This window comes from Pristiophorus japonicus, chromosome 11 (assembly GCF_044704955.1).
Source record: "Pristiophorus japonicus isolate sPriJap1 chromosome 11, sPriJap1.hap1, whole genome shotgun sequence".
Taxonomy (NCBI): Eukaryota; Metazoa; Chordata; class Chondrichthyes; family Pristiophoridae; genus Pristiophorus; species Pristiophorus japonicus.
In genome coordinates, this window is record NC_091987.1 from 84,589,389 (window position 1) to 84,661,477 (window position 72,089).

Here is a 72,089-nt window from a genome sequence, read left to right on the forward strand (position 1 = left end):
TGGTCAGTGCTTCACTAGTGGTGATGTTAGCCTGGTCGAGGACACTGATTTAAGTGCGCCTGTCCTCCCAGGCGATTTGCAGGATCGTGCGGAGACATCGTTGGTGATATATCTCCAGCGACTTACGATACCTTCTATACATTGTCCATACCTCACATCCATACAGGAGGGTAGATATTACTACAGCCCTGTAGACCATGAGCTTGGTGGTAGGTTTGAGGGCCTGGTCTTCAAACACTCTTTTCCTCAGACGGCCGAGTATGGCATCAAGGGGCCCAATTAAAACTGAAGTCAATGTGAATCAGGGTGAGAAGTCTCCACTGGCTGGAGTTATACCTAGTACAAAGGAAGATGGTTGTAGTGGTCGGAGGTCAATCATCATAGCCCCAGGACATTGCTGCAGGAGTTCCTCAGGGCAGTGATCTCGGCCCAACGATCTGTAGAAGCTGCATCAATTACCTTCCCTCCATCATAAGATCAGAAGTAGGGATGTTCTTTGATGACTGCACAGTATTCAGTTCCATTCGCAACTCCTCAGATAATGGAGCAGTCCATGCCCGCATGTAGCAAGCCCTGGACAACATTCAGGCTTGGGCTGATAAGTGACAACTAACATTCGCAGCACACAAGTGCCTGGCAATGACTATCTCCAACAAGCAAGATTATAACCACTGCCCCTTGACATTCAATGGCATTACCATCGCTGAATCCCCCACCATCAACATTCTGGGGGTCACCATTGACCAAAAACTTAACTGGACACAAATTCTGTGGCAGGCAAGGTAGGTCTGAGGTTGGGTATCCCCAACGCCTTCCCACCTTCTACAAGGCACAAGTCAGGAGTGTGACGGAATACTCTCCACTTTCCTGGGTGAATGTAGCTCCAACAATACTCAAGAAGTTCAACACCATCCAGGATAAGACAGCCCACTTAATTGGCACCCCATCCACCACTTAAACATTCACTCCCTCCGCCACAGGTGCACTGTGGCTGCAGTTTGTGGCATTTGCAAGATACACAGTAGCAGCTCACCAAGGATTCTTCGACAAACCTCCCAAACTGTGGCTGCAGTGTCTACCATCTACAAGATGCATTGCAACTCGCCAAGACTTCTATGGAAGCACCTCCCAAACCCACAACCTCTACCGTCTATAAGGACAAGGGCAACAGGCGCATGGGAACACAACCACGTCCATGTTCCCCTGCAAGTCACACACCATCCTGACTTGGAAGTATATCGCAATTCCTTCATCGTCGCTGGATCAAATTCCACCTTCTCAAGGGCAATTAGGGATGGGCAATAAATGCCGGTCTTGCGAGCGACGCCCGCATTGCATGAATGAATAATAAAATATATAAATACAAGTTGCAGTTGTTAGTTACTGAGTCTGATAATTTGAGAAAAGTAAATTAATATCAGCAGAAATGTAATTCAATGGCCCAAAATTTGCAGTGAGTAATAACAATGAACAAACAGCTTTTGCTGTTATTATCGCTTTGAAACTGACTACAACTTCAGGATTTAGAGCATGTGCATCCTTAGGTGGAAATCCTGAAGCTGTGGTCAGTCACTCACTGCTCCGACACTCGCTGCGCTGTGGCTGTGTCCCCCCTCCCCCATAGCCGGCAATCAGTGAAATCCGCGGTAATATCGCTGTTAAATGCTACATTAAAAGTTAGACCTTGTTGGATTAGGTGTAACTGAGGTTTCCACAGTGTATTAACTGCTAAACAAATGTTATGGTCCTGAAATACTAATTTTAAGTTTGTGGAGTGTCAAATTTATCCATTTTAATAAAAATGAAATTTTTTCAGGTTTGACTTCTCCCCATGTGAGAGACCCGGTCTTTGTTTTGCTCTCTCTTAACATTTTTTAAAAGTTAGAATAAAAGCAACTCCTTCACGTCCTGGTTCCCTGTCTGTGAGAATTCTACATTGTGATTGGCTGCTTCGACAGCTTGTTGATGTCACCTCTACTAATCTAAACTGATCGCAATTGAACGTCGGAAAAGCCGCATTTCTCACCACAGAGATCACGTGAACTTTGCGGGAAGCTTTCCTCGAGGCCAGCGACAAATGCCTTTGCTTTGCCGCTGACCACAAATTGCGGGCCATTAATGCAGGGTGACTCAGATTCAACTGTTCGTTAAGTCAGGGAGGTGATCTCTGAAGCCAAAGCTAAAGCTGCTACATAAATCCAAGTTGTTGTTGCATAGGTTTGAGCAATAGAATAGTTGAAAATATTTTTGGCTATCTCTTGTCTGTATTCACTTGTTACAATGATACAATGACTTAATCGATGATATATTTACCTTTTCAGAGGAATCAACATCAAGAAGCCCATTTTAGCCAGTGGCACAGGTTATACAACGGTAGAGTCTTCACCTCAGGCAGGTAAGGTAGCTGTAAATTTGTGACTAGTAAATTCAAGAGCGAGTATGAGTAATCAGAATGGTGGAATAATTTCTTGCTGTAAATACACAGGAATTTGAAGCTTTTACAAATAAAGTGAAATTTAATACCCCATGTAGTTATTGACTGAATTAGATTGCCGCCTGTTTTACACCCCCGCCGAAGTTGAAAGTTCAGGCGGGGATCTTAGCCGGAATGAAGTAACCCGACAGGATGAACATCTGCAGCTAATTATTATTCATAATGTCAAGTTCCACAAATATATAATGCTGTTGGCCATGTTGTGGACAATTGTCTTGTGCAGTAAATAGAGGATTAGTGTTGCTGATTGATAAACTTGGTGCTACCCTCTGGACAAACAGCATTTCAGGGACACCAATGCAGCACTTATTGTAATACACGGCTTGTCTGTATATCTGCCTCTGATGTGTTTCATTCAAAACAAAATGAGGAATTCTGCTGTCTGATTAACAAAATGCAGTAGTTTTCATCTCAGCTCAGTCCCTCCCCCCGCAGCCCTCCGCCCAATATATCCAACATTTAAACATGTATGTGTGGGACATCAGCAGAACAGCACCAAACTGTCTGACTACATTCCCTCTGTAGTTCTGGGAGGGTGCTACAATGGAAAAAAATATGGACTGGAACTTCAGCTGGGTATTCTGCTAAACATTTGGGGCAAGAAATTGCGCAGCGCCCCATTTGGGCCGATAACTTTTGCAGGAACGCAAAGTTATCGCCGGGCGCTACGCAACCGATTCCAACGGGAACTTCCGGTTTAGCGTTCCAAGAAGGAAGTGGAGCGCTAAATCAGGAGAGATGATAGCGGCAGAGCGGTGCAAAATGTTCTGTGCAGTGCTGCCAGTTTTACAGCCTCCTTCCCTCACTTAAAGGAAAGGCCCAATGCTGTGGTCATTGAGGGCTAAGGCTGGGAATGGTCATCAATAGCACCTGCAGACATGCATATCAGCCCAAAGCACTCTAAGAGAGAGCAGGGCTGAGAAATCGCGGGCTGGAAAAAAATCATAATACAGCACACTGGGGACATAATTACATTTTGGCCTATCTGACCACCACTGCCTTTAATTAGCGCTCCCCAAGCAGCCAGATGAGGTGACAACACCTCCTGCAGCTGCTGTTATTGACACCCGGCGATGCTGCAGGGGTTGGAAGCGAATTTTACATCCGGGACGATAACGGGGCGCTGCGCACCCGATGACGTCACAATCTCCGGGGCGCAACAGAACGAGGCGGTAACCCACCATGAAAGTTCGCCGGTGTCGGTGATTTTGCCGCGCCCTGTCGGTAAGTCCTTAGCACCACGTTATCGCCCTCCGGAGATGCTAATGGAGGCGCAAAGGAGGCCAATTTCTCCCCCCTCTAATCCGTTGTTGCTGTTGTTAATCAGATCGGGGTGCGTGCATTGAGAGTGGCTGTAAAAGACAGTTGTGGTTACTCAGAATAGAGGGAAAGGGAGACACGACTGGGCTTTGGATTGAATACATAACCATCTGTGAGATAACCAACACACAGTTTATATTTTCTACACTCTATAGCAAGGATAACAGGTATGCAGCATCTTGCCGAGTCTCTATGCCCAGGGGGAGTGTTGTAAACTTTGGAAACTATTCCAAAGAAGCCAATAGTTAGAAGTCAGGTGTGAGATGCTACTTTTCCTCTTTCCTTCATCTTTTCTGGAGAAAGGAATAGATTTATTTGACAACCATTTGTACAAGAAGCTGTACTCAGTTTAACATGACTTTATGCTCCACATAATGGCTGGAATTTTCCTGCTGCCTTGGAAGCGGATCCGGAGCAAAATTCGCCTAAAAAGAGGGAGTAGGTCGCGAACCTGCCATTAACCTGCCTCCTCGCATCTTTAACTTGGGCGCTTGTTGCCAGCGCGGCATGGAACCAAATGGCAGAGGCGGGCAACCTAATTTAGCTCATTAATACCTTGTTGTCAGATCCTTAATAGTATTTTTAACCAGAGCTTTTGAATTTCAGTGGATGACCACAGGAATCACGGAGCTCAGGAACCACGTCTGTCAACCTGAGGTGGAAACTCAGTGGCCATTGATCGAGGTCATTACTGCAGTTTGCAAGTCTTTTCTGCATCTTCGGAAGCTACTTTCAGCTCATTGCTGCAACTATTACACCATTGACAGATTGCTTCTCTGATCTCTACTTGACCTGCCATCTATTACAACAGCATGGGAGTCGTTTATACTGTCTCACCTTGGTCCTCAGAACCAGGATGAGCCCCAACAACAGCAGCAACAGCTTCGGGCTTGAAATTCATTACAGCCAAGGAATGGGCGGTGTCAGTAGAAGAGTTGGAGAATTAGTACAAAGCGCAAATGCTTTAGACTGCCCAGAAAATTCATTCTCACTGCTCAATAAAATGATTGGAGTCCTAAATCAAATTAAAACCCAAGCTCATTGACGTAACAGTTAAAGGGTGGACCAATATCGGGTGCACTTTAATTGTAACTCATCATTGACACAGACTTTTGTTGCTACTTAAAGGGGAGGTTCATTGATGCTGCAGTACCTCATTCTCAGCATTGCTGGCTGTACATCTGCCTGAGTAGGAGGGCAGGGGAGCAGGGAGCAGGGAGCAGGAGGGCAGGCGGGCAGGAGAGCAGGAGCAGGAGAGCAGGCGGACAGGAGGGCAGGAGGGTAGGAAAGCTCATGGCAGGTCCACACCCCAGGGAGAGAGCCTGCAGATTCTACAATGAAGCACTGGAGGCATTGGTTTACGCTGTGGAGAGACGGAAGGCAGTGGTCTACCTGGCAAATTGCAGGAGGCCCTCACAACAAGTCTTCTGCACCATGTGGAGGGAGGTAGCACAGCACGTCTCGGGCAGCACCGCGATCTCCAGGACCCACACCCAGTTCAGGAAGAAGTTTAACAACCTCGGGTGCTCAGAGTGAGTGAATACTTCAACAAATACTACATGCCACCATCTGTACCATAATCTTCACACACTGCCCAAAGCACCACACCCACAACACTCAGCCACCAGCAGTCTCTACCTGCCAACACTCACACCCACATCTCACACCTTGCAACAATGACAGCTATTCAACTATGGCGAGCACAAGGGTCATTAGATATTAGCACTCACGTGATATTTGTGGTATATTTATAGATAAATATATTAATGATCATTGGAATATTTTTGTGGTCTCTCTCATTTCACATGTGCATCCAGAAGGACACTGTGATAAGCCATGAGACACGGATTGTATGATGGGGATATGATGAGCTACAGTATTCTGGGGTTTCATTCATGTGAATCGGAGTCTGATGAGCCGGTCATAGACAGCCTGTCCAGAAGGCCTATTATCTCGCTGCCTCCTCCCTCCCTCCTGTTCCTCCTCATCCACCTCTGACTCATCCTCCTCTTGAGGTGGCCCCGCAATCTCTGCTGGCAAGGGCTGCACTATCATGGCGGCCAAGTTATGGAGCATGCAACTGACCACCACGATGTGGGACACCCACTCTGGCGAGTATTGGAGGACTCTTCCTGAGTGGCCAAGGTAGTGGAACCGTTGCTTCAATAAGTCGATGGTCTGCTTGATTATGTTCCTGGTGGCAGCATGGCTCTCATTATAGGAGTGCTGGGCACGAGAGCTGGGGTTGGGAAAGGGAGTGATGAACCAGATGGTGAGTGGATAGACCTTGTCTCCAAGCAGCCACCCTCGAGCTTGATGTAGTAGCTGGAGAGTGCTGGCACACCGGTCTGGTGCAGGATGAAGCATCATGGCTGCTGCAAGGATAACAGGCACTGATATTGAGGATTCACTGTCCGTCATCACACACCAACTGCACATTAATTGAGTGGGAGCCTTTACGGTTATGGAAGATCTCAGGATTGTTAGGCAGTGCCTGAAAAGTCACATGGGTGCAGTCAATGGTGCCCTGCGCCATGGGGAAACCCGCTATCCTAGCAAAACCACATGCACGCTCGTCCTGCTTCTCCCTGGTGATCGGGAAGACAATACAGTCCCTTCTCCTGCTGTAGAGTCTCACTGACCTCCCGGCTGCAGCGATGGATGGTGAACTATGAGGTGTTAGCTATGTTTCCTGTTGCAGACTGGCATGGATAGAGAACTGGTTGGCAGACAGGAAGCAGAGAGTTGGGATAAACGGGTCCTTTTCAGAATGGGAGGCAGTGACTAGTGGAGTGCCGCAAGGCTCAGTGCTGGGACCCCAGCTCTTTACAATATACATTAAAGATTTGGATGAAGGAATAGAGTGTAATATCTCCAAGTTTGCGGATAACACTAAACTGGGTGACGGTGCGAGCTATGAGGAGGACGCTAAGAGGCTGCAGGATGACTTGGACAGGCTAGGTGAGTGGGCAAATGCATGGCAGATGCAGAATAATGTGGATAAATATGAGGTTATCCATTTTGGGGGCAAAAACACGAAGGCAGAATATTATCTGAATGGCGGCAGATTAGGAAAAGGGGAGGTGCAACGAGTCATGGTTCATCAGTCACTAAAAGTGGGCACGCAGGCACAGCAGGCGGTAAAGAAGGCAAATGGTATGTTGGCCTTCATAGCTAGGGGATTTGAATATCGGAGCAGGGGGGTCTTAATGCAGTTGTACAGGGCCTTAGTGAGGCCTCACCTGGAATATTGTGTTCAGTTTTGGTTGCCAAGTCTGAGGAAGGACGTTCTTGCTATTGAGGGACTGCAGCGAAGGTTCACCAGACTGATTCCCGGGATGGCTGGACTGACAAATGAGGAGAGATTGGATCAACTGGGCCTTTATTCACTGAAGTTTAGAAGGATGAGAGGGGATCTCATAGAAACATGCAAGATTCTGCCGGGACTGGACAGGTTAGATGCGGGAACAATGTTCCCGATGTTGGTGAAGTCCAGAACCAGGGGACATAGTCTTAGGATAAGGGGTAGGCCATTTAGGTCTGAGATGAGGAGAAACTTCTTCACTCAGAGAGTTGTTAACCTGTGGAATTCCCTGCCACAGAGAGTTGTTGATGCCAGTTCATTGGATATATTCAAGAGGGAGTTAGATATGGCTCTTACGGTTAAGGGAATCAAGGGGTATGGAGAGAAAGCAGGAAAGGGGTACTGAAGGAATGATCAGCCATGATCTAATTGAATGGTGGTGCAGGCTCCAAGGGCCAAATGGTCTACTCCTGCACCTATTTTCTATGTTTCTATGATCCGCTCACAAAGAAATTGAGGACCACGGTGACGTTGACTGGCACTGAGAGAGTCGTGATTGCCCTGGTCTGAGCCTGTAGGTCTGTTTGCAGAAGGTGGCAAAGTTCTGTGACCACCTCCTTGGTGAAGTCAGTCTTTGCCAAGCTGCTCCTCACTTAATTGAAGGTAGGAGAAGTGCTCCCGGAAACCCTGGGAGGGTAAGGCCTCCTATTGAGAGCCCGGATTGCCCTCATCCTCCCTCTGCGCACATGTTCCCATCTTTCTCGCTGTTTACTCTCCCTCTGCCGTAGATCTCGAAGGATGAGGTGGCCAGTCGAGCCCCGATTAATGTTACCAAGTGTAGCAGTTAGAATAAATGTAGCTCCTTTTTAGTTGTCAGAGGACTCCTGATACAAATGAATCTTGAAATTACTGAATGGAACTGTTGCAGTGGATGAACCTAACAAAAACCCACTGAAACTGCACTAACCTGATAGCTGCGAGTCATTACTGATGATCCCTTTAAATAATGTTCCTGGAGCTGGCTTCCTGGTGCTGCACGCCAGCTCTCCCTGTTGGCGTTTACCCCAGGTGGTGAGGTAAGTGGCGAGAATTAATTTTGAAAATTGGGCAATCTACCAGGTGTGGACATTCCCGGCGTTACCTCTTACTGGTGGTGCTAAGGTGGGGCTGGATTTCGCGTGCGCCGCTGGATTCGTCACTCCCTGGTGATATTAGTCTAGCTCCCCATTAACGGGAGGCATTCAGGAGAATAATTGTTCGCCCTAACGCACTTTTCCTCAATGGCCTGATACTCCACAGGATTTGTGGTATTGTAGTATTGTATAAGGACTTTACAGTGGTGACGAGAAACGGGAATCAACGACCCACGAGAATGGCCACCGGTAGCACAGAGGAATGGTACTGTGTTGGTGAGGACTGGGACGATTTCATTGAAAGGCTCCATCAGAGCTTTGTCACAAAGGACTGGCTGGGAGATGCAGCGGCCGACAAGCGAAGGGCTCATCTACTGATCAGCTGTGGATCTAAGACTTACGCGCTGATGAAAGACCTGCTAGCACCCGAGAAGCCGGTGGACAAAACCTTTGAAGAGCTCAGCAAACTGATCAGTGAGAACCTCAAAGCGGCGAGCAGCATACACATGGCCCGACACAGATTTTATACCCACCAACGTCGGGAAGGACAGAGCATACCGGACTTCGTTGCGGACCTCTGGCGCATGGCCAGCTTCTGTAAGTTCACAGATGCCTGCAGCGGGGAGATGCTAAGGGATTTCTTCAGGGCATCGGTCATGCCAGGATTTTCAGAAAGTTAATCGAGACCAAGGACTTGACCTTGGAAGCGGCGGCGTTGCTGGCTCAGATTTTTATGGCGGGGGAGGAGGAAACCAAGATAATATACACGCGCAACTCTTACTCCAACGTGGCGATGGATCAGGGGGGTCAATATCATAAACGCGACTCAGAGCCCAGCAGGCAGGCAAGGGCAGTTCGACACACCCCAGGCAGCAATAGACCCCAGAACAGGTTTTCAACACAGACAATGGCAGGCGTAACGGACATTTACGCCATCCCAGTGGACAATGCATTCTGGGATGGGGCCATTGACATCCACTAACAGGGTGCTCAAGAGCAGTCAAAGGGACAATCAACGAGGAATGCCTGGTAACAGCTCTTTTGTTCACAACAATGGGAATCTCAGTTCATGCTGGAGGTGTGGGGGCAGACATGCTGCCAGGACTTGCAGGTTTCAACAGTTCACCTGCAGAAATTGTAACCTCACTGACCATTCAGCTAGAATGTGCAGGAAGCCTGCGACCAGGCTAATTTACAAGGCGGATGGACCAGAAGAGAGGTCTGCGAGGCAGGATGACGCGTGGGGCAAATCAATGGACGCTGAAGTTTAGCAGGTTCATGTGGCAAACATTCACAGCTCGTATACCAACACGCCACCTATGATGATGAAAGTCCTATTAAACACATGGAACTGGACACGGGGACCAGCCAATCACTCATGAGCGTTCAACAATTCAAAAAGCTATGGCCACTCAAAGCCAGCAGACCCAAACTGGAACGCATTGAGACTCAATTACGGACGTACACCAAAGAAATCATTCCAGTGCTATGCAGTGCAATGTTGGCTGTCACACACAATGGATCAGTGAACCGGCTGCCGCTCTGGATTGTCCCGGGCAATGGTCCTGCACTGTTGGGGAGGAGCTGGCGAGCTGAGATGAACTGGAAATGGGGGGGTGTGCACACAGTGTCATCTGTGGAGCGAAGTTCATGCTCACAGGTCCGATAACAATTTGAGTCACTATTCCAACCTGGCATCAGGACATTCAAAGGTACCAAAGTAGTGATTCGCATCACCCCGGATGCCAGACCAGTGCACCACAAAGCCAGAGCTGTGCCGTATGTGATGCGGGAGAAAATTGAAAGCGAATTGGACCGTTTGCTGAGAGAGGGCATCATCTTGCCCGTTGAATTCAGCGATTGGGCGATCCCCATTGTTCCCGTCCTAAAAACGGATGGCTCAGTCAGGATCTGTGGCGACTACAAGGCCACTATCAACCGGGTGTCACTACAAGACCAATACCCGCTCCCGAGAGCGGCGGATCTTTTTGCCACGCTGGCAGGCGGCAAGCTGTTCACCAAGTTGGACCTCACTTCAGCCTACATGACCCAAGAACTGGCCGACGAATCCAAACTACTGACCACAATCACCACGCATAAAGGACTGTTCGTTTACAACAGGTGCCCATTTGGCATTCGATCAGCGGCCGCGATCTTTCAAAGAAACATGGAAAGCCTGCTCAAATCCATTCCTGGAACGATTGTATTCCAGGACAACATCCTCATACCGGGTCGGCACACCGAGGAACACCTCCACAACCTGGAAGCGGTGCTACACCAACTGGACCGGGTAGGCCAGTAACTCAAGAAGCCTAAGTGTGTGTTTTTGGCTCCCGAAGTCGAGTTTCTGGGCAGGAGGGTTGCTGCAGATGGGATTCGGCCTACCGAATCCAAAACAGAGGCGATTCGATGAGCGCCCGGGCCCGGCAACACATCGGAGTTGCGTTTATTTCTGGGACTCTTGAACTATTTCGGGAACTTTCTGCCGAACTTAAGCACATTATTGGAACCGCTACACGTGCTCCTGCCTAAGGGTTGCGATTGGTTTTGGGGGGACTGTCAAGAACGGCTTTCAATCGGGCGCGTAACGTACTCTGTTCAAATAAGTTGTTGACCCTGTACGACCCCTGTAAGAAATTGGTTCTGACATGTGATGCATCGTCCTATGGGGTTGGGTGTGTGTTGCAGCAGTACAATGCTGAGGGGCAACTCCAACCTGTGGCTTATGCCTCCAGGTCGCTCTCTCAAGCAGAACGTGGATATGGGATGGTTGAGAAGGAAGCACTCGCATGTGTCTATGGGGTGAAAAAGATGCACCAGTACCTTTTTGGCAGGAGGTTCGAATTAAAAACGGACCACAAGCCGTTAACATCCCTGTTGTCAGACAGCAAGGCTGTCAATGCCAATGTGTCAGCTCGCATACAGCGATGGGTTCTCACGCTGGCTGCCTATGACTACTCCATCCGGCACCGGCCCGGCACTGAAAATTGTGCTGATGCGCTCAGCAGGCTTTCAATGGCCACCACTGAGGGGTTCAGCGAAGCAAAGCGTTGAGATGGTCATGGCCGTTGATGCCTTTGACAGCACAGGCTCCCCCATCACAGCCCGCCAGATCAAAATCTGGACCAACAGAGATCCCCTCCTATCTTTGATTAAGAAATGTGTCCTGACTGGGGATTGGGCGCCCGCACACGGAACATGCCCTGAGGAAGTCAGACCGTTTCACAGGCGGATGGATGAGCTCTCTATCCAAGCTGATTGCCTAATATGGGGCAGCCAGGTAATCATGCCCCAGAGGGGCAGGGAAGCATTCATCAGGGAACTCCACAGCGAGCACCCAGGCATCGTGCTGATGAAGGTCATTGCCCGGTCACACGTTTGGTGGCCGGGAATTGACTCAGACCTGGAACACTGTGTTCGCAGGTGCACGACATGTGCTCAGCTGGGAAATGCCCCCAGGGAGGCCCCACTCAGCCCATAGCCCTGGCCCACCAGGCCATGGTTACGCATTCACGAGACTACGCGGGCCCGTTCATGGGGAAAATGTTTCTCATTGTAGTTGATGCGTACTCCAAACAGTAGTAGTGATGTTGGGGAGGGTATCAAACAGGAAATTAGGGGTGCATGCAATAATATGGTGGAATTCTGCATTAGGATGGAGAATGAAACAGTTAATTCAGAGACCTTGGTCCAGAACTTAAAGAAGGTTAACTTTGAAGGTATGAGGCGTGAATTGGCCAGGATAGATTGGCGAATGATACTGAAGGGGTTGTCTGTGGATGGGCAATGGCAGATATTTAGAGACCGCATGGATGAGCTACAACAATTGTACATTCTTGTCTGGCGTAAAAATAAAAAAGGGAAGGTGGCTCAACCGTGGCTAGCAAGGGAAATCAGGAATAGTATTAAAGCCAAGAAGGTGGCATACAAATTGGCCAGAAATAGCAGTGAACCCGGGGACTGGGAGAAATTTAGAACTCAGCAGAGGAGGACAAAGGGTTTGATTAGGGCAGGGAAAATGGAGTACGAGAAGAAGCTTGCAGGGAACATTAAGGCGGATTGCAAAAGTTTCTATAGGTATGTAAAGAGAAAAAGGTTAATAAAGACAAACGTAGGTCCCCTGCAGTCAGAATCAGGGGAAGTCATAACTGGGAACAAAAAAATGGCAGACCAATTGAACAAGTACTTTGGTTCGGTATTCACTAAGGAGGACACCAACAACCTTCCGGATATAAAAGGGGTCAGAGGGTCTAGTAAGGAGGAGGAACTGAGGGAAATCTTTATTAGTCGGGAAATTGTGTTGGGGAAATTGATGGGATTGAAGGCCGATAAATCCCCAGGGTCTGATGGACTGCATCCCAGAGTACTTAAGGAGGTGGCCTTGGAAATAGTGGATGCATTGACAGTCATTTTCCAACATTCCATTGACTCTGGATCAGTTCCTATCGAGTGGAGGGTAGCCAATGTAACCCCACTTTTTAAAAAAGGAGGGAGAGAGAAGACAGGGAATTATAGACTGGTCAGCCTGACCTCAGTAGTGGGTAAAATGATGGAATCAATTATTAAGGATGTCATAGCAGTGTATTTGGAAAATGGTGACATGATAGGTCCAAGTCAGCATGGATTTGTGAAAGGGAAATCATGCTTGACAAACCTTCTGGAATTTTTTGAGGATGTTTCCAGTAAAGTGGACAAGGGAGAACCAGTTGATGTGGTATATTTGGACTTTCAAAAGGCTTTCGACAAGGTCCCACACAAGAGATTAATGTACAAAGTTAAAGCACATGGGATTGGGGGTAGCATGCTGACGTGGATTGAGAACTGGTTGTCAGACAGGAAGCAAAGAGTAGGAGTAAATGGGTACTTTTCAGAATGGCTGGCAGTGACTAGTGGGGTACCGCAAGGTTCTGTGCTGGGGCCCCAGCTGTTTACATTGTACATTAATGATTTAGACGAGGGGATTAAATGTAGTATCTCCAAATTTGCGGATGACACTAAGTTGGATGGCAGTGTGAGCTGCGAGGAGGATGCTATGAGGCTGCAGAGTGACTTGGATAGGTTAGGTGAGTGGGCAAATGCATGGCAGATGAAGTATAATGTGGATAAATATGAGGTTATCCACTTTGGTGGTAAAAACAGAGAGACAGACTATTATCTGAATGGTGACAGATTAGGAAAAGGGGAGGTGCAACGAGACCTGGGTGTCATGGTACATCAGTCATTGAAGGTTGGCATGCAGATACAGCAGGTGGTTAAGAAAGCAAATGGCATGTTGGCCTTCATAGCGAGGGGATTTGAGTACAGGGGCAGGGAGGTGTTGCTACAGTTGTACAGGGCCTTGGTGAGGCCACACCTGGAGTATTGTGTACAGTTTTGGTCTCCTAACTTGAGGAAGGACATTCTTGCTATTGAGGGAGCGCAGCGAAGATTCACCAGACTGATTCCCGGGATGGTGGGACTGACCTGTCAAGAAAGACTGGATCAACTGGGCTTGTATTCACTGGAGTTCAGAAGAATGAGAGGGGACCTCATAGAAACGTTTAAAATTCTGACGGGTTTAGACAGGTTAGATGCAGAAAGAATGTTCCCAATGTTGGGGAAGTCCAGAACCAGGGGTCACAGTCTAAGGATAAGGGGTAAGCCATTTAGGACCGAGATAAGGAGAAACTTCTTCACCCAGAGAGTGGTGAACCTGTGGAATTCTCTACCACAGAAAGTAGTTGAGGCCAATTCACTAAATATATTCAAAAGGGAGTTAGATGAAGTCTTTACTACTTGGGGGATCAAGGGGTATGGCGAGAAAGCAGGAAGGGGGTACTGAAGTTGCATGTTCAGCCATGAACTCATTGAATGGCGGTGCAGGCTAGAAGGGCTGAATGGCGTACTCCTGCACCTATTTTTCTATGTTTCTATGTTTCTATGTACTCGAAATGGATCGAGTGCATCATTTTGAATTCGTGCATGACATCCACCACTGTGGGGAGTCTACGTGTGGTCTTTGCGACCCACAGTTTGCCGGGCATCCTTGTTAGCGACAATGGCCCATGTTTCACGAGCTACGAATTCCGGGAGTTCATCTCGAGTAATGGTATCAACCATGTCAGGACAGCACCGTTCAAGCTGGCCTCCAATGGCCAGGCGGAAACTGCGGTCCAAATCATAAAACAAGGCACGTTCAGGATTCAAGGACCCTCCCTTCAATGCTGCCTATCGCGCCTTCTGCTGGCCTATAGGTCCCGACCGCACTCGCTCACGGGGGTCCCGCCCGCAGAGTTACTCATGAAACGGACACTCAAAACTCGGCTGTCCCTCATTCATCCTGTCTTGTCCGACATTGTTGAAGGCAAGCGTCAGTCCCAAAATGAGTACCATGACCGTAATTCAAGGGGGAGATGTATAGAAATTGGTGACCCCGTATTTGTGCTCAACCACGCTTTGGGGCCCAAATGGCTTGAAGGTACTGTAATAGACAAAGAGGGGGATAGGGTCATCGTGGTTAAACTTAACAATGGGCATATATGCCGCAAGCATCTGGACCAAGTAAAAAAAAAGATTCAGCATGGAGTCTGAGGAACCTGAGGAAGACCATGTGATGGTATTCACGCCATCGCCAGTGAACGAGCAACAAGAACATTCAGCAGCATGCACAGTCCCAGCAGTCAGCCCGGACAGGCCAGAATCACCACAGGGGACAGACACGCAGGCCAAGGCTCAACAGCCAGACCCCCAACTGCAGCGCTCCACGAGGGAGCGCAGATCACCCGAAAGACTTAACCTGTGATCCCAATAAGACGTCGGGGTGGTGGGAGGGGTGGCGGAGGTGATGTCATGTATGTAACCTTCATGTAACAACACTGCAATACTGTATATACTTGAGAAATGCACACCTTGACCACAGGGAGTGAACTTGTGGGAGACACTCCTCACCTGGTCATCCAGGAATATAAAGGGAGGTCCCACGCAGGGTCATCACTTCTTGGTCCTGTGAATAAAGGTGCAGGCCACAGAGTGACTTTTTCCATAGAATGTGCCTCATGTGGATTTGTGGTATTGTGTCAGGACTTTACAATGAGCAAAGAGGCTTTTGAGAAAATATGGGACAATGAAGCACATCGGCCCAAATTGTGTCCGAGTAATGCAAAACTATGTACGCATCTATTTCATTCTTTATAATGACTCGGTGAAGGTGTATGTTATGTGGCAGGTAATGTTCTATCGTCATTTCCCATGCATCCACAAATTCCACATTGATGCCTGTGAACATCTTTCTCCGCACTAAATCAGGCTGAAAGTTGTACCAGTCACGGCTGAAGAGACTGAAATGACCTGGAAGGGCTGGACATTGGCAGTCTTCATTACAACCCGAGTATCCGGACTTCTGCCTAGCAACTGTAGAATTGACCTCCGGATATTCTGTAGCCTTTGGATGTATAGTTCTATTGCAATATGGCTGAAATGGGACCAGATGGTGATGGCTATAACTATGATGTTTCCTCCTTTAATATCATCCAGTTTATTTACAATCTACTGAATTTCCAGACTCGAAATTGGGTCGAATTGGAGTGGTAGGCCATGAAGATAAAAACCCATCACGATGTTGTTTTCCAAGTCCAAGCAAGGTGAGGGCCAATATCACTAGGATTGCTAGGATTGCCAAGGTCAATCTTTTTGAGACCTAAAACAGAAAATAGTGTCATATAACATGCTTAGCCACAATATTGCTGATGTTAACAGTTATAAGGCTGGGCGAGCACATCATTTCAAACAGCACCACTGCAAAACATACAGTCAAAAACCAGAAACTTGCGCCCTGTGGTGGGGAGGGCGGTTGGAGCCAGGGACTGGACCCTGGGACTGTGGCTGAGAAGTCTCAGAGTTACAGGCCTAGAAATTCACCTGGAGGGTTGCGTATCGGATCGGCCGCCCATTATACGCAGTGCCCTGCAGCCAATGGAACTGAATTTCAGGTGCTGTGTATAACGGATGGCCGATCTGATACCGCCCATTTTACACCGGCGTCCGAGATGAATTTCTAAGCCACTGACACGTGTGTTACCATTAACAAATTAGGTGTTTGGGAAAGGACAGAAATGTTTTTATTTGAATAAATAGATGGGGTTTCAACTAAGTTTACAACATTCATCCATTGAATCCTTTTTGCCTCAGACATTAGAATTGTTTGTAACTGCTCCCCAATGTTTCAGTGAGAAACAGCACCACCTGGTGGAGTAACAAGTCATTCCCACCAGGATGTTTACCAGGTTTGAGTTCTTGTTGAATTAGCTGATCTGAGTTGGAGAATGAGAATGGAGCACTAAAATTAGCCTCTATGCCTTGGACGACAGAGGAAAGGAACAAGTGAATCAAACATATCCAAATGCTGTTCAATAATGCCCCCGCCGGAAAGTTCATGCACACTGGATGATGTACGAGGATAATATTGGGTTTTGTTGTGATGCCAATCACAGTTGATTCGCTTGTCGACACTCACCATCTAAGCTAACACAGGAAGAAGCTAACACTTGGGCCATTTAGTAGAGTGCTGCCAATGAATTTGGAACCAAAGCTAAACATGAGAGAGTAGAAGATTAGATGGTGGAATGAGGGGAATTGATGCATTAACGTGACCCAGGGCCCAGCACATAAACTCAGGCCTGCAGCTGTGCATCGGGTTCCAAGACCAGGGCCTTTCCCCTGCTGACGGAGGCACCACACGCCACAAAACATCCTGGGTTGTACAAAACCTGAAGAACTGAACCTCACCTGCCTGTCTTTGCTCTGCCCCTGGGACCCCCACTGACATTCCGATCAGAGGGGTCTGGGGGCAGAGCTTATCTCCATGTTTCACTGGGTGCCCAGTGAACGTTCCTCCGGGAAAGTGAGGTGGGAGGCTGGGAATCATGTCTCCTGCTTCAGTAGCAGGCCCATCGCAGGTGTGCATGAGTGCAGGCACAGACCCAGCTTCTCTCACCGGGGAAGCTCTGGAAATCCTGGGGCAATTAAAAGGGCCATAGACCTATTAAAACGGATTGCCGCCCATTGTTCCTGCTCTCTACACTAGGAGAAATGGCCACTCCCTCAGGACAAAGGGCAAAATAATCTAACATATTAAGTCCAAGCTGGAATGAGACTTTGAAATAAACGTATTTTAAAGGTGCTCAAAGACACAAACAATGGCTAGAATTTTCAGAGGTAGGAACGAGTGGGTTGAAGACGTGGGGGGGGGGAAGTGAAAATTGAAAAAATGTGAACCCCGCCCCCAATCCATCTCCGACCCACCCACTTTCACCTTTAACTCAGGAGGAATGAGGGGCGGGTCTCCAACTCGCTACCAGGAGGCAGGTTGGCAACTTAAATATTATAATGAGGCCTGAAGCCTCGACTTTAACAGGCTTTGTAGGTTTTACTGCAGGCGGCCGGGGATACCGGGGCTCAGGATTCCCGGTGGCTGCAATGAGGCGGCCTCAGCCTCAGGGAGCAATGCTTGTGGGCCGGGAGGAGCAGGAGTGCTTCCACACAGCCCCCCGAGTTCCCCCACCATCAGCCTGGCTCCCCCCGGGGTCGAGGTTCACATGTGTGTTTAGTGTTTAGGGTGTGATCCATCATCATCACCGGCAGTCCATCGAAATCGAGGAAGACTTGCTTCCTCTCTAAAAGTGAGTTCTCAGGTGACTGTACAGTCCAATGCGGGAATTACAGTCTCTGTCTTAGGTGGGGCAGACAGTCGTTGAAGGAAAGGGTGTGAGGGGAGCTTGGTTTGCACTACAACATCAGCTATACCACAACCCGGGCCATTATCGAGCAAACTATCGGAGTTATAAAGCAGCGTTTCTGCTGCCTTGATTGCTCTGGAGGAGCCACCTGATAGAGTTTCCATGTTCACCGTTGTCTGCTTCATGCTGCACAACCTGGCCATTATGAGGGCCCAGCCATTACCACCAGGGTTGGATGATCCACCTCAGGAGGAGGACGATGATGAGGAGGAAGACGAGGAGCGTTAGCCAAGGAGGAGGCAGTATGACACTGCTGCGGCTGGAAGGGCTGCTCATCGATTCCAATGAATGATTCTTGATGTGCCGAATGGCCAACCTATACACCTGGGCATCAACTCAACCCATCGCTACACACCCTGTTACACTCCCTCTTTAATCATCACTGTATCATCATGTGAACAATCCAAACTTGGTTTATTGTAAACAGAAATCATGTGTGCTGAAAACAGTACAAGACAACAATTGCATCCCCAACACATCAACATATCCACTAAACCCCTTCAATCATTCTCATAGACTTCCAAGTGCAACTATTGACATCAGTTCATTTTTTAACAAGGTAGTATCTCTGGCAAGTGCCAAACAATTGTTGCATCGTTCATCCAAGTGCAACAATTTACATGAGCTCATATTACAACAACCTAGCCATCACTGTTGACTACCAAGCAAGTGTTTGGTGGGTCAGACAAGTGCAACTAGGAGTGTTTGTGATTACATGCAACATCTCGCAGTTTGCAGTGCATTGCTGCATTCACCAGGAGACCGGCGCTCTCTATGGAAAACGAGTGGATTGCATTAAGTTCAGCATGACCAGTGAAGACCAGGATGAGTGCACCCATGGCTTTGTCAGGATAGCGGGCTTCCCAGGGTTCAAGAAGCTATTAATTGTACGCATGTGGCATTGAGGGCCACGCTCCACAATGGAGAGATCTTTCAGTATCGCAAGGGATTCCACTCCCTCAATGTACAAGTGGTCTGCGATCACAGGCAGGTGACCCTCGCTGTCCATGCCCAATATCCTGGCAGCTGCCATGATGCCTTCATCCTGCGCGAGACTACTGTGCCTGACTCTTCAAGCCACCGCATAAAGGCCGTGGCTGGCTCCTGGATGACAAAAGATATGGTGTGGCCCCCTGACTGATGACACCCCTCCATAAAAGCCCATATCGTCACAAAATGAGCATACGTGGCCACCTTCTCACAGGTCTTTACTTTGTCTTACTAGAGGGCTTTATCATCCCTTCCCTTCAATCCCCTCCCACATCTGCTGCTCCTCCTCAATGGGGTCTCAGGGCTTTCAAAAAGGCTAGTAGTCGGTTGCTGACTTTGATCCGCAACTACACATGATGGCCAAGTAGGCCCAGCCAGCTTGGGTTCGGGAAGACCCGGCTGTGAATTGCATTGCCTCAGCATGGGCAGAAGCACTCTGTTGTGGATGGGTTACAGAGAGCGGCAGTAGCGAAGGCAGAATTTTGTCGTCCTGAGAAATGACATCATGTTCCATTGGGTCCAACAGGCTGATACTCCTCCGGGGCAGAGCATCAACATCTGCAGAAATCTGGGTGAGAACAGATTCCTGCCCTGGTTCAGCAAGGTTAGGTCCTTGTTCAACTGATGGGGCCCCAGAACGGATGGTAGCGGTCATTGCATCCGTTGAACCTATTTGCCTCTGCATCAAGAGTGTCTGCAACTGCAGTACAGCAGTGAGATTACTCAGGACACCAAGCATTTGAGTATGCAGGCCTACAATAGCATCGGCCTGGTGCTCAATGGCCACTGCAACATCAACCATAGCCTGTGCCACCATGTCTGGGACCCCTTGGTCACTGTTTGCATTCAGATCTGTTGGTATCTACCAAGGATGGGCTTGGTGGGCTGCTGAGAGCCATGAGCAATAATTGAGGCAGACTCCTTCATCCACACGACTAGTGTATTAAGAATCTGGAGCACCATTGCTATCACACCCGGCAAATCGCTGTGTAACTGCAAGACAACCTCTAGGTCGGGCTTATCGTCAGAGTGCTGCTGAGCATCACTCAGGCGCGCACTCACCCTCCGGGGAGCTGACCCTCGGGCATCCCCTCCCCTGTATCGTTGCTGGAGGCCACTGGGTCCCGGAATATCACCCACCTCCGCCTCATAGAAACATAGAAACATCAAAATTTACTGTGCAGAAGGAGACCATTTCGGCCCATCGTGTCAGTGCCGGCCGACAAAGAGCCACACGGCCCTCGGTCAGCATCCCTGAAGGTTACATATAAACCTATGAGCAATGAACAATGGCGGACAGGTAAAGAACATCTGGCCCAACCAGTCCACCCCACACAACTGCAAAAACCCTTGTATCGCAACATTTTACACTCCACCCCACCAGGAGCTATGCGATCTCCTGGGAGAGGCAAAAAAACAGATAAAAACCCAGGACAATTGGCGAAAAAGCTTTGGGAAAATTCCTCTCCGACCCATCCAGGTGATCGAAACTAGTCCATGAGATCACTCAGGCCGTATTAGATTCCATGATATACTTACCATCATATCTGCACCAGTCAACAAAAGGTTATCTAGTCTAATCCAACTTACCAGCTCTAGGTCCGTAACCCTGCAAGTGCCCATCCAAGCATCTTTTAAATGTGGTGAGGTTTTCTGCTTCTACCACCTTTCCAGGCAGTAAGCTCCAGACCCCCACAATCCTCTGCATGAAGAAGCTTCCTCTCAAATCCCCTCTAATCCTTCCACCAACAACCTTAAACCTAAGCCCCTTCATAATTGACCCCTCCACCAAGGGAAATAGGCCCTTGCTATCCACTATATCCAGGCCCCTCATAATTTTATACACCTCAATGAGATCTCCTCTCAGCCTCCTCTGTTCCAAGGAGAACAAACCCAGACTATCCAATCTCTCCTAATAGCTAAGATTCTCTATTCCAGGCAGCATCCTCGTAAATCACCTCTGTACCCTCTCCAGTGCTATAATATGGCGACCAGAACTGCACACAGTATTCCAGCTATGGCCTAACCTGTGTATTATACAATTTAAGCATAACCTCCCTGCTCTTGTAGTCTATGCCTCGGCCAATAAAGGCAAATATTCCATATGCCTTCTTAACCACCTTATCCACCTGCCTGCTACTTTCAGGGATCTGTGGGCAAGCACTCCAAGGTCCCTTTGTTCATCTACACTTCTAAGTGGCCTACCATTTCATGTGTAGAACCTTTCCTTATTAGCCCTCCCCAAGTGCATTACCTCACCCTTTGCCGAATTAAATTCCATTTGCACCATTCTGCCCACCTGACCAGTAGATTGATATCCTCCTGCAGTCCATTACTTTCCTCTTCATTATCAACCACACAGCCAATTTTACTGTCATCCACAAACTTCTTAATCATACCCCCTATATTCAAATCGAGATCATTGGTTTTCTACCACAAAAAGCAAGAGACCGAGTACTGAGTCCTGCGGAACCCAACTGGAAACATCCTTCCAGTCACAAAAACATCCATCAACCATTATCCTTTGCTTCATACTTCTGAGCCAATTTTGGATCCAACTTGCCACTTTGCCCTGCCTCCCATGGGCTTTTACCTTTGTGACCAGTCTGCCATGTGGGACCTTATCAAAAGCTTTGCTAAAGTCCATATACACTACATCATATGCACTAACTTCATCGACCCTCCTGGTTACCTCCTCGAAAAATTCAATCAGATTAGTCAAACACGATCTTCCCTTAACAAATCCATGCTGACTGTCCCTAATTAATCCTTGCCTTTCTAAATCTAGATTTATCCTGTCCTTCAGGACTTTTTCCAATAATTTTCCCACCACCGAGGTTAGGCTGACAGGCCTGTAATTAGTCGGTCTATCCCTATCTCCCTTCTTAAACAAGGGAATCACATTAGCAGTCCTCCATTCCTCTGGCACCATGCCTGAATCCAAAGAGGACTGGAAAATGATGCCTGAGACCTCTGCAATTTCCTCTTTTGCTTCACTCAACAGTCTGGGATGCATTTTATCTGGGCCTGGGGACTTATCTACTTTCAAAGCTGCTAAACCGCTTAATACCTCCATTCTCACCATGTTTAGTTCATCCAGAATTTCACACTCCTCCTCGATAGCAGTATCTGCATTACCCCTTTCCTTTGCGAAAACAGACGCAATGTATTCATTAAGAACCATACCCATATCTTCCGCCTCCACACACAGATTACCCTCATCGGGCTAGAATGCTTTCTGCAAATTAGTCCATTTGCAAGTTTGACCTCAAACAACCTACTCCCTTCTTTGGCTATGACAGTGCCAGCAAGCCATTTGGGACCATGTCCACAGTTGAGTACAAATACAGGGTCATTGACTTCATATCGCGGACAGATTTGCGCGATCATGGTACATGCTTTGTTGATGCCGCCTGCCCTCGACATGATCATAGAGATTCGGGTGGACTAGAGAGAGCCTTGTTTTGAGTGCCCTTTTCATGAGCAGTTCGGCAGGGGGTAACCCGGTGAGCGAGTGGGGTCTTGTGCGGTAGCTGAGCAGGACGTGGGACAGACGGGTCTGCAGGGAGCCTTCCGACATGTGTTTCAAGCTTTGCTTGATGGCTGGACTGCCCGTTCTGCCTGACCATTAGATGCGGGCGTGAACGGGGCAGATGGCCACGAAGTATTGGTCGAGTCACTTCACAAAGGTTTCCCAATTGTCACCTTCTGAGAATTTCTCCAGGATACCAACAGTTCTCTGCATTTTTGCGTGATGGTTCATTATCTATTACTCGTCGCCAGTTGTCATGTCTCAAATAAAATGTTGTGACTGAGTACTGTAGACTTGAGTAAGTGTGACCTTAGTCTCTTTATTCTGACTCCAGAGTGCTGGCACAGCATGGGAGGCCTGCTTATATGCAGTGCTCCCAAGGGACGCTGGGCTCCCTTGGGACTGCAACAGATGTGCCCTCTGGTGGCGGTAGAATGCTGGTTACAAGGTGTTGCATACATAACATCTTTCTCACTCGTAGTTACACCATGGATTGAATTTGAATTAATTAATCTAATTGATGTGACTAGCTCCTGGATCGCGGCATCCAGGTAACTCTCCCCCTCTCTGATGTGTCGTAGTGTCTGCAGCTCGGATTCCAGCTCAGCAACATGGAGTCACAGTTCCTCTAGCTGCTGACACTTGCCGCAGATGTGGTCGCTGTGGACCGCAATAAGAACATGAGATAGGAGGTGGAGTAGGCCACCTGGCCCCTCGTGCCTGCTCCCCCATTTAATAAGATCATGGCTGATCTGATCATGGACTCAGCTCCACTCCCTGTCTGCTCCCCATAACCCTTTATTCCCTTATCTCTCAAAAATGTATCTAATCTCCACCTTAAATATATTCAATGACCCAGCCTCCACAGCTCTCTGGGGCAGAGAAGTCCACAGATTTTCTACCCTCTGAGAGGAGAAATTCCTCATCTCAGTGTTAAATGGGTGGCCCCTTATTCTGAGACTATGTCCCCCAGTTTTAGTTTCCCTATGAGTAGAAATATCCTCTCTGCATCAATGGGGTCAGCCAGCTCCCACATGCTGCAGCAGTGACACATCATCTGCCCTGTCACCCCTCATATATTTAACTAAGTTTTCAAGTTTTGTTTTTAATCCCAGCTCTTAATTCAACCCAGAAAAGAGTGAAAAACTCACCAACCAATCACTTCCCTTCTTTCCTGTGACATCACAGTGGCCAGAATAAAAGTCTGGTTTTGATAGGTTAATAAACCTCAATAACTCCAAATTAATTCAAACCAATATCTTAGAATAAGCAGTGCCAGTTGAAAAAAAAACACAGAGACACTAAGACAAATAAACATCCACATGCTTTAAAAAAAAACTTTTAACATTCTCTCTGAAACAACAAAGAAAACCACATATAGGCTTTCACACACCATACATTCCATGACTACTCAGACATCCACAGTAGCAAATTCTATGTTTTATTTCTCTCGGCACGAAAGTTAGAAGCTTAAGTGTCGGTTTCACCTTCTTAGAATCAAGAATTGCTTCTCCATATTTTTTTGTCTTTTAAACAATCATCTTACTACAGTAAACACAAAGGGGCAGAAATCCTGGCCTCTGCGGGTCCGTACGTACGGACCTGGGAAGGCATCGCAAAAGCCGGTTTTCGGTGTGCAATGCCCATGCGCTGAAAACCGGCTTTTCCAATCTGTCAAGCTCTATTTACCCATCTCTTGCCCAGCAAATGTCATGAAAACTCTTGTGCCTTGTAAAAACAGGCGCAAAGCCTACTTTTACCAGCGTAACAGTTTTGAAACATGCAAATAAATATTAAAATAAAATATATTAAAAAAGAATTTTAATGTTAAAAACCCTGCCCACTAAGATAAGTTTATTTTTAATCCTAATTACAAAACTTTTTTAAAAATCCGGAAAAAAATAATTTCTAAGACATTAATTAACTTTAATTTCAATTAATTTTAATTACATGAGGTGTGTTTTTTATTATTTTATTATGGTGTTTAGTTGGGGTTTTTTCTCATCAATGGCAATGAGAACTCGGAGATACGGAGTTCTCATTGTTATTAATGAGAATACTTAACCTGATTGGTTGTCACACATAACTGCACCGTCTGTGTTGGAACCTGGAGAACAGGAGCGTGCTCCACAGCACGGGAAGAGAAGGCCTCCCCATCAGAATCCCAGGCACCTCCGGGACCACCAGGTAAATTCGTAAAAATTCTCCAGCCGGAGGCATTCGTTCGAAAGAAGCCTCTTTAGTTCTTCCTGCAATGCTTTGAACTTCCTTTTGGATGTCGCAGGGTCCTTCTGCCCGCTCTTCACCTTTACCTGCACCACCTTTCTGTCAGCTTTCAAATTTCTAAAACTACTGTTGCAGCTACTGAGGAGGATTTGCTTAAAGTCTACGGGCTAGACTTTCGGCTTCATTGTCGAGCGATTTTCTCCACGTTACAGCTGGTTTTTCGGCCGGCAGGAGTTTCCAGGTAAGTTTTTGAGCACTATCGCTCACATCTGAAGTCACCCGCCGGGAACAGACCGCCCACGTGCAATGCCAAGAACAACCAGCAGGATGTCAGTTTGGGCTCAACCGCCAACATCCAAATCACCGAGCGACCTGCCCTGTAAAAGCTGCTTTCACAGGGCAGTAAGCGGGGGACCCTGCAAAGAAAGGTAAGTTAAAGGTTATTTAATTCTTTTTTTTTAATTTTACCATGGCGATTAGGGTTAAAACTGTCTTGGGAATGCTTTGTATGTGTATTTTTTTAATGATGATTTTTTTTTTTAAGTTCTCCCCCCTCCGTAGGACCAACCACAGACTCGGCCTAAATTTTTGTCCTTACTGTCCATTCCGGTAACGACTGTCCATTTGGCTAACTTTGCACTTACCCGCCGAGAAAACCACTGAGAATGAGTGTGCAATGCCCATTTTTTTCGGCAGGCGATCAGTTCTACTTACCTTTACCATCAAAATAAAAATTTTCCCCCGCTTTCTTCTTAGCGGTCCTTCTCAGCGGGCAATCGGGCATTGAGGGCCTTTATGGAAAGTCTGGCTCTACATCCTCCAACTCTGGGTGACCCCTCCTAAAATCCTCCCAGTCTCTATTAACATCCAGTGGAGCATCCGTGGAGTTAATAGTGCCTATAGCCCGGCTCAATGCTGCCAATTCGTCCTCATCACAGTTATTGATCGGTCTCGGTGGTCCTGGTGCTTTGGGAGCCGGCCGACCCACACTATACTGGGTCCCATCAAAAGGCTCCTTTCTCTCCTCGTCCCAGTCTACCCCAACTTCCCCCAGTGTCATAAGACAAGCCATATCCCTGGCCCCGTTTAATGCTGGGGTCAACTTATGGATTTTTTCATTACAGGGCCCGTGATCGGTCTCTTCATGTACCCTGTTTTTGGCTACCCTGTATGCCACCTTTATATCTTTTAACAGACCCTCAGTCTTATCAGTTCCCGCTGAGTTCTTATTTCCTTCCTCATGCTGAGCCTTCTACTTTCGGTGGCCTGACATTGCAGGTACTCTATCGTGTGTCTAGCCGTTTCTTCCTGCGCTTTTCTCTCCTGCCTTTCAATGCTCAAATCTTCTGTCAGCCGGTTCACTATCACCTCTCTCTCTCCTGCCCAACTTCCTGATTCCTGTTTCTCTTTTTCTAAATGCTCAACGTTCTCTGTGAGCATCTGAATTTGTTTCTGCATACATATTAACCAAATCACCTTTTCCTTCGATTTCGTATGTACGCTACTACCCATCCACTCTACCACTTTCTCATATGGACTTTCAGAGCGTAACATTTCTAGCACCCAGTGCTCGGAAATATTTACTTTTCCAAATACATACGAGGATATCCTATCCTCCATTGCAGGTTTCTTGTACTTAACCCTGTCATTCTAAACCTTGAAGTCCTGCCAACGGTTGCCAATTTCTGTTAGGGTTTCTGATACTAATCTCCGTTAAAGACAGTTCTTTGACTTCTGGATTTATAAGAACAAAATACACATGGCACAAGGTTTTGTTTCAACCTTAGATTTGTTTATTCATTGAACATACACACAATTACCACCCCACTCTAAATCCCTATGATTTACATCAGAATAACAAAACCCAAAATACACATCCCTGCACAAGGGTAATTTACATCGACACAATATGACACAGTTAAACCTGTCCGCGATTTGACTGTTAAATATAAAATGACTCGGACTGAATAACAAAAACCTTCTATGATTTGACTGAAACTTACAATTACTCTATCATCAGTTGATGATGTTGATTGTAGGCCCAGACCATAGTGACCAGCTTGAGTCCTTCTTGTCGACTGTCCAAACTCACTGCTCCACTCTCTTCGAAGAAGTTCTTCTTCATACAAAATCCAACTTGCAATTATCTTGAAACAGATTTCTTGTTGACCTCATGTGAACGGTGGCAGTATTAAATGTGTGCATGTCTTTCGCAGAAACACTCTTGATGCTAGTTATCCCTCGTTTAAGGTCATTGTCCATGATAACCTTGACCACAGCCTGTCTGCTTGACAATGTATTTCCGACAATGCAATCTTCCGAAGGTGACTGCATGTGTAGATGTTGGTTTCTAGTAGCATTCATATTCAAATGATTCAGGGATCCGGCCCATTGTCTGGGCCGACACTAATACCAGCCTGTCTGGGGCCATGGTCCAAAGTACAGTCCTTTTAACAATGCAAACCCTTAAGGTAAATGAATGTGTGAATGTTCTTGTATCTTTTCCAGACGGAAAATATTCATATAGCAATCTGTGCCATTGTGGATTGTCCAGTCTCTTCAGAGTTTGTGTTTTTCGGCTGCACTGTCTGAATTAACCCCTTACTGCTCAACTCCTTTTGTGGGCTGTAATGCAGTTCTGGATATTTATATTTCATAGTCCAATTTTTACCATTGAGGGCGAGGAATGGATCCTACATCTTTCCCCTTTAATATCTCTTACATCAGAGATATTACTTCCATCGATTCTTCTGCTGTGTTAGTCCACGCATGGTTAGAAGAGGACAGTATGGAGTGCGGCAATGTCCAAAATCGCAGTTGTGTATCAATTCAGGTGTTGCACAATGATTGACGTCATGATCTGCAAATCTACATGAGAGAGGCCAGCGCCGGTTCTCTACAACGGCGGCCACCATGTTCCACGCCAGAACCGGGCGGAAGTGACGCCACCGGCAATTTTTTCAACAAAACCATCCTTAACAGCCAGTGCTACAACACCAAATTTCGTGACCAGTATTTACCCCAGCACTAAAAACTTGCATTTATATAAGGTTTTTAAAGTAGTAAAATATCCCATAGGTCTTCCCAGAAGAATTATCAAACAAAGTTTGACATCGAGCCACATATAGAGAAATTAGGACAGGTGACTAATAGCTTGGTCTAAGAGGTAGCTTTTAAAGAGCGCCTTAAGGGAGGAGAGAGTTTTAGTGATGGAGAGTTTCATGGAGGGAATTGTAGAGCACAGGCAGCTGAAGGCACGACCGCCAATGGTGGAGTGATGAAAACGGGGATCTGCAAGAAGCCAGATCTAGAGGATTGCAAAGATCCCGGAGGTTTTAGAGCTGGTGAAGTTTGCAGAGATAGAGAGGTTGAGGCCAAAGAGGGATATGACAACAAGGATGAGAATTTTAAAGTAGAGGCTTTGCTGAACCGAGAGCCAATGTAGATCAAAGAGCATAGGATGATTGGTATGAGCACAAGACTTGTTGCGAGTTAGGATACAGGCAGCAGAGTTCTGGATGAGCTTCAGTTTATGGAGGGTGCAAAGTGGGATGCCAGCATTACAATAGTTGCGTCTAGAGCTAACAATGGCATAGATCAGGTTTGCAACAGCAGATGAAATGAGGCAAGTGTGGAGACGGGCGATGTCATGTAGATGGATGTAGACAGTCTTGGTGATGGAGTCGGCAGCTCACCTCAGGAATCACTTTTCAGAGGGGCACACATATGAAAGAAACACATCTATTTCATTCTTTATAATGACACTCTGGGGATGCAGCGCATGTGGCAGGTAATGTGCTATCGTCATTTCCCATGCGTCCACAAATGCCACATTGATGCCTGTGAACATCTTTCTCAGCACTAAATCAAGCTGATAGGCGTACCAGTCACTGTTGTAGAGACTGACATCATGTGGAAGGGCTTGGACATTGGCAGTCTTCATTACAACCAATGTATCCGGACTCCTGCTTAGCAACTGTAGAATTGACCTCCGGATATTCTGTAGCCTTCGGATATACACTTCCACTGGTAAAGTGCTGAAGTGGGACCATAAGGTAATGGCTATAACTGTGTTTTTTCCTCCCTTAATTTCATCCAGTTCATTTGAAATGTAGTGCAGATCCTGGCTCGAAACAGTGCTGAATCGGATTGGTGGGCCATGAGGACGAAATTCCACCATGATGTGGTTTTCTGAGTCCACAGCAAGGTGAGGACCAATGTTTATAGGATTTCCAAGATCAAACTTTTTGAGACCTAAAACAGAAATGTAATATCATTTAACATGCTTAGCCACAATATTGCTGATGTTAACAGGTATGAAACTGGGAGGTGGCATCATTTCACAAAGCAGAGCACAAAGTTTCCACTGTGCCAATGTACAGATGAGGAAAGAGACATAAATCGTACAGTGGCATCGTGTAATCAGCACAGACTGACAAACTGACAAATAAACGCATACCACCTATATTATATTAGTTTGTTCCACCTATTTTGTAAATTAATCTCCTTTCTTCCCCTTAAACCGAGCACCATCCTCCAATTGAGGGGCAGGCAGACCAGTGCCGTGTTCCCATGGTGCTGCCAATGCTGGTCTGTCTGAACTCAAAGCAAGACCGGTGAGAGTTAACTGTGTCAGATTTTCTCTTCCTCCCTCTGAGAAATACTTCTATCCAACTGGGAGATGGAGCTTAAAAGCTCCCTCTGTGGGAACACAGAGGGAATAGACACTGGTGAACTTCACTGTTAACTGGGCAATGTTCACCAAGAATTTATTATGAGTCAGCTTAGTAAATCAATAATTTCTAATGTCATGTCAGAATTTTCTATCTATACTTGCCGATCTCCATGGAAAAAAAATTTAGTTTTTCTTTCTGTAACTGTCATTCTGGGCTCAATCTTAACTCCCAAAAATGGATGGGGTTGAGTCGTGTCAGAGGTTAAAATGTGAAATATCTGGAACAGGAACCAAACCCACCTCAAACCCGTCCACTTCAAATTTTGACGGAAGCGGGACAAGGGGCTGACACCCAATCTGCTCGCTGGAAGCAGGTTGGTCATTTAAATATTATAATTAGGCTGCCTGCCTTCAGTTTAACATTGGTTCTATTTTTAACCACAGGAAACTTGGGAGCTAAAAGCAGGTGCGAAGGGTGGAATCCATGAGGTAAGGGCCTTTACAGCACTGCTTGTGGGACAGGAGGAGGGGAGTGTCCTCCAAACCCCCCCCTCCCATCGCAATCTGTTTGCTCCCCACCTCCAGCATCGGACCCCCCCCGACCAACATCGGAGCCTCGCCCACCCCCCCCCATCATCAGACCCCCCAGATCAACATCGGAAGCCCCCAACCAACATCGGACCCCCCTGACCAACATTGGAGCCCCCCCACCACCATCGGACTCCCCGACCAACATCGGACCCCCCAACCAACATTGGACCCCCCCGACCAACATCGGAGCCCCTCCCCCCGCCCGCCCCATCGGAACCCCCTGACCAACATTGGACCCCCCCAACCAATATTGGACCCCCCCAACCAACATTGGACCCCCCCAACCAACATCGGACCCCCCCAGACCAACATCGGAGCCCCTCCCCCCCCGCCCACAGCATCGGACACCTCTGACCAAAATCGGAGCCACCACCCCCCCACCATTGGACCCCCCTGACCAACATCGGAGTCCCCCCACCCACCATCGGACTCCCACAACCAACATCGGAGCACCCCCCGCCCGCACCATCGGAGGCTGGATAGGACAACATTGGTATAATCAAATCTGGCAAATAACACATAAATGTAATGTTATGCATGTTGTAGGACCAACACAGAATACGCTCTGATTTTTAAAAATTCATTTATTTATCTCTAGTTGCCCTTGTGTGGATTGTTGTGAGCTGTCTTCTTGCACCACTGAGGCCTGGAGCAGGGGTGTGGTGGGGGCGAGGGGGAGTGTTGTGGGGGTTGGGACTTGGCGGGGGAGGAGGAGAGGGTGGAAATGGTGCAGGTTTAAAGGGGGAGGGGGTGGAAGAACATTACCCAGGCCTAACAGAGGACAGGAGAATGTGATCTATCTTCCCACCTGGATCATGGTCTTGCTCTCATCCCCCTTGTCAAGCCCCACTTTTAGACCTCCACCACATTTTTCCCCCTCCCCACTGTTTTCATTATGTTCCCAGCTCAATAAGTTCCTGATCTTCTATCCTCGAGTTCCTAACATCCCCACCCCCAGCTCCTGACCTTCTCTCCCCCTCCGATCTCCTCGCTCTCTCCCCAAGATCTCCTTTCTCTCTCCCCCTCCGATCTTTCACTCTCCCCTTCCAATTCTCTCCAATCCGCCTCTGATCTTCTCTCTCTATCCCAATGCAAACTACTCTACACCCGCTCTGATTTCCTCGTGCTCTCCCCTCCAATCCCCTTTCCTTTCCATCTGACCTCCTCTCTCTCTCCGCCTCTAGAGGCATTTAAAACAAAACTCCAGTCTTTTAGTGCTGAATGCAAGTTAGTGTGTAGAAAAAAAAATAAAAACTTGCAACAAACTAGAAAGTAGATACAAATATTATAAATAATCTAGACTAGGATATGTCAGAGCAGGTTGTGAGCCTGGATTGCAGCATGTGGGAGTTTGTGACAGCGTGACTGTCCAGAGCAAACACGGCAGCAATAGATGTCTCTGTCTTGAATATCTCCGGCTCAGAGTCATTGAGCTGAAGTGCAAGTTGGAGACATTCTGACACATAAGGGAGGAGGAAGAGTATCTGGACAGTGTGCTCCAGACTTCGGTCACACCTCATAGAGAGTTGTAGGTTCAGAACGGGGTTGGTGTGAGCGATAATGTGCAGAGTACAGGGAATGCATGTGAGATAGAGAATGAGAATCCGCAGAAACTGATCCAGTGGGTACAAAGACTGTCAGAAGGACAGCCAGAATGTGGATGGTGGCACTTAGTAGCAGGTGGTTGTCTAAAGTGGGCATGTGGAGGAGGTGCGGAAACATAATGTGATAGTTGTAGGGGATTCAATAATTAGAGGACAGATAGTGTGCTTTGTAAGCAAGATCGGGAGTCCCACATGGTATGTTGCCTACCTGGTGCTGGGTCAGGATTGTAAGGATATTGGAGCGGGAGGAGGAGGATCCAGACATTGTGGTCCATGTTAGGACCAACAAATTAGGGAAGAGTAGTCAAGAGGTCCTGTTTGGTGAGTACCACGAACTAGGAGCTAAATTAATAAATCGGATCTCAAGGATCATAATCTCCGGATTATTACCTGACCCACGTGCAAATTGCTGTAGGGATAAGCTGATTACTGACGCGAACACGTGGCTAAAGGAGTGGTGTAGGAAAGGGGAGATCCATTTCATGGGGCACTGAAACCAGTAATGGGACAGGAAGGAGATGTACCCTCACCTGAACCGGTCTGGGACCAGGGTCCTATCAGAAAGAATAAATAGGGCGGTCAAAAGGATTTAAAACTAGTAAATGGCGGGGAGGGCTCAGATGGAAAGTGTAGTACAAATAATAATTCAAAAACACATGAAAGGGAAGAAAGGACCCCAAATACTCCTTCCAGGTGAAACAATGATTTACTGGTGCTTCTTTCAATTTGGTATACTGTATTCGCTGCTCACGATTTGGTCTCTACATTGGGGAGACCAAACGCAGATTGGGTGACCACTTTGCAGAGCATCTCCGTTCAATCTATAAGCGTGACCCTGAGCTTCCGGTCGCCTGTCACTGTAATTCCCCGCTCCACTCCCACTGCGACATCTCTGTCCTCGGTCTCCTGCGCTGTTCTAATGAAGCTCACGCAAGCTCGAGAACAGCACCTCATCTTTTGTTTCGCAATTTACAGCCTTCTGGACTCAACATCGAGTTCAACAGTTTCAGAATATAACCTCTGTCCATTTTTGGCTCCTTTCACCCACCCCCACAATCTTATGTTTTTTTTCACTTTGTCTCCAATGGCAGCTGGTCATTATTCTGCCATTCACACCCTATTCACTAACTAAGGTTCACTAACATTCTTCTAAATTCTATCATTGCCATTTCAATTCAGCCCATCATCCCTTTTGCCTCTCTAATCTCTCCTGCCTTCCACCCTATCACAGATCTTCCCTTTTGTTTTTTCTTCCCCTCCCCCTTTCAAGTGCTCCTTAAGAATCTGTTCTTTTCGAACATTCGCCAGCTCTGACAAAGGGTCATCGACCTAAAACGTTAACTCTGTTTTTCTCTCCGCAGATGCTGCCTGAGATCTCCAGCATTTTCTGTTTTTATTTCAGATTCCAGCATCCACAATATTTTGCTTTTGTGTTGCTGCAGAGATCTGTGCTGGGGCCTCAATTATTCACTATATGTATTAATGACTTAGATGATCGGATAAAAAGCCACTTATCCAAATATACCGATGACACAAAGATAGGCAGCATAGTAGGCAGTGTAGATGAAAGCATAATATTACAATGAGATATTGATAGATAGTGAATGGGCAAAACTATGGTAAATGGACTTCAATGTAGGCAAGTGCGAGGTCATTCACTTTGGACCTAAAAATGATGGAACAGGGTACTATCTAAATGGTGAACAGCTAAAAATATTGGAGGTCCAAAGAGACTTGGTGTCCAGGGACATAGATCATTAAAATGTCATGAACAGGTACAGAGAGTAAACAAAAAGGCGAATGGAATACTGGCCTTTGTATCCAGAGGACTACAATAAAACAACAACACCAACTTGTCTTTATATAGCACCTTTAAAGTAGTAAGCCATCCCAAGGCGCTTCACAGGAGTATTATAAGCAAAATAATTTGACACCGAGCCATATAAGGAAATATTTGGGCAGGTGACCTATAGCTTGGTCAAAGAGGTAGGTTTTAAGTAGCTTCTTATAGGAGAAAAGAGAGGTAAAGAGGCAGAGAGATCTAGGGAAGGAATTACAGAGCTTAGGGCCTAGGCAACAGAAGGCTTGGCCACCAATGGTTGAGCGATTATAATCATGGATGCTCAAGAGGGCAGAATTAGAGGAGCGCAGATGTCTTGGGGGCTTTGTGGGGCTGGAGGAACTTACAGAGTTTGGGTGGGGTGAAGGTACATAAAAAGGAAAAGAGTGGCTAATTAAATATTGGTCCCCTAGAGCATGAGACTAGGGAATTAATAATGGAGAACAGGGAAATGGCAGAGACGTTGAACAAATATTCTGTATCGGTCTTCACAGTAGAAGACACTAAAAGCATCCCAATAGTGGATAATCAATGGGCTATAGGGAGGGAGGAACTTAATACAATCACTATCACTAATTAAGTAGTACTTGGGAAAATAATGGGACGAAAGGCAGACAAGTCCCCTGGACCTGATGGCTTACATCCTAGGGTCTTTAAAGAAGTGGCTGCAGAGATAGTGGATGCATTGGTTGTAATCTCCCAAAATTCCCTGGATTCTGGGGTGATCCCAGCGGATTGAAAAAGCGTAAATGTAATGTCCCTATTTAAAAAAAGAGGCAGACTAAAAGCAGAAAACTATAGAACACTTAGCCTAACATCTATCATTGGGAAAATGCTGGAGTCCATTATTAAGGAAGCAGTCGCAGGACATTTGGAAAAGCATAATTCAATCAAACAGAGTCAGGATGGTTTTACGAAAGTGAAATCGTGTTTGACAAATTTGCTGGAGTTCTTTGAGGATGTAACGAGCAGAGTGTAAAGGGAGAACCGGTGGATGTAGTGTATTTGGATTTCCAGAAGGCATTCGATAAGGTGCCACATATAAGATTACTGCAGACGATAAAAGTTCATGGGGTTGGGGGTATTATATTAGCATGGATAGAGAATTGGCTAACTAACAGAAAACAGAGTCGGGATAAATGTGTCATTTTCCATTTGGCAAACAGTAATAAATGGGATGCCGCAGGGATTGGTGCTGGGTCCTCAACTATTTACAATCTATATTAATGACTTGGATGAAAGGACCAAGTGTAATGTAGCCAAGTTTGCTGATGATACAAAGATGGGTGGGAAAACAAATTGTGAGGAGGACACAAACAAATCTGCAAAATGATATAGACAGGCTAAGTGAGTGGGCAAAAATTTGGCAGATGCAGTACAATGTGAGAAAATGTGAGGTTATCCACTTTGGCAGAGAAAATAGGAAAGCAAATTATAATTTAAATGGAGAAAAATTGCAAAGTGCTGCAGTACAGAAGGAACTGGAGATCCGTGTGCATGAAACACAAAACGTTTGTATGCAACTACAGCAAGTAATCAGGAAGGCAAATGGAATGTTGGGCTTTATTGCAAGTGGGATAGAGTATAAAAGCAGAGAAGTCCTGCTACGAGTGTACAGGGTATTGGTGAGGCCAATAAGAAAGGATATACTTGCATTGGAGGCTGTTCAGAGAAGGTTCACTAGATTGATTCTGGAGGGGAGGAGTTTTACTCATGAAGATAGGTTGAGTACATTGGGCCTTTAAACATTGGAGTTCAGAAGAATGAAAGGTGATCTTATCAAAACATATAAGATAATGAGGGGGCTCGACAAGGTAGATGCAGAGAGGATATTTCCACTCAAAGGGGAAATAAAAATAGGGGACATAGTCTCATTATAAGGGCCCGCCCATTTAAAACTGAGATGTGGAGGAATTTCTGCTCTCAGAGGATTGTAAATCGATGGAATTCTCTGCCCCAGAGAGCTGTGGAGGTTAGGTCATTGAATACATTTAAGTTGGAGATAGACAGATTTTTGAGCGATAAGGGAATAAAGGGTTATGGGGAGCGGACAGAGAAGTGGAGCTGAGTCCATGATCAAATCAGCCATGATCTTATTAAATGGTGGAGCAGGCTCGAGGGGCCAGGTGGCCTATTCATACTCCTATTTCTTATTATGTAAGCCAAGGAGGGATTTGAAAACAAGGATGAGAATTTTGAAATCGCAGCATTGCTAAATGATCAGTCAGAACAGGGGAGATCGGTGAATGGGACTAGCTGCGAGTTTGTGTACTGGCAGCCGAGTTTTGGATGATTTCAAGATTACGTAGGGCAGAATGTGGGAGGCCAGTCAGAAGTGCATTGGATGAGTCAAGTCTCGAGGTAATAAAGGCATGGTAGAAGTTTGAGCAGCAGATCAGCTGAGGCAAGAGCAGAGACTCTCGATCCATGTTACAAAGGTGGAAATAGGCGGTCTTAGTTATGCCGCGGATGTGTGGTTGGAAGCTCATTTCAGGGTCAAATATGATACCAAGATTGCAAACAGTGTGGTTTAGTCTCAGACAGATGCTAGGGAGAGAGATGGAGTCTGTTTTTAGGGAACTGGGGTTGTGGAGTGGACCGAAAACAAATGTTTCGGACATCCCAATATTCAATTGGAGAAAATTTCTGCTCATCCAGAGCTGGATGCTGGACAATTAGTCTGACATTTTAGAGACCATGTAGGGATCGAGAAATGTGGTGTTGAGGTAGAACTGGGTGTTGTCAGCTTCGATGTGATACTGACGTTGTGTTTTTGGATGATGTCGCCAAGGGGCAGTATGTAGATGAGAAATAGGAAGGGGCAGAGAATAGATCCTTGGAGGACACCAGAGGTAATGATGTGGGAGTGGGAAGAGACGCCATTGCAGGTGGTTCTCTGGCTACGATTAGATTGATAAGAATGAAACCGGGTGAGTTCAGTCCTACCTAGCTGGACAATGGTGGAGATGCATGGAGAAAGATGGAGTGGTCAACCATGTCAAAAGCTGCAGACAAGTCAAGAAGAACGAGGAAGTAGAAGATAGAAAGTACAAGGGGGTAGAAATTATGCTCCAGCTATTCCAAGCCCTGGTTAGATCACACCTGGAGCAATTCTAGGCACCACACCTTAGGAAAGATATATTGGCGTTGGAGGGAGTGCAGTGTAGGTTTACCAGAATGATAAACCGGATTGCAAGGGTTAAATTACGAGGAGATATTACACAAATTAGGATTGTATTCCCTAGAATTTAGAGGGTTAAGTGGTGATTTGATTGAAATTTTCAAGTTATTAAGGGGAAAAGATAGGATAGATAGAAAGAAACTATTTCTGTTGGGTGGAGAGTCCAGGACTAGGGAGCATAGCCTAATAATTAAAGCCAGACCTTTCAGGAGTGAAATTAGGAAACACATCTACACACAAGGGTGGTAAAGATTTGGAACTCTCATCTGCAAATGGCAATTGATGCTTGATCAATTGTTAATTTTAAATCTGTGTTAATAGATTTTTGTTGACCAAGGACATTAAGGGTTGTTGAACAATGGCGGGTATATGGAGTTAGGTCACAGATCAGCCATTGAATGATGGAACAGGCTCGAGGGTCTAAATGGCCTATTCCTGTTCCTCTGTTCCTATTGACGGGATGTGGGTGTTGCTGACAAGGCCAGCATTTATTGTCCGTCCTTATTGCCCTTGAGAAGTTGGTGTTGAGCCGCCTTCTTGAACCTCTGAAGGTGCTCCCATAGTGCTGTTAGATAGAGAGTTCCAGGATGTTGACCCTTCAACAATGAAGGAACAGCGACATATTTTCAAGTAAAGATGGTGTCTGACTTTGAGGAGAAATTGCAGGCAGTGGTGTTTCCAAGTATCTTCTGCCCTTATCCTTCACTGTGGCAGAGGTCACCGGTTTGGGAGGTTTATCGAAGAACCCTTGGTGAGTTGCTACTGTGCATCTTGTAAATGCCACACACTGCTGCCACTGTGTACCTGTGGTGGAGGGAGTGAATGTTTAACGTGATGGATGGGGTGCCTATCATGCATGCTGCTTTATCCTGGATGGTGTCGAGCTTCTTGAGTATTGTTGGAGCTGCACTCATCCAGGAAAGTGGAGAGTATTCCATCAAACTCCTGACTTGTGCTTTGTAGATGGTGGAAAGGTTTTGGGGAGTCAGGAGGTGAAAACTCGCCTCAGAATACTCAGTCACTGACCTGCTCTAGTAGCCACAGAATTTAGGTGGCTGGTCCAGTTAAGTTTCTGGTCAATGGTAACCTTCCGCCCCCCGCCCCCAACCTGTTGATGGTGGGGAATTCAACAATGGTAATTGTTATATATGCATGTTAATGTATTTACTGTAACACTAGACCACTGAATGTACCTTCACCCTGTATACATGATACCTGTACCACCAGAGGGTGCTGCTGCTGGAGACTTATGGGTCACCTGAACACTGCAGGTAACCAAGTATAAAAGGGAACTCACCTCTTGATGTCCTCACTCTAGGAGCTGCAATAAAGGAATAAGGTCACTACAGTTCAAGCACTATACCCTTACCTCGTGGAGTCATTATTAGAATGCTTGCATATACTACAGTAATGCCACTGAATGTCAAGGGGTGGTGGTTAGACTCTCTCTTGTTGGAGATGATCATTGATTGGCACTTGTGGGGCGCAAATGTTACTTGCCATATCGGTGAGTTATTTAATATTAGTTGTTTTCATTATGTTCAGAGAAGTTTCTCATCAAGTTTTCTACCTACTTTTCTTGGTTCAAGTTTGTACTTGGGCCAATTATACAAGCAAAATTGACAAATTTCAAGTGTCACATGTGCGTTTTATGTGTGATCCACACCACACGCAAAATGATAAGATATAGGTAGTTAGACAGAAAGATAGATCAACTAATCAATCTAACCTGGAATAAATTGAGTGAAATATTCAAACCACTGACGTAGAGTGGAATCTCCAAATAGATGAACTACTTTTCTACGAAGACAGTCTGTAATTCTTGCAGGAGTGTCAAAGCGGCGAATATTGCAGGACGTTGACATCCACTGGTTCTTATAATAAAAGCCAGATGGTGATACCAAAGGCTGTCCACGGCCACATTTTCCCAGAACTGCGGCTGAAGATAAAGAGATCCAAGATACAGGAATCGTGATGCATTATACCTTAGGTTATCAGTACATTTTCATTTGGTGAATCACAGTTTCCATGGCAATGACAAATCCCAGCAGCACCATTAGCTGTTGCCACAGAAAGTATTACATAGCATGACATAGAACATAAAGCACAGAATCAGGCTATTTGACCCAACCAGTCCATGCCAGTATTTATGCTCCACTTGAGCCTTCTCCCATCTTTCCTTATCTAACTGTCAGCATAACCTGCTTTTCACTTCTCTCTTATATGTTTATCTAGGTTCTCCTTAAATGCATCTATAATATTTGCCTCAACCACTCCCTGTGGTAGCGAGTTCCACATTCTCACCAATCTCTGGCTATAAAAAATTCTTCTGAATTCCCTATTCGATTTCTTGATGACTATCTTATATTGATGGTCTTTAGTTTTACTCTTTCCCACAAGTGGAAATACTCTCTCTGTCTACTCTATCAAAACCTTTCATAATTTTAAATGCATTTATTAAGTCACCCCTCAGCCTTCTCTTTTCAAGAGAAGAGACCCAGGCTGTTCATCCCTTCCTGATAGGTATAATCTCACATTTCTGGTATCAGCCTTGTAAATGTTTTCACTGAGCTATCTAAATAAGGACGACCACTTTTGATCCTTGGTCTGTGCTAAGTCAGCTCGTCTCAGCTGGGTGGGAGTAGAGCCATTACATAAGACATTATGAGGACCAGATAGTCATGTCGCATTGAGTACAGCCTCTTGTATACATGGCTGTCAACTAAAATGTTTTACTTTCTCCAGAAAATATGAAGAAAACTAATAATTACAATTTTAAAGTTGCACCTCACCCCTGACTTCTAACTAGTGGCTTCTTTGGTATAGCTTCGAGTCCAAGTCTATCGCACTTCCCCTGAGAATAGAGATTAGGTTAGGAAAGATGCTGCTAATCTGTTATCCTTCCTATACATATGAACTGTTCATGGCGGTGTATTGAATCTTATTGCAATTGTACATGTCTTTGGTGAGATCACATCTGGAGTACAAAATTGTTGGTCTTCCTAACTAAGGAAGGGTATACCCTTAGAGGTCATGCAACAAAAGTTCATTTGCTTGATTCCTGGGATGAGAAGGTTGTCCTATGACAAGAGGTTGAGTAAATTCGGCCTGTACTCTCTTATAAAATTCTGAGAGAGCTTGATTGTGTAGATGCTGAGAGGCTATTTCCGGTAACTGGAGAGTCTGGAACTAAGGAGCATAATCTCAGGATAAGGAGGCAGCCATTTAGGACAGGGATGAGGAGCAATTTCTTAACAGAGGGTTGTATATCTTTGGAATTCTCTACCTCAGAGGGCTGTGGAGGCTCAGTCTTTGAGTATATTGAAGACAGAGTTCGATAGATTTTGGATATTAAGGGCCCTACGTATGGCAGCACTTTGTAATTTTTCTCCATTTAAATTATAATTTGCTTTTCTATTTTTTCTGCCAAAGTGGATAACCTCACATTTTCCCACATTATACTCCATCTGCCAAATTGTTGTCCACTCACTTAGCCTGTCTACATCCTTTTGCAGATTTTTTGTGTCCTCCTCACAATTTGATTACCCACCCATCTTTGTACCATCAGCAAACTTGCTACATTACACTCGGTCCCTTCATCCAAGTCATTAATATAGATTTTAAATAGTTGAGGCCCCAACACCGATCCCTGCAGCACCCCACTAGATACTGTTTGCCATCCGGAAATTACTTCACTATTCTGCTTAATCATACTCCATCTAATATAGCAAACCTTCAACTTACTTATCACGACCTTAAAGCTATCTTACCTGCCCGAGGTGAAGGCTCTACGGTTATATAACTTTTGCCGCTGGGTAATATGCGTTTCTTGATGTTAACTTTACTGAAAATATAACCATATTGTACATGAAGCCATTGTGTCAATAAAAAAATGAATACATACAGGAAGAGGTAGCCCAAAACAAATATCAGCGATCTATTCCTCAAACATTTTTCTGAAATGTATTTCAACAGATCAAATTTATTACTATTATACTTTCCATGTGTCACCAGTGTCAGTTTCATTCATACCGTTAATCTTTAAAAGACAAAGTAACAGCATGATCTATTCTTCCGATGGTAAGGAATGAATAGAACTGATATTTCTTATTACAATGTTCAAGTTTTGAATTGACATTGCTGTATTAGGTAGTCTGGTTCTAGACTTCACACATATATCACATAAGAACATAAGAACACAAGAAATAGGAGTAGGCCATATGGCCCCTTGAGCCTGCTCCACCATTTAATATGATCATGACTGATCCAATCATGGACTCAGCTCCACTTCCCTGCCCGTTTCCCATAACCCCTTATTCCCTTTTCGGTTAAGGAAATGTCTATCTCTGTCTTAAATTTATTCAATGACCCAGTTTCCACTGTTCTCTGAGGCAGCGAATTCCACAGATTTACAACCCTCTGAGAGAAGAAATTCCTCCTCATCTCAGTTTTAAATGGGCGGCCCCCTAGTTCTTGTCTCCTCTATCAGTGGAACCATCCTCTCTGCATTCACCTTGTCAAGCCCCCTCATAATCTTATAAGATCACCTCTCATTTTTCTGAATTCCAATGAGTAGAGGCCCAATCTACTAAATCTTTCCTCATAAGTCAACACCCTCATCTCCGGAATCAACCTAGTGAACCTTCTCTGAACTGCCTCCAAAGCAAGTATATCCTTTTGTAAACACGGAAACCAAAACTGTATGCAGTATTCTAGATATGGCCTTTTGCGGGTTTTTTGTGTCCTCCTCACACATTGCTTTTCCTCCCATCTTTGTATTGTCAGCAAACTTGGCTATGTTACACTTTGTCCCTTCATCCAAGTCATTAATATAGACTGTAAATAGTTGGAGTCCAAGCACTGATCCCTGCGGCACCTCACTAGTTACTGATTGCCAACCAGAGAATGAACCATTTAACACGACTCTCTGTTTTCTGTTAGTTAGCCAATCCTCTATCCATGCTAATATATTGGCTGAATTATGCTTTTCCAAATGTCCTGCCACTGCTTCTTTAATATGGACTGCAACATTTTCCCAACCACAGACGTTAGGCTAACTGGTCTATATATTCCTGCTTTTTGTCTGCCTCCTTTTTAAACAGGGGTGTTACATTTGCTGTTTTCCAATCTGCTGGGTCCTCTCCAGAATCCAGGAATTTTGATAAATTACAACCAATGCCACCACTTCTCTTAAGACCCTAGGATGCAAGCCATCTGGTCCAGGGGATTTATCTGCCTTTGGTCTCATTATCTTACTGAGTACCACCTCCTTAGTGATTGTGATTGTGTTGAATTCCTCCCCGCTATAGCCCCTTGACTATCCACATATTTTTAGTGTCCTTTACTGTAAAGACTGATAGAAAATATTTGTTCAGAGTTCCTGCCATCTCCATGTTCCCCATCACTAATTCCCTGGTCTCGTCCTCTAAAGGACCAATATTTACTTTAGCCACTCTTTTCCTTTTTATAAACCTGTAGAAACTCTTGCTATCTTTTTTATATTTCGTGTTAGTTTACTTTCATAGTCCATCTTCCCTTTCTTAATCATTTTTTTTTGCCATTCTTTTAAAAGCTTCCCAATCTTCTGTCCTACTAGTTTTGGTCACTTTGTATGCCTTTGCTTTTAATTGGTTACCATCCTTTTTCTTTAGTTAGCCACAGATGGCTATCTTTTCTTTTCCACCCTTTCCTCCTCACTCGAATATATTTTTCTTGAGAGTTATGAAATATCTTCTTAAATGTACGCCACTATTCATCAACGGTCCTACACTTCAATCTATTTGCCCAGTCCACTTTAGCTAACTCTGCCCTCATACCTTTATAGTCTCCTTTATTTAAGTTAGTACGCTGGTTTGAGATTCAACTTTCTCCCCCTCCATCTGAATTTGAAATTCAACCATGCTATGGTCACTCATTCCATAGGTATTCTTTATTGGAGATTGTTTATTAATCCTGTTTCATTACACAGGACCAGATCGAAGACAGTCTGCCCCCTTGTTGGTTCCGTTACATAATGCTCAAAGAACCCGTCCCTTATGCACTCTATGAACTCTTACTCAAGGCTACCCTGACCAATTTGATTTCTCCAATCACAATCAAGATCAGAATAGAAGAAGGAAAATCAATATATAAATAAAAGAATGTAAGTTATATACCTTTGGAAATAATGGCCTTCTTCTCCAATTAAGAGTCCTTTCTCATATCCTCCTTTAGCATGGTTGATACGAGCAGAGCAGGGGAGCTTCTGTGGTTTGTAACAGAACCAGGGCTCCCCAGTCCTGGGATCAGTAAAGTTACAGAGCGGTTTAGTTTGAGGCAAACACAGATTGCACACAGTGGTCTCTGAAGTACCCCCTGATTTGAAGGTACTTTTAAAATACACTCTATCTGGCTGTTCCTCACGTAGCCTTTCAAGTGCTTGGATTCCTTCACTGGGATGAACCAAGGAAACAGACACTTCGACTTTCCCTGACCAAGATAAATTAAAATTTATATAGTAAAATCCATTTTGATTATCTACAACTGTTCCTGCTGAGCCGGCTTTTAAAGCTGGGGTGTGGATTCGGCCTTGGAGATAGTCACCCCCATATTGCTTTGGGTGTCCTTCAAAATCATTCATACGCAGCATCACTTGTAACTGATCTCCAACATAGAAAGTCTTTCCAGAATTTACAATAACAAAGTGAACATGTGATGGGTCGCTGCTTTTCAGAAAGGACACAGCAGGCTTGGGTGGTTTTGGCCATTCAATCATTTTCATAAGGATTGTCCCCTCTGACCTTTCTTCAGGGGTGAAGCTTTGATTCTGGTAGCCACATCGCACCAATTTGTGTGTCCAAGGGGTCTTCCTTGGTTCCACTTTCTGCCTCATTGCGGGATAAAACGTTGGAGGTGGATATCTCCTCCTTTTGGACTCTGATCCAGAAATTGGATGTTTATCATACTATGAAAAGGAACAATATTTTAATGAATATGTTTTCTATTGTAATTGCCTGCATGTTATTTACATCCTGCTCCAGAGCCTAAATGGGGCAGAGAGCAAAGGGATCTAGGAGTACAGATACACAAATCAACAAAAGTGGTGATGCAGGCTAATAAGTCCATTAAAAAAGGAAACATCGCACTGGGGCTAATTTCTAGAGGGCTAGATTTGAACAGCAGAGAAGCTAGGTTAAACATGTAGAGACCACAATTGGAGTGCTGTGGTCAGTTTTGGTCTCCATATTATACAATGACATAGATGCACTGGGGAACGTGCAAAAAAAGATGATACCAGAGCTGAGAGGTTCTACCCATGAGGAAAGATTGAACAGACCGGGCTCTTTATTCTAAAGCGAAGGCTGAGGAGTAACCTGATAGCAATCCTTAAGATTATGAAAGAGTTTAATAGGGTAGATAGAGAGAAGATGTTTCCACCTCGGGGGAAGACCAAAACAAGGGGCCATAAATATAACATAGTCACTAATAAATCCAACAGGGAATTCCAAAGAAACGCCTTACCTTGAGAGCGTTTAGAATGTGGTACTCACTACCACAGGGAATAGTTGAGGTGAATATCATAGATGCATTTCAGGGGAAGTTAGAAAAATACACGAGGGAAAAAGAAATAGAAGGTTATACTGATAGTGCTAGAGTAAGAAGGGTCGGAGGAGGCTCGTGTGGAGCTTAATCACTGACATGGAATAATTGGGACGAATAGCCTGTTCATATGCTGTCCTTTCTATGTAAAAAGAAAGAAAGACTTGCATTTATATAGCACCTTTCATGATCACTGGTTGTTGCAAAGCACTTTACAGCCAATAAAGTACTTTTAAAAAAAATTATGCAATTCTACGTAGTCAAAAAAGAAGCAAGGAAAGGTAGTTCAGATCACAGATTTCTTCAGGATTGCTACACCATATTTAAATGGGTTATATACTTAAATGAAGCAGCATGCATTAGGGGTTTTATATTTTCAGACTGCATCTCAAACCAGGAGAGAATGTTTATAATCAGTCAGCGCTCCCACTGCTGATCACTATCCAATGACATGTTGGAAGAGCATGTGTGGCATAGGGTGATGACAGGTTGGGTTTCACTATGAGTTCACAAGAGAAACAATTGGTTTTACCATTCTACACACCTGTATATTACCCAAGTTTAGAATCAGCATCAGCAGTGTTGCCAGAACCAGCAACGTGAAAAGGGCCCGGAATATGGGTTGTTCAGCCATACTGGAAGGTCACTGTTCACTAATCATTATCAGTCTGTTTAGCACTTCTGCTTTGTAAATCTGAAACAAAAAACACTAATGCATTTAAGATCAACAAATTACTGCGACCTAATAAAATCATACAATCATAGAGGTTTACCGCACAGAAGGAGACCATTTCAGCCCATCGTGTCCACACCGGCCAACAAGAGGCTATCCAGCCTAATCCCACTTCCAAGCTCTAGGTACGTAACCCTGCAGGTTACGGCACTTTAAGTGCACATCCAAGTACTTTGAAAATGTGGTGAAGGTTTCTGCCTCTATCAGGCAGCGAGTTCCAGAACCCCACAACCCTCGGTGTGAAGAAATTTCCACTCAAATCCCCTCTAAACCTTCTACCAATTAGTTAAATTTATGCCCCCTGGTTGTTGACCCCTCTGCTAAGGGAAATAGGCCCTTTCTATCCACTATATCCAGGCCCTTCATAATTTTATACACCTCAATGAGGTCTCCGCTCAGCCTCCTCTATTCCAAGGAATCAAACCCAGCCTATCTAACCTATCCTCATAACTAAGATTCTCCACTCTCAGCAACATCCTCATAAACCTCCTCTGTACCCTCTCCAGTGCAATCGCGTCCTTCCTGTAATGCGGTGACCAGAACTGCACGCAGTACTCTAGCAGTTTCCATTTGAGTGTCCTGAGGGAAGCCTCTAACTATAATTTCCCCAATTAAGTCAGAGGACTGGAGGGTGGCAAATGTAGCATCCATCTAAAAAAGAGACCAGGATATGCCAGGTAATTTATAAGCCTATCGGTCTTACTTTAATTGTTGGTAAATCACTAAGTATTTGGAGAAACACAAGTTAAAAGTGTCAGTCAGCACCGATTTTTGAAAGACAATTTATGCTTGACTAACCTCATTTTTCTTCAATGAATTCTAATAGAGAGCATACATTTAGGGTTGGATTTTTGGCTGATTTGCGCCACATTTAGCACCTCAGCAGGACGCAAAAATGATTTTGGGGGTGTAAAATGAGACGCACAAGATTTTGTACCCGGACGGAACATTCAGCAAAGGTTTTGTGGCGACACTAAACGTACCACCCCATCGCTCTTTTGACAGTTGATGTTATGTCTTGAATAAAGAGTCAGACTAAATACTCCAAGCTCAAAGTAAGTGTGACCATCGTCCTTTATTCCAGATCTCAGAGTACCTCTCCAGCCTGTGAGGCCTCCTTATATACAGGTGCTCCCAAGGGATTGGGATGACGTAAATCATCGTGCATCGCTGAGCTAGTACCCCCCGGCAGAACTATCGAGCATTTAGCCTGATTTAGCGTCCACCCAAGAACCCACCCAGAAAAACCAGACAGACCCAGGGCACACCAGGTGCTAATGCCGCCATGTTGAAAGCGAAGAAGAAAGGCACAGTTGTGACTGATTAAAAGGATTGGGAGAAGAACGCTGCATTACTGCATACTTTTGATTGTGAAGTTTATGTGAGTTTCTCGTTTGTTTTATATAGGACATTTTAAAAGATGGGGACATGCCAGGTAGGGAGCAGTGCATCCTGGCTGCTATTGTCATACGGCTTCAAGTTGGAGGAAGGCTTACTGTTGATCATTTGCAACGTAATCGAAGAGGTCACAGACATATGGGGAGGAGGCCTTACCCCCACGAGTTTACAGGGAACATCGCTCATACCTCCAGCTCTCTGAGGCACAGTGCGTTAGAAGGCTGCGCTTCTGAAAAGAAGAGCTGACCAAGATATGCCAGCTCCTGCAGGCAGACCTACAGCACTACCATCATCATCATCATCATAGGAGGTCCCTCGAACGAGGATGACTTGCTTCCACATGAGTTCACTGATGTTTCAATGAAGGACCTGGTATTCCAGTCCTGAACCCGAGGATGCCTGTGCGTGGATTTTTTTAGCGTGTGTTGACCATTGCACACCAGCCACCACACGGGCTTGACAGAGCTAGGTCTTTATCCAGTGGCAAGTGTTAACCAGGACGACTGGAGACCTGCTCTGCTGCACGGACCGAGTGCGCACATATATTGCAGTGTGGGCTGGACCGTGCTGCCCCTGGCCCCTCGGCTCTTCTGGACCCTGTACCCTCATTTACCCTGTAGAGTGTTTTGTGTGCCCCGTGTCTCTATTGACTCTCCCTTGAGTCGACCCGTGCTTTAAAACTCCCCGGTTCGGGTTGTTTCCCTTTGGACGGCAGGAGCTTTTGCCAATAGTTCCTGCCTCGGCCGTCGATAAGTGGGTAATCCCACAGAGAGAGAGAGACCAAGATCAGATAGGTCTTTTCCTATGGCCAATGCACAGCGTCTCCAGCGGGATTACTGTGTAACCCGGCCGTGAGCGGATGCCACCTGGTTGGTCTTCCGAATTATACCGCGATCCACAAGCCCCACAACCCCGAAGTTCGGACCCAAGGAGTTACTATGGATAGATTATAATTGACTCAGACAAAACAAAATGGTTCAGGTTGGTCAAAGATCGATTCCTTTTATTACACTCACAAAACGACAACCCCGACTCCTCTCGCTTATGGCTTAAAGAGTAGGTGACTGTGGACATTACTTAAAACCTTAGACTAAATACCCACCCTGTCGATTACGTCGAACTAACCCCTTAACCCCCTTCCCAAAATCTAAGCCTAGATAATGGAAACCCTTCTAACTAAAGCCCTCTCCCAGTTTGGTCAGAACCCACACTTGGAAGCCTCCTCACACACACACATGTCTCAGCAGCCAAACATGCTGGCGGTCTTGGGGATTTACAGAGGTGTATGCTGGATATAATTACCAGCCCTTTCGTTGATTCACGCGGTCCTGGATCCGTTCAACTCTAAAGACAAAACCGTGCCTAACAGAGGCATGCGATGAGGCCTAGAGAGTTATGTTCAGGCGGTAGGCGAGACTTCGGACATTCCTGGAGAGTTGACAGATGCGTAGCCACACAGGAAACCCCGTTCCAGATGGTAGAGAAAAGTAAGCGCTGAATCCCCAAAGTTCAGCATATTTATACCTCATGTAATAAAAAAAACTGGCTGGGCGATTCCTGGTTACCATGGTCGCGGAGACGCTAATTGATATTCTTGATGATGTCTCTGTCCCGGATTGGTCATTTGACGAAAACAATGGTCGGCCATTCTGTAGATGAGCAGTTCTCGAAGTGCTAACTGTTTGTTGAGTTCTTGACTGCTCCTTCATTGAAAGAGTCCAGAGGTGTTACTTTTGGCCTGCAAACCTCATTGTCACTCCAGACATCCCGGCTCCATGGACAAAAGGTGTTTTTCCACAAATCACACAAAGTTGGAAATGAAAAGGGCCCTGCCTTTCATGACTTCAGCATTGAGACTGGTCCCATGGCAACCAAAAAGACAGAAAGCTCCTGCTATCCTCCACAGAAACCAAAAATCAGTCCTTTTAAAGTCCAAAAGACCAAACTCCACTTTGAAGTGCAGCCCATGTGCTTCTCCATTTCAAAAGGGCAGATTCATTTTAAAAGTCCAACAATCCTTCTGGCCCATACACATACTGATGTTGGCACCGGCCAAATCCTACACCCTCCATTGCAACAGCGACCACAGTTTGAAATTACTTAATTGGCTGTAAAGCATATTGGGACATCTTGAGGTCATAAAAGACAATATATAAAAATAAGTTTATTTCAATCAGAGAATATTCCCTTCATCCTGACTCTCTGTCTACTACCCCAACCAATTACCAATCCATGTCACAAGGTTACCTCTAATTCTGGGGCACTTTAATTATTCTTCAATTTTTCCACTTGGACAAGAAGGGGAGGTTAGAGATTAGGAAGTAGTTGGGTATAAGTGTGCGATTTGCAAGTGAAAGGCTGAAACGGAGGGACAGCCTACCAGCGGCAACAGGACTACACTACCTGTCGAGGTGAAGGTACTTGCCTTCTATGCCTCTGGCTCCTTTCAGGTATCAGCGGGCGACATATGCTCCATCTCGCAGCATGCTACACATTGCTGCATTCGCCAGGCGACTGATGCACTGTACACATGCAGGATGGACTTCATAAACTTCCTAATGACCAAAGAGACATAAAATGAGAGGGCTATAGGTTTTGGATGATTTGCTGGCTTCCCCAAGGTTCAGGTTGCCCTTGACTGTACGCACATTGCCCTACAAGCACCTTTACAGAATGCAGAGTTTTCCTGAAAGTGAAAGTGATTCCACTCCATGACCATAGAAACGTAGAAAATAGGTGCAGGAGTAGGCCATTCGGCCCTTGGAGCCTGCACCACCATTCAATCAGATCATGGCTGATCATTCACCTCAGTACCCCTTTCCTACTTTCTCTCCATACCCCTTGAACCCTTTAGCCGTAAGGGCCACATCTAACTCCCTCTTGAATATATCTAACGAACTGGCATCAACAACTCTCTAGAGGAGAGAATTCCAGAGGTTCACAATTCTCTGAGTGAAGAAGTTTCTCCTCATCTCAGTCCCAAATGGCTTACCCCTTATCTTTAGACTGTGACCCCTGGTTCTGGACTTCCCCAACATCGGGAACATTCTTCCTGCATCTAAATTGTCAAGTCCCGTCAGAATTTTATATGTTTCTCTGCGATCCCCTCTCATTCTTCTAAACTCCAATGAATATAGGCCCAGGTGATCCAGCCTCTCCTCATATGTCAGTCCTGCTATCCCGGGAATCAGTCTGGTGAACCTTCGCTGCACTCCCTCAATAGCAAGAACCTCCTTCCTCAGATTAGGAGACCAAAACTGAACACGATATTCCAATGAGGCCTCACCAGGGACCTGTACAACTGCAGTAAAACCTCCATGTACCATGACGCCCAGGTCTCGTTGCACCTCCCCTTTTCCTAATCTGCCGCCATTCAGATAATATTCTGCCTTCATGTTTTTGCCCCCAAAGAGGATAACTTCACATTTATCCACATTATACTGCATCTGCCATGCATTTGCCCACCCTGTAGCCTCTTAGCATCATCCTCACAGCTCATGCCGCCACCCAGCTTAGTGTCATCTGCAAACTTGGAGATATTACACTCAATTATTTCATCTAAATCATATTGTAAATAGCTGGAGTCCCAGCACTGAGCCCTGTGACACCCCACTAGTCACTGCCTGCCATTCTGAAAAGGACCCGACTCTCTGCTTCCTGTCTGCCAACCAGTTCTCTATCCACGACACTACATTATCCCCAATATCATGTGCTTTAATTTTGCACAACAATCTCTTGTCAAAAGCCTTTTGAAAGTCCAAATACACCACATCCACAGGTTCTCCCTTTTCCACTCTACTAGTTACATCCTCAAAAAATTCTAGCAGATTTGTCAAGCATGATTTCCCTTTCATACTTGGACCGGTCCTGTCACTGCTTTCCAAACGTGCTGCTATTAAATCTTCAATAATTGTTTCCAACATTTTCCCCACTACCGATGTCAGGCTAACCGGTTTATAATTTCCCGTTTTCTCTCTCCCTCCATTTTTAAAAAGTGGTGTTACATTAGCTACTCTCCAGTCCATAGGAACTGATCCAGATTCGATAGACTGTTGGAAAATGATCACAAATGCATTCACTATTTCTCGGGCCACTTCCTTAAGTAATCTGGGATGCAGGCTATAAGGCCCTGGGGATTTATCGTCTTCAATCGCATCTATTTCCCGAACACAATTTCCTGACTAATAAGAATTTCCTTCAGTTCCTCGTTCTCGATAGATCCTCGGTCCCCTCGTATTTCCGGAAGGTTATTTGTGTCTTCCTTTGTGAAGACAGAACCAAAGTATTTGTTTAATTGGTCTGCCATTTCTTTGTTCCCCATTATAAATTCACCTGATTCTGACTGCAAGTGACCTACATTTGTCTTCACTAATCTTTTTCTCTTCACATATCTATAGAAGCTTTTGCAGTCAGTTTTTATATTCCCAGCAAGCTTCCTCTCATACTCTATTTCCCCCCTCCTAATTAAACCCTTTGTTCTCCTCTGCTGACTTCTAAATTTCTCCCAATCCTCAGGTTTACTGCTTTTTCTGGCCAATTTATATGCCTCTTCCTTGGATTTAACACTATCCCTAATTTCCCTTGTTAGCCACGGTTGAGCCACCTTCCCCGTTTTATTTTTACTCCAAACACCCTTCAAGTATCATTCGCCAGTCTATTCTAGCCAATTCACGTCTCATACCATCGAAGTTAACTTTCCTTAAGTTCAGGACCCTAATCTCTGAATTAACTGTGTCACTCTCTACCTTAATAAAGAATTCTACCATATTATGGTCACTCTTCTCCAATGAGCCTCGGACAACAAGATTGCTTATTAGTCCTTTCTCATTACACATCACCGAGTCTCGGATGGCCAGCCCTCTAGTTCATTTTCTCGACATATTGGTCTAGAAAACGCATGTTCCAGCATCAACCACAAGGCCAGAGCTGGATGCTCGGGGCCAAAGGTTATGGCCTCACCACCTTGTTCATGACCCCCCTCTGGAACCCTCAGACAGAAGCCAAGCATCGCTATAATGAGAGCCATGCAGCCACACGCAACATCATCAAACAGAAAATTGGAGTGCTCAAGCAATGCTTCTGATGCCTGGACCACTCTGGAGGTTGTCTACAATACTCAGGTCAGCAGGTCTCTGAGTTCATAGTGCTGTGCTGCATGCTACACAAATTAGACATCATGAGGGGACAGGAATTACTAATGGGGATTGCAGGACCACCTCAGGAGAAAAGGGGGGAGGAAGAGGAGGAGGAAGACAAGGAAGAGGAGCCTGCCAAGGAACCCATGACACCACCATCACCACCACAATCACAGGGGAGGCATTGTGGAGATTTTGCCGTTGCAAAAGTGCAAAAGCCTTACATCGGCAGCTTATAATTCAGTGCTTTGCTTGAAGAGTGAATGGCACATTTGAATGTTGCCTGGCCACTCTATCCCACCATGTTGACTATTCCCCCTCTTATTCTGCAAATGAGACACTATACAGAAATAGTTAAGGTAATGGTAATGGTCACTCTAAGAATATAAGAACACAAGAAATAGGAGCAGGATTAGGCCATTTGGCCCATCGAGCCTGCTCCGCCATTTAATAAGACCATAGCTGATCTGATCATGGACTCAGCTCCACTTCCCTGCCCGCTCCTCATAATCCTTTACTCCCTTATTGCTCAAAAATCTGTCTATCTCCGCCTTATATATATTCAATGATCCAGCCTCCACTGCTCTCTGGGGCAGAGAATTCTAGATGTACAACCCTCTGAGAAAAGAAATTCCTCCTCATCTCAGTTTTAAATGGGCGGTCCCTTATTCTGAGAATGTGTACCCTAGTTTTAGTTTCCCCGATGAGTGGAAATCTCCTTTCTGCATCCACCTTGTCGAGCCACCTCATTATCTTATATGTTTCGATAAGATCACCTCTCATTCTTCGATACTTAAATGTATATAGGCCCAAACTACTCAGTCTATCTTCATCAGTCAACCTCCTCATCTCTGGAATCAACCTACTGAACCTTCTCTGAACAGCCTCCAATGCAAGTATATCCTTCTTAAATACGAAGATGAAAACTGTATGCAATACTCTATGTGTGGCCTTACCAATACCCTGTACAGTTGTAGCAAGTCTTCTCTGCTGTTATACTCTATCTCCCTTGCAATAAAGGCCAACATTCCATTTGCCTTTCTGATTATTGCTGTACCTGCATACTAACTTTTTGTTTTTCATGCACAAGAACACCCAGGTCCCTCTGTACTGCAACACTTTGCAATTTTTCTCCATTTAAATTGTAATTTGCTTTTCTATTTATTCTGCCAAAGTAGATATCCTCACATTTTCCCACATTATACTCCATCTCCCAAATTTTTGCCCACTCACTTAGCCTGTCTATATCTCTTTGCAGATTTTTTTGTGTCATAGAAACATAGAAAATAGGTGCAGGAGTAGACCATTTATCTCTTCGAGCCTGCACCACAATTGCATATGATCATGACTGATCATGCAGCTTCAGTACCCCATTCCTGCTTTCTCTCATATCCCTTGATCCCTTCAGCCGGATGGTCCTCCTCACAATTTGCTTTCCCACCCATCTTTGTATCATCAGCAAACTTGGCTACATTACACTTTGTACCTTCATCCAAGTCATTAATATAGATTGTAAATAGTTGAGGAGCCAACACTGAACCCTGTGGCACCCCACTGGTCACTTTTTGCCAATCGGAAAGTGACCCATTTATCCCGACTCTCTGTTTTCTGTTAGTTAGCTAATCCTCTATCCATGCTAAGAAATTACCCCCAACTCCATGAACTTTTATCTTGTGCAGTAATCTTTTATGTGGCACCTTATCGAATGCCTTCTGGAAATCCAAATACAGAGTACTGGTTCCCCCTTATCCACCCTGCTTGTTGCACCCTCAAAGAACTCCAACAAATTTGTCAAACATGATTTCTCTTTCATAAAACCATGCTGACTCTACTTGATTGAATTATGTTTTTCCAAATGTCCCGCTACTGCTTCCTTAATAATGGACTCTAGCATTTTCCCAATGGCATATGTTAGGCTAACTGGTCTATATTTTCCTGCTTTTTGTCTGCCTCTTTTTTTAAATAGGGTGGTTACTTTTACAGTTTTCCAATCCGCTGGGTCCACCCCAGAATCCAGGGAATTTTGGTAGATTACAACCAATGCATCCACTATCTCTGCAGCCACCTCTGATAAGACACTAGGATGTAAGCCATCAGGTCCAGGGGAGTTGTCCACCTTTAGTCCCATTATTTTACCTATTAGTGATAGTGATAGTGATTGTTTTAAGTTCCTCCCTCCCTATAGACCCTTGATAATCCACTATTGGAATGTTTTTAATGTCTTCTACCGTGAAGATCGATACAAAATATTTGTTCAGCGTCTCTGCCATTTCCCTGTTCTCCTTTATTAATTCCCCAGTCTCATACTCTAGGGGACCAACATTTACTTTAGCCATTCTTTTCCTTTTTATATACCTGTAGAAACTCTTACTATCTATTTTTATATTTTGTGCTAGTTTACTTGCATAATCTATTTTTCCTTTCTTTTTCATTTTTTTGTCGTTCTTTGCTGGCTTTTAAAAATTTCCCAATCCTCTGGCCTCCCACTAGTCTTGTCCACATTGTATGCCCTTGTTTTCAATTTGATACCATCCTTTATTTCCTTAGTTAGCCACGAATGATTATCCCTTCTCTTACAGTCTTTCCTTCTCATTGGGATATATTTTTAGAAACATAGAAAGAAACATCGAAATTTACAGCGCAGAAGGAGGCCATTTTGGCCCATTGTGTCCGTGCCGGCCGACAAAGACTGCATGGCCCTCGGTCAGAAATCCTGAAGCTGACATATAAACCTATGATCAATGAACAATGGCGGAAAGGTAAAGAGCACCCAGCCCAATCAGTTCGCCCCACATAACTTCGACACCCCTTACACTGAAAGATTCTATACTCCACTCCAACCAGAGCCATGTGATCTCCTGGAAGAGGCAAAAAACAGATAAAACCCAGACCAATTTGGGGAAAAGAAATCGAGGAAAATTCCTCTTCAACCCGTCCAGGCGATCGAAACTAGTCCAGGAGATTACACTGGCCATATTCGATTCCCTGCAGTACTTACCATCACATTTGCACCGGCCAACAAGAGGTTATGCGGTTTAATCCCAATTACCAGCTCTAGGTCCATAACCCTGCGGGTTACGGCACTTTAAGTGCCCATCCAACCATCTTTTAAATGTGTTGAGGGTTTCTGTATCCACCACTCTTCCAGGCAGTGAGTTCCAGACCCCCACAACCGTCTGCGTAAAGAAGCCCCCCCTCAAATCCCCTCTGAACCTTCCACCAACCATCTTAAAACTATGACCCTTGTAATAGACCCCTCCACCAATGGAAATAGGCCCTTGCTATCCACTATATCTAGGACCCTCAAAATTTTGTACACCTCAATGAGTTCTCCTCTCAACATCCTCTGCTCCAAGGAGAACAAACCCAGCCTATCCAATCTGTCCATCTAACTAAGATTCTCCATTCCAGGCAGCATACTAGTAAATCTCCTTTGCACCCTCTCTAGTCCTTCCTATAATATGGCGACCAGAACTGCACGCAGTACTCCAGCTGTGGCCTATTCCAGAGTATTATACAATTTAAGCATAAGCTCCCTGCTCTTATATTCTATGCCTCGGACGATAAAGGCAAGCATTCCGTATGCCTTCTTACCCACCTTATCCACCTGGCCTGCTACTTTCAGGGATCTGTGGACAAGCACTCCAAGGTCCCTTTGTTTATCTATGTTATTAAGTGGCCTACCGCTTAATGTGTATACCCTTTCCTTATTAGCCCTCCCAAAGTGCATTACCTCACACTTCTCCGAATTAAATTTCATTTGCCACTGCTCTGCCCACCTGACCAGTAGATTGATATGCTCCTGCAGCCCATGACTTTCGTCTTCATTATCAACCACACAGCCAATTTTAGTGTCATCTGCAAACTTCTTAATCATACTCCCTATATTCAAAACTAAATCATTGATATATACCACAAAAAGCAAGGGACCCAGTACTGAGCCCTGTGGAACCCCACTGGAAACATCCTTCCAGTCACAAAAACATCCATCAATCATTACATTTTACTTCCTACCTCTAAGCCAATTTTGGATCCAACTTGCCACTTTGCCCTGGATCCCATGGGCTTTAACCTTCATGACCAGTCTTCCATGTGGGACCTTATCAAAAGTTTTGCTAAATTCCATATACATTACAGCGTATGCCCTACCCTCATCAACTCTCTTGTTTACCTCTGCAAAAAATTCAACCAGGTTAGTCAAACATGATCTTCCCTTAACAAATCCGTGCTGACTGTCCCTAATTAATCCTTGCCTTTCCAAATGTAGATTTATCCTGTCTTTCAGGATTTTTTCCAATAATTTTCCCTCCACTGAGATTAGGCTGACAGGCCTGTAATTACTCAGCCTATTCCCTTCTCCTTTCTTAAACAAAGGTACCACATTAGCAGTCCTCCAAACCTCCGGCACCATGCCCAAATCCAAAGAGGACTGGAAAATGATGGTCAAGGCCTCTGCTATTTCCTCTTTTACTTCGCTCAACAGCCTGGGATGCATTTCATGTGGGCCTGGGGACTTATCTACTTTCAAAGATGCTGAACTCCTTAATACTTCCTCTCTTATTATGTTTATTTCATCCAGAATATCACACTCCTCCTCGATCGCAGTATCTGCATTGTCTCTTTCCTTTGTGAAAACAGATGCAAAGTATTCATTAAGAACGTTACCAACATCTTCCGCCTCCACACAAAGATAACCCTCATGGTCTCTAATAGGCCGTATCCTTTCTTAAGTTACCCTCTTACTCTTAATATATTGATAGAACATCTTTGGGTTTTCCTTAATTTTAATAGCCAAGAATATCTCTTGCTCTCTCTTAGCATTCCTAATATCCTTTTTAATTTTGCCTCTTAACTTTCTATATTCCTCCAAAGTTTCGAAAGTATTTAGCCGTCGCTATATGAAACTTCACTTTTTTTCTTTATCCTCCCTGTAAGTCCCTAAACATCCAGGGGGATCTAGAATTGTTATTCCCACCCTTTTTTTTAAGGGCACATGTTTGGTCTGAGCTTTCCGGATCTCCTCCTTGAATGCCTCCCACTGATCCAACACTGATTTACCCATAAGTATCTGTTTCCAGTCCACTGTGGCCAAATCACCCCTCAACTTAACAAAATTAGCTTTTCTCCAATTTGGGACTTTTATTCCTGGTCTATCCTTGTCCTTATCCATGACTAACTTGAATCTGACTGAAGTATGGTCACTGGCACCCAAGTGCTCTCCCACTAATACCCCTTCAACCTGCCTGGCTTCATTCCTCAAAACTAAATCCAAAACCGCCCCATCGCCTGTTGGGCTTGTTGCATACTAACTAACTCACTTGAATGCATTTTAAGAAATCTGCACCCTCTTTACCCTTCACACTATATTTGTCCCAATCAATATTTAGATAGTTAAAATCCCCTACTATTACTACCCAATGGTTTATGGACTTCACAGCAATTTGCTCCTCTATCTCCCTCCCACTGTTTGGGGGTTGCCCTTGTTTTATTTTTCAATTCGACCCATATGGCCTCATTTGATGATCCCTCGAACATATCATCCCTCCTCGCCTCTGTAATAGTTTCTTTAATCAATACCGCAACCCCTCCCACCCCCTACCTTTTACCCCTCTCTCTGTCTTGTCTAAAAATCTTGTAACCAGGAATATTGATCTGCCAAACCTGCCCCTCTTTCAGCCTTGTTTCTCCTAAGTATCTACCTGTGCTCTTCGCTCAGCTGCCTTATCCGCTATACTCCTTGCATTAAAGTATATACCATTTAGCTCAAGAATACCTCCTTGATTACTACTTCCTAACCCTTGTTTCCTTTGTCCTACAGATTCACTTTCTGAATTCTTGATATCCAATTTCTGCTTTACTTCCTTCCCTATTGAATTTGTTCTCAGGCTCCCATCCCCCTGCCAAGCTAGTTTAAACTCTCCCCAACAGCACTAGCAAAACTCCTCACGAGTTTATTGGTCCCGGCACTGTTGAGATGCAACCCATCCGGTTTCTACAGGTCCCATCTCCCCCAGAAGCGGTCCCAATGCCTCAAGAATTTAAAGCCCTCCCTCCTACACCAAGTCTCCAGCCATGTATACATCCCCTCGATCCTTCTATTCTTTTACTCATTAGCATGTGGCACCGTTAGTAACCTGGAGATTACTACCTTTGAGGTCCTACCCTTTAATTTTCTTCCTAGCTCCCTAAATTCTGCCTGTAGTACCTCATCCCTCTTGCTATCGATGTCGTTGGTCCCGATATGGACCCCGAACTCTAGCTGTTTACCCTCTCCCCCCAGAATGCCCTGCATCCACTCTGTGACAACCTTGACCCTGACACCAGGGGAGCACCATACCATTCTGGAGTCATGTCTATGGCCACAGAAACGCCTGTCTGTTCCCCTAACTATAGAATCCCCTATCACTAGAACTCTTTTATTCTTCGTCCCTTCCCCCTTTGCAGCTGAACCACCCAAGGTGCCTTGGAATTGGCTCTGCCTGCACTCCCCAGAGCCACCATCATCCTCACCGATACTCAGAAGTGAATATCGGTTTGAAAGCAAGTTGGACTCATGGGGGCACTCCTGCACTAACTGCCTAGCGTTCTTACTTCATCTGGTGTTTTTGTTGCGAGTTATGAAATATCTCCTTAAATGTATGCCTTAAACTGCTCAGCAACCGTCCCATACTTCAATCTATTTTATCAGTCCACTTTAGCAAATTCTGTCCTTATACCTTTGTAGCCTCCTTTATTTAAGCTAGGACTCTGGTTTGAGAACCAACTTTCTCACCCTCCAACTGAATTTGAAATTCAACCATGTTATGGTCACTCATTGCTAGAGGATCCTTTACTACGAGATCATTTATTAATCCTGTCTCATTACACAATACCAGAGCTAAGATAGCCTCCTCCCTGGTTGGTTCCGCAACGTACTGTTCAAGGAACCTATCCCGGATACACTCGATGAAATTTCCTCAAGGCTGCCCTGGCCAATTTGCTTTGTCCAATCAATATTAAGGTTAAAATCGCCCATGATTATTACCGCTCCTTTATTACAATCCCCCATTATTTGTTGATTTATACTCCGTCCAACAATGTAGCTAATGTTATGGAGTCTACAGACTACGCCCACCAGCGACTTTTTCTCCTTATTATTCCTTATCTCCACCCAAACTGATTCAACATCTTGATCCTCTGAGCCAATATCGTTTCTCACTAACGCACTGATCCCATCCTTCATTAACAGTGCGACCCCACCTCCTTTTCCTTTCTGTCTGTCCTTCTGAATTATCAAATACCCCTGAATATTTAGTTCCCAGCCCTGGTCACCTTACAACCACATCTCTGTAATGGCTATCAGATCATGCCCACTTGTATCTATTTGTGCCGTCAACTCATCTATTTTGGTACGAATGCTTTATGCATTCAGATAAAGAGCTTTTACATTTGTTTTTTTTTACCATTTTTTCTTGTTCGACCCCAATTTCTGATTCACCTTTATGTTTATATACTCTGGGCTAGATTTTCCAGTTTTGTGCTTATCGACCAAAAATGGGCATTATTTCTGGCGTGGGCAATAAAAAAGTGTTTGCAGATCGCCGGCTTCTCGCCCATTCTCAAAGCACCTAGTCTCCATTTTTTTAAGTGGGCGTTACCGCTAGTGATATGAAATGGGCGGTAGCGTTAAATCTCGCTGACCTTCTGCCATAAAGTCTCGCCGTCTATAGCAACGGCATGGCAACACTCGATTCCTGCGGTTCAGGGGGGCCTACGATAGACCCATCAGTCGGCGGGAGTTTGAGCGGGATGTCGGAGAGGAGGCCAGCTGGTGTAGCTGCAGCAGGGAGGCAAAAAAAGAAGTAGAAAGAAATCGAAAGGTGATATCACAGCCAAGGTGGTAAGTGATTGGCTGGTGAGTGGTGAGTAGTTTTCTTTTTCTTTTCCTTAATCAGTAATTAACCTTTTAGCATTGTTGTTACCAAATTAAGCTAATCTAAGGGTTAAGTCATGGCAGGAGAGCTCGGACACGTGTTATGCTCCTCCTGTAATATGTGGGAAGTCAGGGATGCTTCCAGTGTTTCTGACGATTACATGTGTGGGAAGTGCATCCGCCTGCAGCTCCTGACAGACCGCATTGTGGCACTGGAGCTGCGGGTGGATTTACTCTGGAGCATCCACGATGCTAAGAATGATGCGAATAACATGTTTAGTGAGTTGGTCTTACGGCAGGTAAAGGATACACAGCCAGATAGGGAATGGGTGACCAACACGAAGAGCAGTGGAAGGAATGTAGTGCAGGGGTCCCCTGTGGTCATCCCCTTGCAAAACAGATACACCACTTTGGGTACTGTTGAGGGGGATGACTCATCAGGAGAGAGCAGCAGCAGCCAAGTTCATGGTGCCGTGGGTGGCTCTGCTGCACGGGAGGGCAGGCAAAAGAGTGGGAGAGCTATAGTGGTCGGAGATTCTATTGTAAGGGGAATAGATAGACATTTCTGCGGCCGCAATCGAGACTCCAAGATGGCATGTTGCCTCCCTGGTACAAGGGTAAAGGATGTCTTGGAGCGGGTGCAGGACATTTTGAAGGGGGAGGGTGAACAACCAGTTGTCGTGGTGCATATAGGTACCAATGATATAGGTAAAAAATGGGATGAGGTCCTACAAACTGAATTTAGGGAGCTAGGAGTAAAATTAAAAAGTAGGACCTCAAAGGTAGTAGTCTCAGGATTGCTACCAGTGCCACGTGCTAGTCAGAGTAGGAATCACAGGATAACTTAGATGAATACATGGCTTGAGGAGTGGTGCAGAATGGAGGGATTCAAATTCCTGGGACATTGGAACTGGTTCTGGGGGAGGTGGGACCAGTACAAACCAGATGGTCTGCACCTGGGCAGGACTGGAACCAATGTCCTAGGGGGAGAGTTTGCTTGTGCTGTTGGGGAGGGGTTAAACTAATATGGCAGGGGAATGGGAAACTATGAAGGGAGACAGAGGGAAGTAAAATAGGGGCAGAAGCAAAAGACAGAAAGAAGAAAAGTAAAAGTGGAGGACAGAGAAACCCAAGGCAAAAATCAAACAGAGCCACATTGCAGCAAAATTCTAAAAGAGCAAAGTGTGTTAAAAAGACAAGCCTTAAGGCTCTGTGCCTCAATGCGAAGAGTATTCGTAATAATGTGGGTGAATTAACCGAACAGGCAGCAATTAATGAATATGAAATAATTGGCATCACGGAGACATGGCTCCAGGGTGACCAAGGCTGGGAACTCAACATCCAGGGGTATTCAACATTCAGGAAGGATAGATAGAAAGGAAAAGGAGATGGGGTAGAGTTGCTGGTTAAAGAGGAAATTAACGCAATAGTAAGGAAGGACATTAGCTTGCATGATGTGGAATCTGTATGGGTGGAGCTGCGGAATACCAAAGGGCAGAAAATGCTAGTGGGAGTTGTATACAGACCACCAAAGAGTAGTAGTGAGGTGAGGTAGGGGACAGCATCAAACAAGAAATTAGGGATGCGTGCAATGAAGGTACGGCACTTATCATAGGCGACTTTAATCAACATATACCAAACTGGTAGCAATACGATAGAGGAGGATTTCCTGGAGAGCATTAGGTATGGTTTTCTGGACCAATATGTCGAGGAACCAACTAGATAGCTGGCCATCCAAGACTGGGTTATGTGTAATGAGAAAGGACTAATTAGCAATCTTGTTGTGCGAGGTCCTTGGGGCAAAGACGATACTATGGTAGGATTTTTTATTAAGATGGAGAGTGACACAGTTAATACAGAGACTAGGGTCCTGAACTTAAGGAAAGGCAACTTCGATGGTAATGAGACGTGAATTGGCTAGAATAGACTGGCAAATAATACTTAAAGGGTTGACGGTGGATAGGCAATGGCAAACATTTAAAGATCACATGGATGAACTTCAACAATTGTACATCCCTGTCTGGAGTAAAAATAAAACAAGGAAGGTGGCTCAACCGTGGCTAACAAGGGAAATTAAGGATAGTGTTAAATCCAAGGAAGAGGCATATAAATTGGCCAGAAAAAGCAGCAAACCTGAGGACTGGGAGAAATTTAGAACTCAGCAGAGGAGGATAAAGGGTTTAATTAGGAGGGGGAAAATAGAGTATGAGAGGAAGCTTGCCGAGAACATAAAAACATAAAAGCAAAAGCTTCTATAGATATGTGAAGAGAAAAGGATTAGTGAAGACAAACATAGGTCCCTTGCGGTCAGATTCAGATGAATTAATAATGGGGAACAAAGAAATTGCAGACGAGTTGATCAAATACTTTGCTTCTGTCTTCACGAAGGAAGACAAAAAGAATCTTCCAGAAGTACTCGGGGACCGAGGGGCTCGGGAGAAGGAGGAACTGAAGGATATTCTTATTAGGTGGGAATTTGTGGAAGGGAAATTGATGGGATTGAAGGCCGATAAATCCCCGGGGTCTGATAGTCTGCATCCCAGAGTACTTAAGGAAGTGGAACTAGAAATTGTGGATGCATTGGTGATCATTTTACACCAGTCTATCGACTCTGGATCACTTCCTATGGACTGGAGGGTAGCTAATGTAACACCACTTGTTAAAAAAGGAGGGAGAGAGAAAACGGGGAATTATAGACCGGTTAGCCTCACATCAGTAGTGGGGAAAATGCTGGAATCAATTATTAAAGATGAAATAACAGCACATTTGGAAAGCAGTGACAGGATTGGTCCAAGTCAGCATGGATTTATGAAAGGGAAATCATGCTTGACAAATCTTCTATAATTTTTTGAGGATGTAACTAGTAGAGTGGACAAGGGAGAACCAGTGGATGTGGTGTATTTGGAATTTCAAAAGGCTTTTGACAAGGTCCCACACAAGAGATTAGTGTGCAAAATTAAAGCACATGGTATTGGAGGTAATGTACTGACGTGGATAGAGAACTGGTTGGCAGACAGGAAGCAGAGAGTCGGGATAAACGGGTCCTTTTCAGAATGGTAGGAATTGACTAGTGGAATGCCGCAGGGCTCAGTGCTGGGACCCAGCTATTTACAATATACATTAATGATTTGGATGAAGTAATTGAGTGTAATATCTCCAAGTTTGCAGATGACACTAAACTGGGTGGCAGTGTGAGCTGTGAGGAGGACGCTAAGAGGCTGCAGGTTGACTTGGACAGGTTGGGTTAGTGGGCAAATGCATGGCAGATGCAGTATAATGTGAATCAATGTGAGGTTATCCAATTTGGGGGCAAAAACACGAAAGCAGAATATGATCTGAATGGTGGCAGATTAGGAAAAGGGGAGGTGCAACGAGACCTGGGCGTCATGGTACATCAGTCATTGAAAGTTGGCATGCAGGTACAGCAGGCGGTGAAGAAGGCAAATGGTATGTTGGCCTTCATAGCTAGGGGATTTGAGTATAGGAGCAGGGAGGTCTTGCTGCAGTTGTACAGGGTCTTAGTGAGGCCTCATCTGGAATATTGTGTTCAGTTTTGGTCTCTTAATCTGAGGAAGGACGTTCTTGCCATTGAGGGAGTGCAGCGAAGGTTCACCAGACTGATTCCCGGGATGGCAGGACTGACATATGAGGAGAGATTTGATCGACTGGGCCTTTATTCACTGGAGTTTAGAAGGATGAGAGGGGATCTCATAGAAACATATAAAACTCTGACGAAACTGGACAGGTTCGATGCGGGAAGAATGTTCCCGATGTTGGGGAAGTCCAGAACCAGGGGACACAGTCTTAGGAGAAGGGGTCGGCCATTTAGGACTGAGATGAGGAGAAACTTCTTCCCTCAGAGAGTTGTTAACCTGTGGAATTCCCTACCGCAGAGAGTTGTTGATGCCAGTTCGTTGGATATATTTAAGATGCAGGTAGATATGGTCCTTACGGCTAAAGGGTTCAAGTGGTATGGAGAGAAAGCAGGAAATGGACACTGAGGTGAATGATCAGCCATGATCTTATTGAATGGTGGTGCAGGCTCGAAGGGCCGAATGGCCTACTGCTGCACCTATTTTCTATGTTTCTCTGTTTCTATGTTTCTTTGAGTGGCAAACATGGCATGAAGGCTCTCAATGGTGACTGTGGATGTGTTGGATGACATGATTACACATTCTATCCATTTGGAATACACATCCACCACCACCAAAAACATTTTTCCCAGGAAAGGACCCGCATAGTCGATGTGGATCCTCGACCATGGTTTGGATGGCCACGACCACAGACTTAGCAGAGTTTCCACTGATGCATTGCTTAGCTGCATGCAAGTGTTGCACTGATGCACAGATGATTCCAAATCAGAGTCAATGCCAGGCCACCAAACGTGAGAACTGGCAATGATCTTCATCATCACACTACCGGAATGCGTACTGTGTAAATCCCATACAAATCTCTCCCTGCCTTTCTTGGGCATAACAGCACGCTTGCCCCATAGCAAACAATCAGATTAAATGGATAGTTCGTCTTTGCGACGGTTGTAAGGTTTGGTCTTGTCACTTCCCTGGGAATGGCCGACCATTCACCACTAAGAACACAACGTTTTACAACCGATAAGATCGGATCCTGGTTGGTCCAGGTCCTAACTTGTTGAGCAGTGACAGGCGACCCTTCACTCTCAAAGGCATCCATGACCAACAGTAGGTCTGTGGGCTGTGGTGTTTCTACCTCCAGCGTGGGCAACGGTAAACGGCTCAATGCATCGGCACAATTCTTGGTGCCAGGTCTATGGCGAATGATATAATCATAGGCAGATAATGTCAGCACCCACCTCTGGATGTGGGACGACACGTTGGTATTGATACCTCTGTGCTCTGAAAACAAAGATATGAGCAGCTTATGATCAGTTTCAAGTTTGAAACGAAGCCCAAGCAGATACTGGTGCATCTTTTTAACCCTATATTCGCAGGCTAAAGCTTCTTTCTCTACCATGCTGTCGGCTCTTTCCGCTTTCGACATGTTTCTCGACGCGTATGCAATGGGTTTGCCCGACTCATTGGGTTGTTGGAACACGCAACCTACCCCATGTGATGAAGCGTCAAAGGCCAATACTAAACGCTTGTACGGGTCATAATGTAGCAGCAATTTGTTGGAACAAAGAAGATTTTTAGCCTTCTTGAAGACCCTGACTTGAGATACACCCCAAACCCAGTTGTCGCCTTTTCTGAGCAGCATGTGCAGTGGCTCTAATAATGTGCTCAATTTAGGTAAGAATTTACCAAAATCGTTGAGAAGACCAAGGAACGAACACAGTTCCATCACATTCTGGGGTCTGGGTGCATTTTTGATGGCCTCTGTTTTCGAGTCCCTCGGCCTGATGCCATCTGCAGCAATCTTCCTTCCCAGGAATTCGACTTCCAGTGCCATAAAGATGCACTTTGAACATTTCAGCCTGAGCCCCACTTTGTCCAGATGAAGCAGAACCTCTTCCAGGTTGTGCAGGTGTTCGGCAGTGTCACGACCTGTGATCAGAATGTTATCTCGGAACACCACGGTTCTAGGGACAGGCTTCAGTAAACTCTCCATGTTTCTCTGAAATATGGCTGCAGCCGAGCAAACTCCGAAAGGACACCTGTTGTAAATGAACAGCCCTTTATGCATATTGATGCACATAAGTTTCTTCAACGATTCGACAAGCTCCTATGTCATATAGGCCGACGTCAGATCCAATTTAGTGAACGACTTTCCCCCGGCTAGCATGGCAAACAGGTCATCAGCCTTTGGTAACGGGTACTGATCCTGTTTCGAAACTCGGTTTATCGTAACCTTGTAGTCTCCACAAATCCTGACAGTGCCATCATTCTTCAGCACAGGAACAATGGGACTAGTCCATTCGTTAAATTCGACCGGTGAAATGACCCCTTCACATTGGAGTCTGTCCAGTTTGATTTCGACCTTCTCCCTCATCATGTACGGGATCGCCCAAGCTCTGTGATGGACGAGTCTTGCATCCGAGTCCAGGTAGATCTGCACCTTGGCTCACGTGAAGTTGCCGACGCCCGGTTCAAACAACGAGGGAAATTTGCTCAGCACTTGAGCACACGAAGCATCATCCACCGATGACAAAGCTTGAATATCGTTCCAGTTTCACTTTATTTTTTCGAGCCAACTCCTGCCGAACAGTGTTGGACCATTGCCTAGAATGATCCACAGTGATAGATCATGAACCTCCAAATTGTACGATGCCTTGACTGCTGCACTGCCAATCACTGGTATGAGCTCTTTGGTGTAGGTATGCAATTTTGCATTTACTGGACTCAGCTTGGGTTTCACGGCCTTGGTGTACGATAGCTTTGCGAAAGTCCTCTGGCTCATAATTGACTGACTCACACCCATGTCTAATTCCATAGATAACCACACGCCATTCAATTTTACTTCAATCATTATTGGTTGGCTCTTTGTCAGGAACGAATGTACACTATACACTTCCTCCTCGGTTATCTCGGGTTGCATTGCCGGATCCACTCCAGATCGGTCATCATCATCCACGTGGTGTGTCGCAGCACACTTGCTGAGCTGCGGATACATCCGCTGAAGGTGCCCCATTTTCGCACAGCCTCTACAAATATACTGTCAGAAACGGCACTGAAGAGGCCGATGATTGCCCACACAATGTCAACAGGGTGAAATCGGATTCGTGCCCAATGGCGGACTTCGAGCAGCTACAGGTTTCACAAACACATTTGGGAAGGCCCTGCCAGGTGCAGCTCTGCCAACCGATGACACAACCTGGTGCACGGTACTTGCCATGGAGTTGCGAATCTGCAAGGATATCTGCTTCATACAATTGACTGTGGTCAGGCAAGCCTGGGTGATCGTGATGGCTCTGCTCAGATCCAGCATCCCCGCAGCCAGCAGCTTCCGCAGGATCACCTCGTGGTTTATGCCTATTACAAAGACGACGCGCGGCATGTCTTCCAATGCGGTTCCAAACATGCACGGCCCAGCGAGACGTCCCAGGTCAGCATCAAATTCCTCCACGTCCTGGCCCTCAAAACGAACATGCTTGTAAAAGCGATATCTCGAGATAATGCTGCCTTCTTTAGGTTTGAGATGGTCCTGAATTACAGCACACAATTCCTCATAGGTCTTTTCCATTGGACGTGCAGGTGAGAGCAGATTCTTTATGAGGCCATAGATTTTTGGACCACAAACCGTGAGGAAAACCGGCCTGCGCCTAACTGCGTCAGCGTCTTCATCCATCTTGTTGGCCACCAAGTACTGGTCAAGGTGATCTGTAAAATCCTCCCAGTCTTCTCCCTCCACGAATCGTTCCAGGATTCCAACGGTGCTCAGTTTTTTTTGTGTGCGTGAAAGTTCGTATTGTGCCTCGTCGCCAAATGTTGCGTATGCAATAACTCAATACGCTTAGTACCGTGAACTCAATCAGGTGTGACCTGACTCTACTTTATGAGCTTTCAAAGTCAGGATTAAACATGGAGGCTTTCTTTATATTCAAGGGCTGCACGTGTGTGTCTGTGGCCCAATGACCTCCGACGGTCGCTCCCCCTGGTGGCACGTAAACCCAGGCATACATACATTACACAGTCACACCACACAAAGGCCAGGCAATGACTATCTCCAACAAGAGAGGGCCCAGCCACTTCACTGGGATTACCATTGCCGAATCACCCACCATCAACATCCTGGATATAACCATTGAACTGAATCTTAACTGGACTAACCACATAAATACTGTGCCTACAAGAGCAGGTCAGAGGCTGGATATTCTGCAGCAATTGAGTCCCCAAAGCCTTTCCACCGTCAACAAGTCACAAGTCATAAATGTGATGGAATACACTCCACTTACCTGGATGAGTGCAGCTCCAACAACACTCAAGAAGCTCGACATTATCCAGGCAAAGCACCCCATCCACCACATCAAAACATTCACTTCCTCCACCACTGGTGCACCGTGACTGCAGTGGAAAGATATCACCATTCCTTCATGACATTGGTCAAAATCCTTGAACTCTCTCCCTAACAGCACTATGGGAGCACCTTCACCTCACGGACTGCAGCAGGTCAAGAAGGTGGCTCACCACCAACTTCTCAAGGGCAATTAGGGATGGGCAATAAAAGTTGGCCTTGCCAGTGACGCCCAAACCCAGTGAAGAAATTAAAAATAAGTTCTTCTGTGATCTTATGAGAGATAAGCAATAAATACCGGCGTTGCCAGTGACTGCCAAATTGCGTGAATGAATAAATTAAAGTCTTTGGAGTGAGACTTGAACCCACAACCTTCCGGTTCAGAAGCGGGAGTGCTATCAACTGACTCACAGTAAATAATAAATATTGTCCAATATGCATTGAATAACATTCACTTTAACCGATCCTTCATCGATTGGTTGAATCTCAAGAGCTCAAACTGACAGTTTTAGTGAAAGGATTTGTTTTTGTAGACAGCTGAGTTCAACTGAACTTAGAAACATAGAAACATAGAAAATAGGTGCAGGAGTAGGCCATTCGGCCCTTCGAGCCTGCATCGCAATTCAATGAGTTCATGGCTGAACATGCAGCTTCAGTACCCCATTCCTGCTTTCTCGCCATATCCCTTGATCCCCCTAATAGTAAGGACTACATCTAACTCCTTTTTGAATATATTTAGTGAATTGGCCTCAACAACTTTCTGTGGTAGAGAATTCCACAGGTTCACCACTCTCTGGGTGAAGAAGTTTCTCCTCATCTCGGTCCTAAATGGCTTACCCCTTATCCTTAGACTGTGCCCCCTGATTCGGGACTTCCCCAACATTGGGAACATTCTTCCTGCATCTAACCTGTCTAAACCCGTCAGAATTTTAAACGTTTCTATGAGATCCCCTCTCATTCTTCTGAACTCCAGTGAATACAAGCCCAGTTGATCCAGTCTTTCTTAATATGTCAGTCCTGCCATACCGGGAATCAGTCTGCTGAACCTTCGCTGCACTCCCTCAATAGCAAGAATGTCTTTCCTCAAGTTAGGAGACCAAAACTGTACACAATACTCCAGGTGTGGCCTCACCAAGGCCATGTACAACTGTAGCAACACCTCCCTGCCCCTGTACTCAAATCCCCTCGCTATGAAGGCCAACATGCCATTTGCTTTCTTAACTGCCTGCTGTACCTGCATGCCAACCTTCAATGACTGATGTACCATGACACCCAGGTCTCGTTGCACCTCCCCTTTTCCTAATCTGTCACCATTCAGATAATAGTCTGTCTCTGTTTTTACCACCTAAGTGGATAACCTCACATTTATCCACATTATACTTCATTTGCCATGCATTTGCCCACTCACCTAACCTATCCAAGTCACTCTGCAGCCTCATAGCATCCTCCTCGCAGCTCACACTGCCACCCAACTTAGTGTCATCCGCAAATTTGGAGATATTACATTTAATCTCCTCGTCTAAATCATTAACGTACAATGTAAACAGCTGGGGCCCCAGCACAGAACCTTGCGGTACCCCACTAGTCACTGCCTGCCATTCTGAAAAGTACCCATTTACTCCTACTCTTTGCTTCCTGTCTGACAACCAGTTCTCAATCCACGTCAGCACACTACCCTCAATCCCATGTGCTTTAACTTTGCACATTAATCTCTTGCTTGGGGCCTTGTCGAAAGCCTTCATGAGATATATTTTATAAACATGTTGAAAAGTAATAAAAATGTTACCTTTTTAACTAGAAGCCTGAACAATGTTTCCCCGGCAGTGTTGAATTAGCTGTAATTTACAAACATTCATCGCTGTCCCAGACTGATGCATTTCTAAAAATGTCTGGACTAAACCAGGAACTTCTACCAGTGTTTTCCAACCCCTCCCTGCCATGATCATCAGTCCTTATTTACACCACATAATTACATCAGAAATATAATTCCTCTGTGTCACTGAACTGTTGGCTGGGGTGCTTTTAACTAATTGTTTATCGGTCAGTCACAATTTGCTGCAACAGTTTCTACAAAGAAAATATTCTTGTGTCTGATCAGATTTGGGTATTTCTGGCCATTTAGTCACACAGCTTGGTGGGGATATTCAGCATATTCCTTCACTCACTATAACATGACATCGGTTTTCAAGTGAAAGAACATAACTTTTGTGATTTTTGCTACGTCAGGAAATCAGTTCAAGCTGACTCATGATTACTGGGGCATTTTTTATAAAATAGAATTTTTATTTTTGCCTCAAGTATTGCCAATTCTAAATGACATAGAAGGGGACGGCACAGTGTTGTGAGACATGGGATTGCACTCACAATTCCCCTCAGAGTGAATTCTGGTCCCTGTCAGACTGCGGTAGGTGCTGATTGCAGGACGTGTGCATCTCCACAAAGAGAAAGGGAGAGAGAAGGTGGCGAGCAAGGTCAGGAAAGGCACCAGGAGAAACAGTGCCAGTCACACTGGGCTACTCTAATATACCTTTGAGAGGTGACACAGTAGCACTGGCTGAGACTTGTTTGCAATTCTTTGATTCATTTCAACTGCGATAAAAGATGTGTAACGTGAAAATATTCCTGAGGGATAAAAGCCAAGAAAAACAACAAAACCAGGTTCAGCTGTGACATGCTGCACCACTGAAAAGCCTGCCGATATTCAGGAGGGATCTTTAACCCAAAAGAACAGATGGATTTAGGTCGGACGGGAAGTTAAAGTGTTAAAAGTGTGATTCCCGACCAGAACCCGTCTCCAACCCACCCACTTCTGGTTTTAATGGAGGCGGGATGGGGGGCAGGCAGTCAACCCGTTGCCAGGAGACGGGGTCGATTATTTAACTATTATAATAAGGCTGCTGTGTCCCATATTTAACCTCCATTTTAAATGTAACTTTAGCTGGTCAGGTTTTGCAGGCACCGTGGAACCCGACAGCTAAGAGAAGGCGAGGATTACTGGGTCCAGGAGGTAAGTGCCTTTACACTTAACCTCCTGGATCCAACGTCGCTGCCTAACTCATGCAGCACGATTGGAGACCTCCAATCCCATCCCCAGACTCCGATCCCCACCACGAGGCATTAAACCCCACACCCACTGGGATGCTCCTGGCCCCCGATCTGTTCGCGGCCCTCCGGTGCTCACCCCACCACCCCTGCTTCTCGGCCCTCCGATAGTCATCCAGCCCCCCACACCCCCCATTCCCCAGGCTGCTCGGGGCCCTCCGATAGTCATCCAACCCCCCACACCCCCCATTCCCCAGGCTGCTCGGGGCCCTCCGATAGTCATCCAACCCCCCACACCCCCCATTCCCCAGGCTGTTCACGGCCCTCCGATAGTCATCCAGCCCCCCACAACCCCATTCCCCAGGCTGTTCACGGCCCTCTGATGGTCATCCAACCCCCCACACCCGCCATTCCCCAGGCTGTTCATGGCCCTCCGATAGTCATCCAGCCCCCCACACCCCCCATTCCCCAGGCTGCTCGGGGCCCTCCGATGGTCATTCAGCCCCCCACACCCCCCATTCCCCAGGCTGTTCACGGCCCTCTGATGGTCATCCAGCCCCCCACAACCTCCATTCCCCAGGCTGCTCGGGGCCCTCCAATGGTCATCCAGGCCCCCACATCCCGCATTCCCCAGGCTGGTCGGGGCCCTCCGATGGTCATCCAGGCCCCCACACCCCCCATTCCCCAGGCTGTTCACGGCCCTCCGATGGTCATCCAGCCTCCCACACCTCCCATTCCCCAGGCTGTTCACGGCCCTCTGATGCTCCTCCATTGCCCCTGCTCCTCCGGCCCTCTGATCATCTGCAACAGCCCCAATTGTTGCTGACCCTCGCCCGCTCCTCCGGTCCTCCAATCGTTGCTGAATTCAGATAGTTAGGGGACACAATCTTAGGATAAGGGGTAGGCCATTTAGGACTGAGATGAGAAGAAACTTCTTCACTCAGAGAGTTGTTAACCTGTGGAATTCCCTGCCGCAGAGAGTTGTTGATGCCAGTTCATTGGATATATTCAAGAGGGAGTTAGATATGGCCCTTACGGCTAAAGGGATCAAGGGGTATGCAGAGAAAGCAGGAAAGGGGTACTAAGGGAATAATCAGCCATGATCTTATTGAATGGTGGTGCAGGCTCGAAGGGCCGAAAGGCCGGCTCCTGCACCTATTTTCTATGTTTCTATGTTTCTATGTGAGGCCATGGATGGATTTTAACATAAGGATGAGAATTTTAAAACAAGTGGGGGGAGAAATTCAGCTGCTTAGCACCTCCCGTTAGTGCCGGCAGTGTGTGGGGGAGATGATAAAGGGATGCTGAGGGGTCAGTGACTGAGCGCGGTGAATTCAGCGATCCCCGCGAACTTCAGTGCTGCTACAGCGCTGGCGCTAACTCTTTCCACCTGAGATTTTAGCACCTCGCAGATCATGACATCATAAAGTGCGCAGCTCCCCATTACTGCCCCGGACGTGAAATTGCCTCACACCCCCTGCTGTATCGCCGGGCATGAACAACAGCAGGAAGAGGAGGCGTTGTCAACTTGGCTGGCCGCTTGGGGAGCGCGAATTAAAGGGATGGGTTTTCATGTAGGCCAAACTTTATTATTTGCCTGCTGAAAGTTTTCGATGTTTCATGGCTGCACTTTCTGAGAGTGTTGGGGGCTTTAATGCCAGTCGCACAGGTCACCTTGCAACGCAGAACTGCCAACAAGTAG

At 45.7% G+C, this 72,089-nt stretch overlaps 1 protein-coding gene across 1 annotated transcript; it reads right to left on the reverse strand.

The window, feature by feature from the left end:
• Window positions 1-28,475: 28,475 nt before the first annotated feature.
• On the reverse strand, window positions 28,476-44,875 carry LOC139275549 (NXPE family member 3-like). Its single transcript, XM_070892717.1, has 5 exons — window positions 44,786-44,875; window positions 42,819-43,606; window positions 40,434-40,507; window positions 38,393-38,602; window positions 28,476-29,026 (listed from the first exon to the last, which is right to left on the reverse strand). The coding sequence occupies exons 1-5, from the start codon at window positions 44,873-44,875 to the stop codon at window positions 28,476-28,478; spliced, it is 1,713 nt and encodes a 570-aa protein (XP_070748818.1).
• Window positions 44,876-72,089: the final 27,214 nt, after the last annotated feature.

Coding starts and splice junctions, on each gene's coding strand:
- LOC139275549 (XM_070892717.1), bottom strand. CDS start 44,875: ATGGCTGAACAACCCATATTCCGGGCCCTTTTCACGTTGCTGGTTCTG. Junction 40,508..42,818: donor GAAGGCCATTATTTCCAAAG/GTATATAACTTA, acceptor TTATATTTTCAG/TAAAGTTAACATCAAGAAAC. Junction 29,027..38,392: donor TTTCACTCAATTTATTCCAG/GTTAGATTGATT, acceptor TTTCTGTTTTAG/GTCTCAAAAAGTTTGATCTT.